Source organism: Rhagoletis zephyria, unplaced genomic scaffold (genome assembly GCF_001687245.7).
Source record: "Rhagoletis zephyria isolate East Lansing unplaced genomic scaffold, Rhagoletis_zephyria_1.1 Rzeph_scaffold_00063, whole genome shotgun sequence".
Classification (NCBI taxonomy): Eukaryota; Metazoa; Arthropoda; class Insecta; order Diptera; family Tephritidae; genus Rhagoletis; species Rhagoletis zephyria.
Genome location: NW_016157147.1, coordinates 518,987 through 590,221, shown reverse-complemented (window position 1 = coordinate 590,221; position 71,235 = coordinate 518,987). Strand labels below are relative to the sequence as shown.

Genomic DNA, 71,235 nt, shown 5'->3' with positions numbered 1-71,235 from the left:
CATTTATGCAGCTACGATATAAAAATTTTGCAGTACTTGCACCCATTATCAACAGAATACTTACAGTGAAAATTACAAAGATCGGGTCACTATAACCTATAGCTCCCATACAACTGATTGTTCAGATATAAAATTTTGCGTTATAACTCCTCCATTACATATATAGCTAGAAACATGAAACTCCGCGTTTTCAATAATTATCAATAGAAAACTTACAGTGAAAATTAAAAAGATCGGGTAACTATAACCTATAGCTCCCATACAACTGATTGTTCAGATATGAGATTTTTCGTTATAACTTCTGCATTTATGCAGCTACGAACATGAAATTTTGCAGTACTTGCACCCATTATCAACAGAATACTTACAGTGAAAATTACAAAGATCGGGTCACTATAACCTATAGCTCCCATACAACTGATTGTTCAGATATAAAATTTTGCGTTATAACTCCTCCATTTATATAGCTAGGAACATGAAATTCCGCACTGTTTTCAATAATTATCAACAGAAAACTTACAGTGAAAATTAAAAAGATCGGGTAACTATAACCTATAGCTCCCATACAACTGATTGTTCAGATATGAGATTTTTCGTTATAATTCATCCATTTATGTAGCTAGGACCATGAAATTTCGCGCTGTTTTCACTCATTATCAGCAGAAGACTTACAGTGAAAATAACGAAGATCGGGTCACTATAACCTGCAGCCCCCATACAACTGATTGTTCAGATATGAGGTCTTTTATCATAACTCCTCCATTTATGCAGCTAGGAACATGAAATTTCGCACCATTTTCACTCATTATTAACAGAATACTTACAGTGAAAATAACAAGGATCGGATGACTACAACATATATCTTCCATACATCTGATTGTTCAGATATGGGATTTTACTGTAAAACTCCTTTATTTGAACAGCTAAAACCGATAAATTTCGTAAGATATTTTATAAATAATAATACAAAGTCTACTGAGAAAATCGTCAAAATCTATGCTGTATAAGCTTTATCTCCTATTGTTCAGATACCAGTTTTTGCCATATATGTCCTTTATGTAGGAAACCCAACAAATTGTGTTACCGGTTTACATACCGATCACATAGCGGTGAAAATCACTTAGATTGGTGCCATATAAAGTATATCTTCCATACCTCTGATTGTTTAGATGCGATTTTTTATATAAGTATGCAACTCCTCTATCGATGTATGCAGATGTATTCAAAAGCAGTAATCTGTCAAAGTAAAATTTGCCGATGTTCATGAAAGGTATGAAGCCTTCGACATAGCCGAAGACAGCGCTGCTCTTACTTGTTTTTAATGTAAAATCGTTATTTTTTATTATTTTTTTTTTGTCGGTCAAGTTTAATCGATATTTTGTGATTTTTTATTTTTAAATCAAAACTTGTCGTTATCTTTGATTTGTATTTTTTGTATCGTTTTTAACCAGTGGTGATTGCGTTTTTTTGAGCGTTTTAAATCCTTTATGAACTGAAAAATTAAATCTGAAGATAACGGCCATATTTTCGAAAAAAATAAAAATATACATATCTATTATTTTTGATCGAAACAATAAAATAACTACATACTATTATTGGTCGAAAAAATAAAAATAATAAATAAGCGGGATATATGTACATATAGGGTGATCTATCTAGACCTTTTTTGTTTTGAATAAAACACTTAAAACAGAACTTTATGTCGAAATCTTTATTATTACCCGAAATAATGTTCTCTGGCATTTACTTTTTAAAAATAATTTCATTCAAATGTTGGCCGCAGACAGAATGACGAGCGCTGTCGCACGTTTATCACGGCCTTTGAGGTGCCTGAAATTGAAGTCCGTGATGTTGGCTATGGCAACAAAGTCCAACAATCTCATCAAAGTCTTAGCCCTATCATAAACTGTGGCGTACCGAGCGCCTGAGAAAAACATAGTTGCCCATTTCTCATTTCCAACATTTGCCGAAGTACTGCCTGCATCTTTTATCAAATCGCTTTATATGTTTTATGTTTATTTTCGAGATAACTAGCAGCACTCGAAAAAAAGGTAGCCTTCTTTTTAAATAACTTAAGCTCCATCATATTATCGCAACTGGTATGTAACGACCCGGCGATATGCCCATAACACGATTGATCTTTACGTTGTATTTATATCTATATGGCATATCAAACATTATCTGAAACATGTCAACTATAACACTGGTCGACGGCCAAAATTTACCAGAGACGCCGTTATGAAATTCGTATGTAAAATCACCCCCTGATTCCGAAAATCAAGGTTATTTTTAATTTTATGGTACCGTTTTTGAGATATTTGCAATTTACCGTTTTTGCAAAAAAAAAAAAAATTGGGTCCACTTAATCATATATATCTCAAGAACGAATTAAGCAATTCCAAAACGGTTTGAAGCTTTTAAAAGGTAATAAAATTTTCTATAAGCTGTGCATACAACACTTTTTGCTAGGCCCTGTAGATTCAAAGATAACGAACAATCATTACCGATTTTTTCAATTTTTTTTGTAAAAATATAAAAAAAATTGTACTTTGCGGGGAAGGATCTCGAAAACCTTTTATTTTTTTGCAGTTTTTTTTTTCTCCCTAAGCTCTGTTGTATTACAAAAAAAATAAGCTATCATCGAAGAAAATCGATGCAAAACTACGTAAGTTATAAGCGATCAAATAAAAATACCCAGGTTGCGCAATTTCAACGTATACCTCAAAACGTATGTATGGTATAAAGAAGAGTGAAATATCTAGCTATGCTCTGTTTCTATTGAGTTAAAAGTTCAATTTATGAATGAAATTACCCATATTTTTAACTTTTTTTTTAAATTTATTTATGTTTATACTATATTCTAACAATCTTTATCTTAATTTGATTTTACTATGTTGTCGAAATAATTATGTGTTCTACTTTGACGCTTATTCAGTTTAGGATCGGTTTCTCTTATGAGAAACCAGCAGTAATCACCCATCATTGCGACGTCCCAGAATCCTTGATATCGATTCTCAATTAATTTCATTTGCTGATGAAACCTTTCGCCATGTTCATCACTTTCGTCGCCAAGATTTGCCGGAAAAAAGCTCAAATGTGAGTGGAGAAAGTGAATTTTTAAAGACATATTTACGCCCATTTTCGCATAATTATTGATTAGGTCGTTCACTATCTGCTCGTAGTTAGGGCTTTTGTGTCTACCGAGAAAAGAAGCAACGACCTTTTCAAAGGATTCCCACGCTGCTGCCTCAACTGATGAGAGTAGTCCTTTGAATTGATTATTGTTGATCAACTTTCTTATTTGTGGTCCAACAAAAATACCTTCCTTTATCTTGGCTTGAGAAATATCTGGAAAAACTGTTTTCAAATAGTCGAATGCTTCGCCTTCTTTGTCCAAAGCCTTAACAAAGTTTTTAATGAGACCGAGCTTGATGTGTAAGGGTGGAAGTATGATTTTCTCTTTCTTGACAAGAGGGGTGTATTTGATGTTATCCACACCAACGGTAAACTCGACTCTTTCCGGCCAATCCTTTCTGACGTAGTGGTCCTTACGAGCTCGGCTATCCCACTTGCAGAGGAAGCAGCAGTGCTTGGTGTAGCCACTTTGTAGACCGCATAGCATTGCAACGACTTTGAGATCAGAACATATTTTCCAATCATGCTCTTCATATTTGATAAATTTGAGTATTTTTTGCATTTCCTCGTAGGTTTCCTTTGTATTTACTGCATGTGCAATCGGGATAGAAGGCTTTTTGTTACCAATATGCAATAATACAGCCTTCAAACTCAGTTTATTGCCGTCTATGAACAATCGCCACTCTTTTGAATCATATGTTTGACCAAACTCTTTGAATAAACCAGGGATGTCGTTGCAGTAGCATATACTGTCTTTCTTGGTATAGTGTTTGGAAAATGGTTCGTGACGAGTTCTACTATATGTCACCTTAACATCGGATGACACAAATTTAAATTGTTGCATACGAGAAGTGTGGATCTCGGCCTTTTCCTTGGATAGTTCCAAATCTCTTATCCAATCATTAAGTTGTGCTTGTGACAGAACGTTTCTTTCGTTTTCCATGCGAAATTCAGTACAACTTGATCCCCCGCACTCAGATGTTACTGTTGACAATGGAACTGGATCCGCAACTGCCGTTGAATGTAGTACTGGTAATGTCACTGTAGGTACGCTAGCATAGGTTACTCCTCTTGATCTTCCAACGCCAAGTACTTTTGTTTGACAAATATAACACTCTATTGAATGGCAAGTAGGTTCTCTCCATATCATTGGTGTATCAAATTTTGTTTGTTGTCCTGATTCCCACTGAATCAATTCTACTCGACACGATGTACACAAAGTGTTCGGTGTCCATGGTTTTTCAGCATTTTTAGGCTCAATTCCAAAATACTTGGAGTATAAAGTTTTGATATGATCTGAGAACACTCGTCGTCGCCTTATGATAGTATATTGGCCACACATGAAACAGAACATATCTGGATCCTTATTACACTCAAATTCTCGCGTCCTTTTACTCATTTTATTTTTTTTAATAAATCACGGTTTTGAAATTAGACTTATGAACTGAACTATCTCCGGCGAGCCTTGAAGATGTTATGAAGTTTCAAAGCGCATTAACTCATATTTATACTCGGAACAAGAATAAAATTGAAAAAATCAAATCTTACCTAGACAGAAAGGTTCCTTTTTATAACAAGCCGGGAAAAGAAAATACTACCTGTTTTAGATGTAGGCTTTAGAAATTTTCTGTGTCTTATAATTTTGAAAATCTACCTGCATACTTACCCATAACTGACGGAAATACATGTTTATAACTACATGCCTACAGCAGGTTTCGAACCCAACCACTCTTCCTTTCGATGCAACCACTCTACCTACTATAATACAATTCGAGTATTAAAAGTACTATTTGATTTATTTAAAGGAAAAGTGTTATCATTGTTATGGTGTTATTCGTTTATCCGGATAATATCTCACTTGCACTTTATACCTTTAATATATGTATGTATGTATAGGTACATACATTGAAGTTGCGCAACCTGGGTATTTTTATTTGATCGCTTATAACTTACGTAGTTTTGCATCGATTTTCTTCGATGATAGCTTATTTTTTTTGTAATACAACAGAGCTTAGGGAGAAAAAAAAAATCTGCAAAAAAATAAAAGGTTTTCGAGATCCTTCCCCGCAAAGTACAATTTTTTTTATATTTTTACAAAAAAAATTGAAAAAATCGGTAATGATTGTTCGTTATCTTTGAATCTACAGGGCCTAGCAAAAAGTGTTGTATGCACAGTTTATAGAAAATTTTATTACCTTTTAAAAGCTTCAAACCGTTTTGGAATTGCTTAATTCGTTCTTGAGATATATATGATAAAGTGGACCCAATTTTTTTTTTTTTGCAAAAACGGTAAATTGCAAATATCTCAAAAACGGTACCATAGAATTAAAAATAACCTTGATTTTCGGAATCAGGGGGTGATTTTACATAAGAATTTCATAACGGCGTTTCTGGTAAAGAGAAAAAGTTGAAATTTGTGGTCCAGTGTAATTAAATTATTTTCCCCTTACATTTTACAGTACAGTTTAAGGAAGTTCCAACGTTATGTAAAAACCTTAGGTAAATCCTAAAGTATTTTGTTTGAGTTGAAAATTCAGTACAAATCAGTACAAATTTTGAAAAATCAGGACATTAGCGTACTGATTCAAGAAATGAATAAAATCAGTACAAGAGTTGAAAAATCATTAATGTACTGTTAAAATCAGTACGTCTGGCAACCGTAGCTTCACTAGAGTTGGCACTTTGCTACGATTGTAGTAAATTTGCTAAGATTATTCAAAAATTTTAAAATTTGCTACCCCACTACCCGTTATTCAATTTTTACTACGCTTTTTATATTTCCTTCAACTTATGGGCAGTAACTATTTGTAAATGACTATAACTTCAAATATGTGGTAAACAGGCCAGGGCTTTAAGATCTAATTTAATACTCTTACTGCAATTTGTTCAAGAGGCGTCTGACCAAACACATCTGCAACCAGTTTATTTCCAAAAGTGTAGTCTACTTTATTGCATTAATTTTCGAACACCTTAATGTAGACTTTTTATATATCGATAAGAGGCGAACACATCGTGACCCATTCAAAACTCTTTTTACTGGAATCCTGAGAGGCTTTTGATTGCATAAATATTTTAAATGATTATTTAAATAAAAAGAAAAAAATGGGCAGGTATTGAATTACACACTATGATTGTTCGCGATAAAAAATAAATAAAAAAGTCAAAGCCAGGTTTTATAAAGCTGATGCCAGATAAAACGCTTGCCTCGCTTCGCGTGAGGGATTCGCTTTGACAGATAGGATGCAGTGTATGAAAATGCACAAAGCATGCCACATAAATCGTTGCAGCACGAATCGAAAAGATGGCCAACTCCCATCTTTTTGCGTGCGTTGACAATCAGCTGATTTAATATTTATTTAGTTTTGTCCGAATTGGAGTTTGGATGCAGAAACATATTTAATTACATTGCTGATATTTTTAAATCTAAATATATAAAATCCACAGCAATTTTGACGAGTGGAAAAGCAGTACAAAATTGTTTTCTTAGCGTTCATTGTGGCATACATTTTGCGTCTGGCGCTTTGCTGGTAAGGTTATTATAAATGTCACGCAAAGCCACAAAGTTTTATCTGGCAGTACCTTAAATGGCAATTGTTTAATTACAAAAAAAAAAAACACAAAAGAGCAGCGGCAGATTTTTTTTAAATCAAATGGGAATTTTTGGCTGCATATTGTTGGTTATACGAAAATTCCATGGGCTATAAAACTGCATACCCAAAATTGTTCTAAAAATTCGTAGTAAAAGGTTCAATACTTAGACGATTTTTTTTTTGAATTTTTCTAAATATTGTAAATAGCATCAAACAATATTCTTAAAAAAAAGCAAAATGATTTTTACTTGAAAAACATTGTGAGTATTAAAAAAAACAACAAGCGGGTTTTTTAGTCACTGTATTTGTCTATAATAACTCCAGTTGAAGTTTTTTCAAATCATAAAGTTTGTTATTGCCTTTTGTTTCATCACTTTCGCTTTTGGTTGAAGAAAACCGAGAAGATGCCATTAAATGATCTCAAATACCATATTATTAGTTAATGAAAAGTTCCTTAAATAATTTTAATATTTATTGAAATAACTAAAATAAATAGAACATAACTATAGTTATAAAATTAATTAAAAAAGTTATTGGTAGATATTTTCCAGATTTGGTAGATTTTTTTCAAGTGGGTGGTAGGTTTTTTTTTCGTCAGTGGCAACCCTGTCTCAACATAAATTAGCACCACCAGTGAAGTTTTCGCATAACAGACAGAAAGATTCAATGTGCGAGAGGGATATGAAGTTGCCCAAAGCTGCGTGTCGAACAACTTTCACGATGGATTCGTTGCCACAGATAAAAGGCGGCTCAACAGAGGCAAAAGGTTAAGTTCGCCTTATTGTAATATTACGGAAAAATCAAACTACCGATATTCCCAAATAAAGTAAATTTTCACTTAAGTATATATAACAAAAGTGCTGGGGTAAGTGGCAAAATGTGTTAAGTTATATAAGTTCGATATTTGGAAAACGCCACTGTAAAAGAAACAATACTTAAAAGAGTACACATGTTATTAAAATTTAAATATTACGTTTTTGTTTTAAATCATTTAATATGCATAGGAATTTAAAATAACAACCAATTTTTATCTTTTGCTACGATTTGTTATTTTTTACTACGATTTTTCTGGTCTTTTGCTACGTAATTGGTTTCGTGACGTGCCAACCCTGAGCTTCACTTTTCTGTTGGGGAATATGCTTCAGTCTTTCAGGCTGGGGTAATTGCAATCCTCAAAGCTATGGACTACGAGGTGGAACATAGGTGGAGGGGAAGGAGTTTACGTGTCTGCAGTGACAACCAAGCTGCACTTAAGGCATTGGCTAGCCATCTAATTACTTCCAAACTAGTTCGGAAATGCAAGCATTGACTAAATTATGGTGGTAAACAAAACGAGCTTGCTTTAGTCTGGGTGCCAGGTCACTCAGGATTACCTGGTAATGAGACATCTGACCATTTGGACAGAATTGGCTCAGACCAGGCATTCCTCGGTCCGCAAACAGTTTTAGCACACCCACTTTCGGCCATCGAAGCAACCATCAGAAACTGGGTGAATACTTCGCTCAGCAATGACTGGGAGGCATCGAAGGGATGCAGGTGGGCAAAACTCATGTTGCCTTCAATCTCAGAAGGTCTATCTAGTTTTTTGCTCTCACTGAGCAGACGACACTGCAGACAAATTGTTGGACTGCTAACTGGTCACTTCACGTGGCACAAACACTTGACTGTGATAGGCGCAAATGACAAGTTCATTTGCCCATCCTGCCTTGAAGAGGATAAGACGGCGGAACACTTTATGTGCCTCTTTCTTGCTTGGTTGTTTGTCATCGAATTTTCTAGACTCGTTCTTTTCTCTATTGTCAGTTTTAGCCCAGTTATGCGTACTTGCACTGCTATACCATTTTTACGTAAAAATCAAAACCCAACAGAACTCTACATGCGAAGTGCTATGAGTTGGGTAACCGCTTACACGCAAAGCCCATTTAACAGATGCTTGTGTGACAACTCTCAAGCAAGTTGTTTTAAGTTTTGTGTTTTAAAAATCTGGCAAAATTTTTTTTAGTTTCACTTTTATTTCAACATATTTTGATTTATAAGAAAAATACTGATAAAAATAAAATTTTTCATAAAAACAGGGTTGAAATCTTGAAATTCCTGCCCGTAGTTTGTTTGTAAGTCAAATATGAGTGGCATTGTGCTACTATGATAGCACGGCCGAGTAATCATAGCCAACTTATGTACAGTAGTCGAAAAAATTATAGCCGCACCAAATTTTTACAAGTTTTAAAATATTATTTTTGTTGTTATTTAATTTCGGTTAGTTTTTTATAGTTCGTTCTTTACCAACATTCGTATAAATACAAGTTTAAAGGCAGTGTCACACGATTGGGTTCTTGTTAAAATTTGGTTTAAATCGTATCCCAATTGTTTGAACACCCCATATATGAAATACTTCTATATTGACAGTAAGCTAATTTCTCAATGTGTAAGCATTCCGAAATCAAAGCGAGACAGTCTAGTACCGTTTTTGTCAATGTATTGTGTACTTGAGCGCCGTTTTTGTATATGTGTTGTGTACATGTTTATTTATAACCGTATGTGTTCCTTTTCTTTCGTACGTGTTTATTGATATATCTGTACTGTAGTGTTTTCGGACGGTACTAGCTCTTACTGCCAATATAGGAGTATTACATATATGGAACACCCAAAATATTTTTCACTTTCCCAATCACGAAAATTGATTTATTGAAATTTTTCAATAGAACATCGCTGTATTGTACCAATCTTTTGAATGCAAAAAAAAATTTGCCTCTTTTTTTACCAATGCCCAATATAAAAATTTACAAATCTGTACAAATGTACCAAATTTACGCAATTTAAAAAATAATTCTACAAATTTTCGTTAAAATTTCGAGTTTTTTAATTAAATTCTGAGTATGCAGTTTTGTAGCCCATTGAATTCTAGTAGAATAAAGTACACGTTTCAAATGGCTAAAAATGTCTATTGATTTTTTAGAATTTTTAAAAGTTCGAAATTTGTACGAAAGTTTGTTGATTTTTTTTAATATTGCACAAATGAGTAGTCCACTTGCAAACAGCGTTATCTGATTTTATAATAGTGAGCCATAATTCAAAAAGACGTCTACAACAACAAGTAACATCCAAGTTGTTTATTTCTCTTTATTATCTGAAAATTTGGATGAACAAGAGCATAATAACATTAAAAAACAATATGGAAATGTGGTAGTTTTTGCAAATTTTATATATAAAAATTGAATATAGCGAGTTTTGAAACAGTAACTTTTGCATAGCTATCTTTTTTTTTTGCTTTTCGCGTTCGCCCTTCCATGAAGATTGGTCTGCTTCTTTTTTACGACGCCTTCCACTAGGCACCGAAACTACCACGTTTTCTTGCAGTTTTCTAAGTTCATCAGAAGATGGAGACTTTTGAAAGTGTATAAATAAGTATTATAGCGACTTTTGCAATAGCAGTTAACATTTGATGATATTTTTTCAGAAAATAGAAAGATTTTGCACTGTATTGTTAGCGGACATGAAACTACTTTAAATACTGGTACGTTACTCACCAAAAACTAAAAAACTAAAAAAATTTCCATAGCGGCTTTGCAAGTGGACTGCTCAAATTTGGAAACATGGATTTCCACGGGTTTTGTTAAATAACGAACTATATTTTTATTTAAAAATATAACAAAAGTTCAATAACAACAAATATAATACGTTAAAACTGGCAAAAAGTGGTTCGGTTATAATTTTTTGACCACTGTATGTATTTTTTTATATCTTTAATTGGACCTTCACATTGTACATAAAGGAAGAACATAACAAAATTTAAAAAAAATATGCCTTTTTTTGAAGTTCGTTGTTGTGGGTTGTTAGAACCCCCACATTAAGGTACATTTACATATTATACAATTTTAACATAAATGTGTATTCACGTATTTTAAGGTACATTTCTTAACAAACAGATTTTTTAAGTTATTATGAATGGATAAAAGAGACATCTTCTTTGAATTCAGTACCAAAACTTGACATTTTAATAGTATTCCAAGTGCTTATCAAAACCTTACGACACGCACATATTGACAAGAATGGCCATTTATCTTAAAATTATTTAATTTTAATTAATTGTTTATAAACATGCAGTTTATACTTTAACAAAACCCGTATAAATGCAAGGTTCAATCTTTGCACAACTTTAAAAAAATCAACAAACTTCCGTAAAAATTTCGAGCTTTTTAATTAGATTTCCCAGAAATACATATTTTGAGTATGCAGTTTTGTAGCCCGATCAATTTAAATAAAGTGCAAGTTTACAATAGTTGCGGCTTATCGTTGGTGTTTAATAAATATATATATTTTTTTTAAGAAGGTGTTGCTCATTTTCTTCATTAAAAAAATCGTCCAACATACTTAGATAATAGGACAGGTTCTGCAATTCACTTCCGAGTGAATTTCAACCCCTGCGAATATGAATTCAAAGCGAACTTGACTCAAATTCACTCGGAAGCGAATTGCAGGACCTGCCTTAATATGGAAGAAATTTACCGACATCGTCAAAAAAATGCCACACATCAACGATAAATCCCAGCTACTCTAAACTTGCACTTTATTATACTACAATTGAATGAGCTAAGAAACGGCAAAATATTAAACACAAAATTAAATAGAAAGTTTTTGTTATGGAATAAACGATATTTTTATAAACAAATAGCTAAAATTAAAAAATAATAAAATAAATAGTCGAATCTAGTCAATATGTGAGTGTCGTAAAGTTATGATATTTAAGAACATCTCTTTCTTAATTAACGATGACACTGTTTCTATATGAAGCTGATTTCGACATTTTGTTTTAATAAGATTTAATATAGAAAATATTCTTTCAAAACTTGCCTAGGAATGTGAAGTTGATAGCATACCTTTACAAAACCTTTTTTTCAAAACTTACAAAAGCAAAAACGAGAAGGCGAAGAAAAAAAGAGAATAAAAAAGTTTCCCGCAGTGAATTTTCAGAGCTATATATTTTTGGTATTCATCACAAAATCGTACTAAAAAGTATTGTGTAGTAGGAAAGTATATTGTAAACGAAATTGTATCAAAAAAGTACAATTGTACCCAACCTTTTTTCTCGCATTTGGTAACTGGCGCATTCCTTTAATTCCTCAGAACCTACAAATAAATGTCTGAAAACCCCGAGCTTTAGGTCTGACAGCTCAAAAAGTTATACCTTAATAAAAAGTAAATTTTGTGCGAGTTGCACTACAAATTTCCTGATAATCTCGATTTTAGCAAGTAAACTGGTAATTTAGACCGTTAATTTTGTTTTGAATAACTATTTATTGATGTTTACACATATAAGTAGTATTAATGAAGGTATAGAAACCGCACTTGGAAGTGCTGCTGCTTTGTGGCGGCAACAATAGTATGCAAAATGTCCTCATCTCAAAAGATTTCCCCATATACATCATCACTAATGTAAAAGCAAGGCGCTTCAATTACAGGTGATAGCGATAGAAGCTATGCTTCTTCTTATGAGCACGCTTGTGTCAAATTATCGTCTGTTTTGCTTTATTTACATATCCGCGTATACATACACATATACTTATATGTATACCCTGCAAACAAATGCTCCCGAAATCTTTAAGAGTGTCGGAAATTTGTTACGATTCTTTTAGAAATCTATAAAGAAAAACATATGAAGCGGTCGACAAGAACTAGTAAAGAAATTTCTGTACGATTTCTTAAAGAAAATTCTTAAAAAAATTGTTAAACCTTTCAGAATTCTATGAAATCCTGGTATGCAGGGTATACATATACATACGAATATGGATAGATAAAGAAGATGTGGATGACACAAGGAGTTCATACCAACGGTAAATTTTGTTTTTGTACGATTGCTACAACCTGTAGTTGTTGAATCATGATGTAAAAGTAAAATCCCTAGACATGAGATAGCAAGGGTAACAAAAAAGGTATGAAAAAGAGGGTCATATACGCTTGACATCTACGCATACTCGTATAAAGCAGAGAAATTACTTCTGCATGTATGAATGATTGTAGATACATACATATGTACTAAGCCAAATTAACTTAAAAATCGTCGGTTCCTCTATTTAAAACTTAAATTCACGATGAACTTCATAAATTTCTTACCATGAAGAAATGTTTCTATTTCAAGTGAGGGAATAAGTTAGGGTTGCCAGACGTACTGATTTGATCAGAACAATAATGATTTTTCAACTCCAGTACTGATTTTTCCCGTTAGGAAGATCAGTACGCTAATGTCCTAAATTTACAAAAAAATGTACTTCTTTTACTGATTTATATATGTTTCAATTTGAAAACTAAAATTCCCACATTACTTCATAGAAGTAAAGTCACCGTTTCCCACATGTTCTTTGTATCTTTTCATGTGCTCTTAGTCTCTTGTTGTATGTATGCATACATATATATATATATATATATTATCTCACGGCACGTTTACATTGGACAATGCTGTCAAGACAATAAAGAAATTGGTATTAGTTGCCAAAAACGCTGATAATTATCTCCGTGGCGTGGGCGTCCTGACAATAGTTAGGACAATTAATTTTGAGCAAAATGTCGAACGTGAACGTTGAATTATAAGTAGCAGAAATGCGCTTTTCACGCTAGCTATTTGAGCTAAAAAATAAAAAATCAGAGACAAAGTGACATACATATCAGCGTCTCTTTAGTTATAATAGCTATTTTGTTTTGAATTTCTCTTCTTTCTTGCACAAGACGCCAAAATTATTGTCTGCATACGTCATTGTCCGATTTACTGTCTTCAAAATAATCAAGACCGTGATTGAGACAATTGAAGAAGTATGCATGTGTTAGTGAAAAACTGTGCATATATTCCCTGTAGGGAAACCCCGAACTGGTGAACCAAATTTGTAGTTCCGTACTATATCTATATCGGCAAAAACGAACCAGTCCGATAGTAACTAGATTTTAGAAATCTATATCTAAAATGACGAATTTAGAACTGGTTCAAAACTATAGAAAAGGGGACGCAGAACGAACTAGATCTCATCTGGCGAATTTCGAACTAGTTCGAAACTACTGAAAAAGGGATGCAGCGGGGGGCTTGTTTACTTTAAATAGATTTTTGCTTGGCGGGTTTTTCGTTCAAATACGCTTTCAGTCTGCAAGTCGCAGGTGCTTTTTCATAGTTTGGTAATACAAAACTAATATTTGTGTTAACATCTTAACATTTTGGGACCTTCTGGAATATAACCAATAACAGTCAGCACCTCTGCAAATTCAGCTACAGCCAAGGGTATGTAAACGTGTTTTAAAATGCACAATTCAATTTACATTCATTCAAACAAATTTGATTTCCGATTGAAAATCCATTTCTTTGCAAATAATTAAAAATTGCTACCATGGTAACCCAAAAAGAAAACATCTTGTTACTTTTTTCGTTTACAACTGGTTCGAAACTATAGAAAATGGGGTGCAAAGCGAACTAGAACCCATATGTCGAATTTAGGACTGGTTCTGAACTATAGAAAAGGATATGCAGCGGGGGACAATTTCCAATTCCTATGACATCGCCGTGTTAAATTCGCCAGTTGCTTGCATACAAAAGAGATTTATCGCGAACTAGTAGTGGTTCTAAATGTACTAGACGCGCACCAGTTCAAAACTAGAGATTTTCCCCACAGGGCCCTGCAGGGAAACCGCGGACTAGTGAATCAAATTTCTAGTTCCGTACTAGGTCTTTATCGCTAGAACTAGATCCCCACCAGTCCAAAACCGGTGAAAAGTGGTACTTTTAAGAAACTAATTTTTTCAGTTTTTTTCACAAGAAATCTATATCTAACGTGACGAATTTAGAAATGGTCGGAACTATAGAAAAAGGGATGCAGAACGAACTAGATCCTATTTGTCGAATTTAGAACTATTTCGGAACTATCGAATAAGGGATGCAGCGGGGGGCTTGCTTACTTTACATAGATATATGTTCGGCGGCTTTTTCGTTCAAATACGCTTCTATTCTCTGCTTCGCAGATGCTATTTCATAGTTTGGTAATATAAAACAAAGCTTTGTGTTAACATATTAACATCTTCGGGCCGTCTGGAATCTAACCAATAACAGCGAGCACCTCTGCAAAGTCAGCTATAGCCAAAGGTATCCCTGTGGGGAAAATTTCTAGTTCTGAACTGGGGCGCTTCTAGTACATTTAGACCCAGTACTGGTTCGCGATAAATCTCTTTTGCATGCAAGCAACTGGCGAATTTAACATGGCGATGTCCTAGGAAGTGTCAATTGCCCCCCGCTACATCCCTTTTTCGATAGTTCCGACCTAGTCCTAAATTCTATAGTTCCGAACCAGTTCTAAAATGGACAGACGAAAGAAAGAGGTATTATGTTTTTTCAATCTTCTCGGTTCTTCCGTGTGCGATTTTACATTATTTTCAAAGAAACATTTTTTTCAAATTTGAAATTAAATTTGTTTGAATGATTGTAAGAAATGTACGTTTACATACCCTGCAGTAAAATTTAGAGACAGTCTGACAAAGCGCTAGTTCCGAACTACATATAACAGAACTATCTCTGAACTAGTGCAAAACGGATGCAGAGCGGGACAGTTGGGAGTAGCGGTGTAAATGTGCAAATGCTCCCCTGCAGCAAAATTTAGGGACAGTCTGTCAAAGCGCTAGTTTCGCCCTACAAATTTCAGAACTGTCTCTGAACTACTGAAAAAGGGATGCTGAGTTGGACGGTTGAAACTCATATGTTGTTAGTTGCGCTGTCATCAATGTTACTCATCCTGGTCATGTAAAAGCTGACAAAAGATGCACAAATGTAATATACTATATTTTTTCGATTTTCTTAGATCCCAAAACTAATAACAAACTGTTTTCGTTTATTTAATATGTAATTCTCTACATAGTTTATGGGGCAACTGCTAAAATATTTCCAAAAAAGTCGTTATTGGTAACATTAATGTCATTTTTATACATATCTACGTACGTATAAAATTTAATGCAAAATATAAAATTTAGTTAAGCTACACTTGACAGGAAAGGTCTGCGTACACCATTTCTTTTTTAAATATTCACAATATATTGAGAGTTAAAAAATTTGTTATTATTTAAATGATCATGCTTAAAATAAAATAATATTAACCGTGTTTTAAAACTTTATACAAAACGAAAGTTAAACTTAACGATTTTTCATCAAAATGTTTGACTTTTTAATCAGATTTAAAAAAATAAACAAAAGTGGTAAACAATCTCACTTTGAAATGGGAGTGCTATTGATATGAACGATACTGTACATACGTAAATGTATCACTAAGCTCCCGAAACAAGGCGAATTCATATAAGGTGGTATCGATTCAACAAATACAACAATTACCTGTATTCGTTTTTTTGTTTTAGCTGGTGACTGTTAAATTTCAGCTATTCTTCTCCGAATTAAAAAGGGCGACGGAAAATGCAAACACTTTCACGTTTTCACTCACTCACTAGCAAAATATAAAATTTTGACAATCAAACGCTACACACAGCTGATTAAACAACACCACCTTATATAAATTCGCCTTGACCCGAAATGTGTAGTGCAGTGATTTTTTTTTAATTTCCAATGTTTTTCATCTTAAATATTTTTCGTTTAATTTTTATTTAAGTACTATGTGTCATACTCCATAAACCATTTAAATTAAAATTCCTAACTGTGCTGCAAACTTGATAGAACTATTTCGAGTATTTTGTTTTGTTGCCCATACATTTTTAGTGTAATCTTGCATCTTAAACGAAAATATTTAAATATGAGAATGCCTTCAAGAGCGTGCGTAAAAAGAGTTATAAAAAATCAGCGCGATTAATTATACTAAAATTTAATGGGCTATAGAACTGCATACTCATAAACTGATTTAAAATATTGAAGTTTTTATAACAGTTTCTAGAATTCTACTAAATTTCCAACACAGTTAGAAACGTGAATTTATTTGTTTATGTTATAATACTTATGAGCCATCCTTAAATAAAAAATTTACGAAAAATATTTAGCATGAAAACTATTGTAAATATTCAAAATTCTATATTTCTTATGAGATGCCGGAAATTCTATGTATTACATTTCAATAAATTTAATCAAGTTTAACGCTGAGTTATCACAAATAATCATTCAATATATCATCGTTTTTCTCATTTTTTGACACGACTTAGTTCAGAATTTTAATTATAGGTATCCCAGAAATACTCATTATACGTAACAAATATAAATTATTTTAAGAATAACGGTTTTAGAAAACAATGGAATAATTGAAACACAGTTTGCTTCAAAAAGTAAATTAGTTCAAAACAAATAGCTCTTTAAACATAAAATGAAGTATTTTTATTTACAAAATTTACTATACTTATTAGAACCAGCTCAAAACTAACCACATTTTTTCTAGCCCGGAGGTGACCCTTTTTGAACTATCTAAGAACTGTTGTTATATGAACTGTACCAGAACCATCTAAGCCAGAGTCAGCTCAGAACAAGTTCAAAAGTTCTGCAGAGGGCGACAATTGTCACATCGTAGGTCATCGCCATGTTAAAAAAGACAGTTGCAAATATTGAGTTGGGATAGATGAAGAACCAGTACCGTCCCTTTTCAGGCTAGCTCAGCGCAAGTTCTGAACCAGTTTGATTTGCTGCAGGGTCACTACTCGTACAATACGAAAGTAACTCAGCGAGAAGACTTCCGACTCAAGCATCGTTGGTCGCGAGTTTAAATCACGGTGGAGGCAGTTGTGAGTTTTCAAATCTAATGAATTTAAATTGTTGCGTGCAGCTTACAATAACTTTTTTTTTATAAAATATGTAACAAAAATGAAATCTGTAAAAGAAAAGAAAAAACGAAAAAATATCCCAAAATCGATCTTAAAAACGTTTTCTTATAAAAGAAAACTGTCCAAAACGGAACCGGTTGAAAACTAGTTGCAAAGTAATGCACTGGGCGACAATTGCCACCGCCGATGACATCGCCGTGTAAAACTAGACTAGTTGAAAGCATTGCTTGGGTATTGAGCTAGGTACTGTCAGCAAAAGGTCTAGTTCTACGCTAGTTCTGAGCTAGTCAGATTTTCTGCAGGAATTTGAAAGCAAATTCATGTCTGGGTGTAGCTGATTGCGGAAAGAAGCATGCTACAACTTGTTGATATCCAGAGACGGTCAGGGTTCGAATTCCACTCCAGGCAACATGCAATTTAAATATTTTTTTTTTAGTTTTTCTCTTGATTATGCACTTCACGGATGCTTTTTTAGAACAAACGCGGTCATTTTAATATGCGCGTAATTGAAATGAATATTTACAAATATACAGTACTTTCCTTGACGTTTATAGTAAGATCAATTACGTTTCTATTTGATTCTAATATTATTTTCCCTCAGTGTACATTTAACGATTTTATTGAGTTTGAGGAGGTTCTTGGAATAAGCAACAAAAGGTCACCTGGGCAGTTTACTGATTCAAGTTGTCAACTGCCATTTTTTGAGAGTATTTAAATTAGCATACAAAGTTTTAAATTTTCAGCAAAAAAGTACCTTTTCCGAAAAAACAAACTTCATTTGTTTATATGTAGTATTCAATTGTACTATGTATGTGTATTCAATTTCAATAAAATTGTTATGAGATCTTATGTTATGTTGTAGGAGAGAGCTGGTCTATGTCTGTGATCAATACGAAATTACCCTAAAATGGGTCCCGGTCAGCGTTGCCGCTTTGGTAATTTTTTACCAAAACTGGTAATTTTTTCTTTTTAGAACGAGTTTGGTAATTTGGTAATTCTTTTTTTAATTTTGTATTTTTTTTTTCCACGTTAGTCTTTCTTTAAAATTTTTATACCCGAGCGCACTTGTGCACAAGGGTATTATAACTTTGTTCACATAACGGTTGTTTGTAACAGGCAAAACGAATCGAGATAGATATAGACAAATGTATACATAAATGATCAGAATGAAAAGAGAAATCGATTAAGCGGTNATGCACAATAAATGTTGTATGCTTCCGCCCTCTTCTCCGGCAACAAAAAAAGGGAATTCTCATTAGTAAGGCTTGTAATCCCTAAGCGTGGCCGAAGGAAGAGGCAAGCGCGACCAGGTAGTGGACCTAACAAAGTGCATATTTTCAATGGCTTTGGAAGAAACTGTCATTGCAGTAACTGGATTGAGGACCAGTTTTTCAGGAATAAGAGGAGTTATAGCTTGTGGCTCATCAATTCAACCAGAAGCTGGCATAGATGTGCCCATGGTTACTATGCCCGACAGCTCCGCATACCTTTGTGAATCCATTGCCATAGAGCACTCTTACTCTGCTGTTATAATTGCAAATGCCTCAGAGTCCATAATTTTCCTCAAAATATGTAAAATCAATCAATTTTACAATAAACAAGCACATGATGAGTGTTTTTTTAATTTCTTTCCACTTTGTTTTCCTTCATTCAGCAGTCTTCGAAAAACAACTGATAGCTGGCAATGAGCATATTTTTCCGCAAGGGTTGCAGCATGACGATTTTTCGTTTTTCGTAACATAGCTACGAATTACGAATTACGAAAATTCGGGTTCTAGAATAAGGCTTTTAGCATTTGTTCGCAATATAGCAATTTAAAGAAACCACCCATTTATCCCAATATGGCGGCCGATCACAGTCCCACAAATCAGGTTTTTGGATAATTTTTACCTGCTGGAACCAATGGTGAAGGAAAATAACTTTACAGGACTAATTACAATTTTGCAATTAAATACGAATGTGACCCAATTATAAAATTGTAAAAGTAAATTTCATCTATCGTTTAACGATACATTTTCTGGTGTCATGTTTTAATTTATGTTTTGGTTTTAAGTTATGTAAAATACTTTTTGTATAAGACTGTATGTTTAACACCTTTTAAAGGTTTGTAAATTTCTGAGCGATTTTTTTGTGTTATGTTTTAAAAATATTTGTGAATTGTTATAGTCTGAATAAATTGAAAACGACGACCGCAGCTGTAATTTGTTCATCTTCATTATCTAAACGCTCTGTCGATGGTGATACGAATTTTTTGAACGCGGAAGAACTCATCTATCGCTCGAAATATATAAATAGAGCTAAGCTGGCCACAATCCCAGTTGTGGTGTTGTGGTGTAGTTCTGCCGTCGCCAAAAGAATTATCTACATAAGAATACGTGGAAGAATAATTTGATAGCTATGGTCCAAGGCTCGTCATTTTCAATTCGTTTAGACTATTATGCTTATAAAAATTTGGTAATTTTTTTCTGAGTTTGGTAATTTTTTTTTAGAGTTTTGGTAAAACATTCAAAATCTTTGTGGCAACACTGGTCCCGGTACATAAGCACATTTACAGAAACGAGTCAGCGGATGAACTAGCATGGTGCGGCTCCGCACTGAATGTGTCCCACGCGTTGGACATAAGCGTATAACAAATACGTTACATGATAATTCTGATCGCACGAATTATACGCTAAATATAACTATTTAAACAAGTCACTTAAAGCCAAATTAAAACAGTATTTTTATTTTTAACCAAATCATCAATTAGAACTAAAGCCGCGAAATTACTTATAGCGATTTCGTTTCTACAAAAAATGTTGCCTTCTCATCGCTCTCTTCTTAGTGTTTGTGCGTAGAGGGCAAGCAAAAATTACCGAATTTTATCACTGGAAAGCCAAGCAGAGGTGGAATCGTACTGGATCGTACAGGATTAACCGGCAGTTCTGGGTGTCCTACGACCCACTCAAAACCAAATCTCTCTTAGGAATGAGCAAAAAAGATACCTACAAACTTACTGCTGTGTGCAAAGGGCACTAGCCCGTTAGGGTAAATCCCAAAAGGATTAGATTGCCCTTCAACTGTAGTAGTTGCGATGACCCTGGCACAAAAATGACAATGAAACACTTCCTGTGCGAGTTTCCAGCCCTCGCAAGGATGAGGCTACGACACTCAGCAAACTACTCCTGCAAAATGTTTCAGAGTACAGCTGCCTCTCTTTCTAAATATGACGTACTGAAATGCATTAAAGCCGGCAAATGGCTGTACATAGGTTGCACGAGTTGTGGAATCAAAATGGCAAACGTGCTAATTGCTTGTCACCAGGGTAACAATCGACTTAAACCAACCAACCATTCATCTGGACTACTATTGAACTGTCAATGTTTTCATTTATACAAGATTGTACTGTCTGCTTGATTATAGCAATTTTATACAAAAATATGTATTGTATTTTGAAGTTAATTGTTTTCGTTACTTTCTTGTTCAAATACATGTGCTATTTTTTTTTGTACCTGCAATAAAATATTAGGAATATATCGGCACTTGAAATGCAAAAAGACGTAACATCACCGTAAATGAAATGGAAAAAGTCGTGACTAAGTTTTTATTTATTTTTTCATAAAATGATGTGGGGAGTTGTAATTCGATGAATTCATCATATAAATCAAAAAGTGAATTTTCGAATTCTTTACTAGTAATGACTTATTGCATTTCAACGATGATGTTTGTTACGTCCATTTGCATTCCAGGTGACGATATATTTAATTGCATATATATTTCTGAATTTTGAGTGCATATTAAATGCGCATATTTTTAACTTTTAAGTGCATGAGGTTCCGAGCCCTAGTTATTACATATAGGTTTGCGTATAACAAATACGTTACATGATAATTCTGATCGCACGAATTATACGCTAAATATAACTATTTAAACAAGTCACTTAAAGCCAAATTAAAACAGTATTTTTATTTTTAACCAAATCATTAATTAGAACTAAAGCCGCGAAATTACTTATAGCGATTTCGTTTCTACAAAAAATGTTGCCTTCTCATCGCTCTCTTCTTAGTGTTTGTGCGTAGAGGGCAAAGAGAAGGTTGCATTTTTCGGTAGAAACGAAATCGGCATTAGTTTATTTCTACGTTTGGTTTTAATTAAGCTTTGATGAGGTCTATTCTGCGCAGGTTCTAGTTTAATATAATTTTTTGTTGAGAAATTATTCGGTAACAATCAGAAATTAAATTTGTACAGATGTTAAATACCCAACGGGGCTAAAAGCGCTCCATTTGTGCTATTGGAGCGCTCCATAATCAGCAGTAAGCGCTCCGTTCCTAATTTCACACTTCATTTTATTTTAACATTGTGTGTCATTAGAAAGAAGCGCTCCCTTGCTGCTTCAAAGAAGCCCTTGGCGAGCGCTCAAGTAAAGCATTTAAAAAGCGATGCATGCAAATTTAAATTTTTATATTATATTTTTGTTTTAATAAGGTAATGGCGTTTTTTAAACCATTTGATGGGTTTTTCTTCTTTTCTATGTGATATACATATGAAAACACACATACATACATGGTTGTACATAAATTAACTTTTTTTCAAAAGAAAATATTTTATGTTACTTATCAAAATGATATTTATTTCTGAGCATTGATAGAAATGAAATATTTTTTTTTTGTATTTTACTTTAGTACTGCTCCCTACTTGCTCCTTAGGGGAGCAGCCCACTTTTAGTCCCGTTGGGTAGGTATATTTGCACACATACATACAAATATATTTAATAGGATCCCTAAACCATTCCACAATTTTTGATATTTTGTACAAGCCTGAGTTATTTCTAATGGATTTGTTTTTACTGCATTAGAAAAATGAAAGTAGCGTTTTGGACAGAATCGAAATAGATTCAATTTTACCCAAAATACATATCGTCACCTGAAATGCAAAAAAGACGTAACAAACATCATCGTTGAAATGCAAAAAGTCATAACTAATACAAATTTCCAAATTGGCTTTTTGATTTATATGATGGATTTATGTAGTCGAATTACAATTCCCCACATCATTTTATGAAAAAAAATTTTAATATTAGTTTCGACTTTTGCCATATCATTAACGATGTTGTTACGTCTTTTTGCATTTCAGCTGACGTTATAAACCATGGTTCAAACCCCAGCTGACTATGAAGAAGTTATGAGGTAAATATATATATATAATAGCAGCTATAGGTTCTAATAAAACTTGCACTTTGCGTTTATACATACTTCTAGGAGTTTGGCGAGCTTCTCTAATTTCTTTACTTTGTGGTGTGCGTATTATTGTTTCACAAAAATCTATCTTTGTAAATTTTTGTTGCTTTCCACGAAAAAGCTTTTCATAGAAAACGGACTAAAATCGATAAATATTTATTTAAACTATAAAAAAATAAATTTGTTTTCAATACCATTTATTATAAGTAGGCGGTACCACGCCCATTTTTCAATTTTGTTTAAAAATTATGTTTTCGTCTAAACTATTACTTCTTATGTTAACTTTGAAACATTTAGTTCTAGTTTTTAAATTTTTCATAAATGCCTGTATACGGGAGGTTCCGTGGCTTCATTCCAATTATTTTGGACCAAGAACAACCCCTAAACAAAATTTCGTTGAGTACCATTTTAGGCTAATTCGCTGAAGTACAACAACAAGTAATGTGTTTTCCGCTACTTTAATGAGCAAGCTTGTAATAGTGTATTGAAAAGTGCTGATTTTGCTGCATCGAGAAACATGATGTACTGATTTCTCCAAAAAAAAAGTCTGGCAACCCTAAAATAGTTGTAAATATACTATTTGACAGATTGAGTTCAAATATTCCAATGATTTAGAACTGTGTTGTTGCCTTACACATAAAAACAAGCAATTCATACAAAAACACGCTCAAGAAATTAAAAAGAAATTTTCTAGTTTTTAAATCGGGTTGCAGCTTTGAAGAAAAAAATGCTCGTATATATTCGTATTTTTAATATATTTCTTAAGGAATCAAGAGCAAAGTATTTTTTCAATCGACAGAAATAATGAAAAATATTTCTTGTGATTTTTCATTAGAACTGGAAACTAATATAAAAAAAGTGAAAAAATTTCGATATTGAATTTCATCCCTTTTTAATATAAAACCATATTTTAATATGTGCATACATAAGGAAAACTTGGAAACAAACTCACGTGGTAAGAAGTGACATAATCCCAAATTTTAAACTTGGGGTTATACCACTAAGCATTTGGTCACGGCTAGGGTTGCCAGACGTACTGCTTTTGGAAGTAAACGTACTCCTTTTTATTGTAATGTACTCTCTTGTACTCCCAAATAAAAATATCTGGAAATGTACTTCTTTATTATTTTTGTACTTCTTTTTTACTCCTTTTTCCAGCTATTAATATTTTATCATATACAGGGTGTAAAATAATAATTGTAAAGGGACCTTTATAGATTTTGCGAGAAGTAGTTTATTGTTAATTATCCACAGGTTTTACATAAACTTAACAATAAAATTAACTAGTTTTTAAATTTTAACTTTTATTTGGGTTTACCGGTGGTAACCACTTTGAGAGAAAAGCGCAAGTAAAAAAAGTAGTTTATTGTTAACTTTCCACAGATTTTACTTAAATTTTATTAATTAGTTTCTAAATTTCAACCTTCATTTGGGTTTACCAGCGGGTTTGGGAGAAAAGCGCAAGCGGCACGCAAGTCTTCCTCGGTTACTTTATTACTTATCTTCTGTAACCATAGGGCCTAGGCATAGGCTAATGTCCCCCATTTGGGTCCTTTATACTCCGTCTTTTGTTCAACATAAGTCCTCATACTCATACAAAAATCGAAAAGACCCGGAACTGGTGACTAGGAGGGTATTCAGTTATACAGTTTTTTTATTTCTTTTTTTTATACAAAGTCTAAAAAAATACACCTGAAAAAACGTGCGCCCCGCATGTACTTATCTCCCAAAGCTGGCAAATGCAAATAAGGATACAAATTTTAAAACTAATTAATAAAATTAAAGTAAAATATTTACAAAGTTAACAAAAAAATACTTTTTTTCGCAAATCTATAAAGGACCCTTTTATTTTTCAAAAAACCTGTGCGACAGTTATTATTTAACGCTCTGTACTTTGTCATTCATATTGTGGCAAACACTACTTAGTAAGCAAAGTTAAGTGTGATAGTGAACAGGTGTAAGCATGGTCGTAGCCAGGTAGGTGCAGGGCGCTCGGGTATAAAAATCAGAAAAATATTTAATTAATTATAAGGCTTAAAAAAATGGCCATACATTCAGGAAGAGTCTCTAATTTTTTTGTAGAATTTAGTTGGGGGAAACTTTCCTATAAGGGCGGTCATTGAAGAGGCGCTGAGCGAACGGGGAGTGGGCGTGGCACCTCCAACCCTCCTTTCGGGGAGGGCATGAATCGCCATTGACAAAAACCCCCGACCACCTAGGCGCCCTATTGGTCCCTAGGTATCCCTTAGAAAAATCGCCAAAAATCACAATTTTCACTTGCGTACACAGTATTTTTGCACTTTAATGCTTTCGGCATAGGCGGCCTACGGCCGCGCTTAGGGATTATAACCCTTACTAAGTAGAAATCTCCTTTCCGTGTTGCCGGAGAAGAGGGCACCTCTTCTGTTATCAAGGATATATAAAATGTCCTGTGCAAATGAATATTCAGCCTTTTTCAAGCCAAAATGCGAAAGTGAAAATTGTAACTTTTGGCCATTTTTCTAAGGGGCCCCTAGGGAACCATAGGGGGCCTAGGTGGTCGGGAGTAATATTTTTGTCAATGGCAAAGTGCATGCCCTCTCAAGTTCGGTTGGTGGTGTCACGCCCACTCCCCCTTCGATCACCATCACTTTTACGACCGCCCTTATTGGAAAGCCAACCCATTTATTTTTTACAAGCTTTTATTTAACTTGGTCATCCCGCGGGAATTTCCAATCGACTTTAAACTAACTTCCCGACAAGCTAGAGACTTGAAATTTTTAGCATATTTCCAATCACAATGACAATGCAATATAAAACACAGTAAAATTAATGGCTAACAGAGCGTAATTTGTCAAAGAACGTTAAAACGCTATAAATTTGTTAAATAATACGTATAGTTTCAGGCGCTAGTAAGAAAAATACCGGAAATTAGCTTCAGCTGTGTTTAGCATGGCCAAACACTTAAATTAAAATTTTTAAGAATTACATGATTTGGTTTCCTCACGCAGGGAGTTAGTGAAATACCGAGATACGATAAAAGGCACGCAAAATGCACATGCATGCATTTAAAAAGTGTACATACTTCTAATAACCCACAGGCGAAACAATTTTAGTTAGTACGAAGTGGTGAAAAGGATTAGCTTAGGTGAAAATGCTTCAGTTTAAGATAGAATTTACATTTGAAGAACTTTTCTATTTAAAGCAACAAGATAAAATCTTTATAAAAGCTGTGTGCTCATAGAGCGCTACTGCTATGCATATAACAGAAAGTAGGTGACGTCGATAACGATGTTTAAATGGAGGTTAGTGTTAACCAGAGATGGCGAAAATAACCCTTAGGGCCGTTTTTTCAATGTCTAGTTATCACTACCTCCCAGTTAAACGTCATTATCGACATTTTACCACCAGTTTGTGTTAACCGGATATTGAACGGCCCTTAATAATTTTTTGTCGTTTGACAGCGTGAAACTCTCTGTAGTGCGTTTGCGATTCGGTTTCAGCGTTCTACGTAAAAAAAAATGTTTATCAAATAATTTAGTGTTAAAGACATAAATCTGAAAAGTGCTCTAGCAACGTTACAAAATTTCAATTTACTTTGCATTCATCTTAAAGGCGCACATATTTTCATATGTACGGATATACATATCGTCGATGTTTTTGCAAAACCGCCCATCGACCAATTGCAAAACCGCCTATCTTACGGCACTGCAATTTTACAGGAGAGCGAAAAAACTGTTTTTTTTTGAAGGCGTTGTCTTGATAGGCGGTATTTTCTCTAGCTATTATTTTACAAATCTGTTGTTTTAATAACGATTTTACGATTCTTATGGAAAAAATACTGGTTACCTGGAGTTCCAGGTTACCAAATCTAATTTTTGCCACAATGACGATTTAGGCAGTTTTGCAACTGGTCGATGGGCGGTTTTGCAAAAACATCGACGATATGTTTGTTCATATGTAGTTAACTTACATACATATGTTTCCACAGAATGCTATATTTCCTTGCAATATAGATATAAATACTACTTCGTTTGAAAACAGGTATGGTTTTCTTATATAAGTGTGCATAAATTTCCAAATAATTTGCAAAAATCTCCACATACAGAACAAACATAAACCAAAATGTATGCTATGCACTTATATTAAACGTTTTCACAGTTTCCTATGTTTGTCTTCATCTTAAGCAGGGATCACTCGATTTGTACATTTTGGCAGGTACAGAGTGGTATTGTTCGGAAATTCTTTTATTGAGCTGAACTTAAATTTCTAAACACCACTCTGTGTCTGCCAAAATGTACAAATCCGTACAAATGTACAAATCGGGTGATCTTCGCTTAACAGCCGCTTTACAGCGTTTTCAGTACTGCTAGTGATAGCAGAGCGTAATTTGCCTAAGTAGTATAGCTTTAGGCACTGGTATGATAGATTCTTTGGTGAATTCTTTGGTAAGGTAATATATAAAAAGTTCAAAATAAAATAATGAAAAAGAAATATTTGTTTTTAAACAAGCTTTTATTTAACATGTACAATCAAAAGAATAAAATAAAGTAGTGTTACAAAAGATTTTTTAGCAAGAAAATTTTGTAAAAACTGCAGTAAAATTAATAAAATAAAATAAGTTAAGCTTTCGTTAAAGTTACTAAAAGCCAAATAGTGAAAGCACTTACTCAAACTCTAGTGAAAATTACTAACAATTTGTACTGATTCACTTCGTTTTTAAGTTTGTCGCGCGAAAAGCGAACCCGCATTTACATATCTGCATACATACATAATGTGTACATATTAAGATATGTAAGTAAATGCCGGTTCGCTATTCGCGCGACAAACTTTTTTAAAACCGAAGTAAATCAATACAAATTGTTAGTAATTTTGATTAGAGTTTGAGTAACTTCTTTCGCTATTTGGCTTTTAGTAACTTTAAAGAAAGCTTAAATTATTTTGTTTTATTAATTTTAGTGCAGTTTTTACAAAATTTTCTAGCTAAAAAATCGTTTGTTACAATACTTTATTTTATTCTTTTGATTGTACATGTTAAATGAAAGGTTGTTTTAAAAATGTATTTTTTTACATTATTTTATTAACATTTATTATTGCTTTGAAAAAGGTTTCTAAGATATCTTTGTTTGTATGTACCTAATTAATGGTAATTTGTAACAATTAATTGCACAAAAAATTAAAAAAAAAATTGTACTCCTTTTTTATGTCTTGTACTGCTTTTTTTCTATCGAAAATATAAATGTACACCTTCTCCGTTTCAAAATCTGGCAACCCTAGTCACGACACCTAAGTTTTCTACTAAATATACTGTACAAGATCCCGATATTGGGAAGTCCTTTCCAAAGTAATGAAGTTTAATGCTAAAACTTACTTAATATTGCTGAAATATTGAGCGGACGTTTAACATTCGAAACAGACATGGGCTAAGTACAAAATATTTGCAAAACAAAGCAGGTGTCTGAGGAAAGTCTGGAAAATGTTTGCTTAAAGAATATCTTTAAGCTGTATTGTGATAGACGAGATTCGAAATTTATTAGGGGGATAACTCAATTGGAAAGTTTTTCATATACATATATGAACTCATTCCCTACCAACTTGTTATTGGTACAAACGTTGACAATATATGCATCTATAGGATATTAAATTCGACATCCACCCATACATTAGGCCCTTTTATTTAAAAACTGGTTTCAAAAAACAATTCTATTGGCAAACCCGGTTGCGCCATAATTACACGGTGCTGCAGTAAAAATGAGCTTTTTATGTTACCAAGTAGAGGTCGTAGATTTGCTCGAAATGTGTTTGAAAATTTCCTAACATCCTCTAAATCTCAACCTATTCATAAAATAAAAAAAACTTATGTCCGGCCTCACTTACAAAACAAAATTAGGCCCTTTAATTTCTCAGCAATTTTATTGGCTTTTGGGAAAATGGGTTGAATATGAGCATTTCCGACGGTCGGGAACTGTACGTTCGTACGCTTTTGAAGTTTAAAAACAAGGAAAACATAAAATGTAATATTTTTTTTTTTTTATGTTTCGATAGCAATTCTGCTAAGTATATCTTTGGTGCAAAAGGGATGATCTCTCGATTTTTCAATATGCTAGCAATAAACATGCGGTCGCGAACGTAGGAATAATGGAAGTCGCTTTTGGCAGCAAATTGAAAAATGCAAGAAACTGCGAATTGGAACAGAATATTCCAAAGCTAACTGTTACGCAGTTTTTTTGTAAATTGAAGGGTCCTTGATAGATTTTGCGCAGAAAGAATTTTATTGTAAATTGTCCAAAGATTTTACTTTAATTTTATTAATCAGTCAAAAAATTTTAATCCTAATTTGCATTCGCCAGCAGTGTAAACTTTGGGAGATACTTTGGGGAGTACTTTTTCTTAAGGTTTGTATAAAATACAAAAAACAGGAAAAACTGTATAGGGTTGGTCAAATGAATGGCCGTCCTAGTCACCAGTTCCAAGTCTATTCAATTTCTGAGTATGAGGTCTTACATATGAAGGACAAAAGGCGGAGTATAAAGGACTCAAAATGGAGGGAATTAGCCTAAGGTTACAGAAAATATGAAATAAATTAACCGACGAAGACATTCGTGCCGCTTGCACATTTCTCTCAAAGTGTTTCCCGCTGGTAAACGCAAATAAAGGCTAAAATTTAAAAACTAATTAATAAAATTTAAGTAAAATCTATGGAAAATTAATAATAAAATACTATTTTCGCAAAATCTATAAAGGATCCTTTTATTTAAAAAAAAACGGGTAACAGTTATTCGACGCTACCCTGTAAATGCTTTCTTGTAAAATTGTAGAAAAAATCTAACAATAAAATTTAAGTAAAATCTATGGAAAATTAATAATAAAATACTATTTTCGCAAAATCTATAAAGGATCCTTTTATATAAAAAAACGGGTAACAGTTATTCGACACTACCCTGTAAATGCTTTCTTGTAAAATTGTAGAAAAAATCTAACAAAGTGGATAATATAAAAAAAGTTTTGCAAATTTCAGCCTGATTGCAAATTCAAACTATTTTCACAAAAGTCGTTATTGATTTAAAAAATTACAACATTATTCTCTCCAAAGATATATTTAAAATTAACTTTGCCGAAAAATTAAAGGAACTAAGGCTTGTTTTGTAGATCGTTACCTCATCTATAAAACAAATTTGTTTTTTATGAATAACTTGAGAATTTGAGGGTGCTAGGAAATTTTGAAACACATTTGTGAACTACTCGACCTCTACTGGGTCATTGGAAAAGTTCGTGCAATTTTTGTGATTTTGTAGCACAGTGCTATGTGAGTACAAGTGTATGTACATAGTAACATAAACTTTATGTACGATACTGTATACTCGTACATTTTTAAGTTTTAGAACGATAGAAATAATAATTGGAAGATTTTATGAAAATTTCACTTCAAATACATTTTAATTTCTATAAATAAAATAAGTTATTAAATCTTCATTTGAATATCTTCAACATTTCATATTTTTTGTATGAAAGAAAACTACAAGTACAATATGTACTCAATTTGTTCAACGATGCTTTGAATTTGAGCATTGTAAATATTTTCTAAGTGTGGAGAATTATATTAGTTATCAAGAGAGAAATAAATGTTTTTTTGGGTATTTTTAGGTCCTCATGTAAATACATATATATGAACATACTTACATACATATGTACGTACATGTCTGTCTGGGAGATAGGGGTGTGATTTGACAAATAAAGTGTAAAGCTATGTACGTAAGGAATGGAAATAGTTCAACTAAGCTCAAGATTAATAATATTGGATTCTGTGTAATCTACAGCCTATAAACATATATAGTATATAATCGGTAGCCTTAGGATAGAAATAAACAAGGTACAAGATAATATTATTTCCTAAGCAAAAATTAGTTTAACAGGTATGGCGACAATGTACTCGAAACATCAAATTAGAATATTAGCCTTCCATAGGAAGCTGTGACGTAGTATGTAAGAGAATATGCTTATGAACACAAAAATGCTACTATACATACTTAAACAAACATGTGTATGAGTGTAAGACATATGAGGGATTCACAACGGTGTCATAAGCGTCGTATTGTTGTATGTCGTAAACTTTAAAAGCTTAAATAAATGTTTAGAGAACCTGAACACAATCAACTATTTTTGAACACTGCGAAAATTCATAATATGACTTTGATGGTACTTTGAGAACTTTCGTAGTATATTTTTTAGGCGTTTAAAGTTTACGACATACGACACTTACGGCACCGTAGTGAATACCCCAATACATATGTTTGTAAGGATTTAGGACATAAGTAAGTAATACCATAACGTTTGCTGGATGAACTTCTTATTCGAAAAATAAATAAAAAAATAGAAAATCGACCCAAGGTGTTTAATCAGTTATTTCTCCTTGAACAAAAACAAATAATGACAAAGTTTGGTAACTGAGTTAAGAAAATGTGTAATTTACATTCTAATATTATTAGTATTTTTATTTTCATTGTATAAAAAACAACATTTTTACAGTCCTTTAAATTCTTTTCATTTATTTTGACTTCACTTTCTTACTCGGCAAGAAAGTAGAAGACTGAATGACGCAACGGTGTTGGGCGTGCAAACCATGTGCGGCCTCACATGCACACTCGCTAACGATTTCCGTTCTGAAAAGTGTATCAGCTAACGTGTTTACAACTTGATTGAGAGTTTTCTTCTGTTCGTTAGGCTTCAGTTGATCAAAGTTCTGTGTTGAAAAAACCCAACCACCATTGTCAAGCACAAAATCGATGCCAACATCGTTTTCAAATTGCAGTTTTTGCCGTTTCTTTGCGTCCTTACCGTCTAATGTGGCAATTAAGCGAGAATTGAATCCTACAGGAAAGAGAAAAATATATTGCATATTTTAAGAGGAAACTAAAATATAGAAAACATACATCCATATACATATGTATGTATATAGCCTTATATTTCCCTTACCGACTAGTTTCTCTTTAGGAATGCCTTCCACGGATAATTCCTTTACAGGACCTATTAAGTGTAATAAAGCACCATTGAAACTGGTTGCTGCATCTGTTAAGTGAGCGCGTACCAATTTGAACTAAACAAAAATTTATTTGGTTGTTAAGAACAACAGAGATTTTTTGAGCAATAAGTTCTTACCAAATTGACGAATTCTACAGAATTGCTGCGAACTCCAACAATACTCTTTGCAGCACCTGCTCGGAATGGGTAGTTGAGGGCCAGACGGAAAGCTTTTTCATCAGACTGTGGAATGATGCTTCGTAGGAATACTTCAATGCTCTTGAAGATTTCAATCACTTTCGGATCGGCCACCTCCTGAGAGGCGCAGTGTATGCAAAAGTTTTTGGGCCCATTAAGCTGAATGTTGGCTATGTTACCTTGGTAGTTGGTTTTTCCACCATCACTAGTTAACAAAGCTGGATACAGCTGAGATTCGTTGTATGCAATAACTCCGATTTGCACATCGGTGAAGCCCCGCGTCTTTAGAGAGTCACGCACCTCCAATATCGCAGGTGCAATGAGGTTGCTTAATATAGTAGGGCTCACATCAATATCGACAACGAAAACAATATCTGCTTTATTATTTGGTATTTTTACAGTGAATTCCTGGCCGAGTTCTTTTTGCCCAACAGCACCGGGGCATTTCAAGCATCGTGATGGTAAACGAGTTGGAATATCCTTCAATTTTAACGCAGAACCATAGGCGGTGGCTATCGTACACGCTGCTGACTCTTTCTCCTTTTCGGGAGCTTCAGAGACTGCCGCATCACATCGTGCGCGGTAGGGTGAGGGATTTTCGAAAATATAGCCAGGAGTAAGGGACGACTCGAAACTGAATATCTCAGTGCAAATTTCTGAACGGGGAGCAGCGTCAACTGGTTGAGCAGTAATTGGTGCACATTTTCCGATTCCATACCCGTTGCCTAGCGTAGCATAATCTGGCGCGATTGTGCCATCAATTTGAACGAAATCATCATACGGCTCGGCATTACCATTGCCAAACAGACCGCGTGTCTTGCTAGTATAGAAACCATCTACTTTAATATTGCAAACCTTCAAGTCCTGAGTACACATGACTTCAGCACCGTAATCGGAATGCAACCAGACCGTGTAGAATAAACGCCAAGCATGAATGCTGTTGACATGTTGAGGGAATTCGGCTTGATTGCCATCGATTTTCAAGACTCCGGAGTCTGTAATCTCAGCAACATTGCCATCACGATCGGTTAATATAATACCTTTCAACTTGCCATTGTTGAGCTGTGCAACGACGGTAAAATTATTATCCAAACTGTCTTGTGCCAATATATACTTGCAAGTTCCTGGGAATGAGTAATGTTGACCATCGAACGTGAAGACTTGATGGCCATCAGCAATGTGAGCGTGTAGATTAAAGTCTTGGAACAATACCCAAGATTTGAGATATTCCTCGGTAAGTATTTTTTCCCAGTTCTCATTTATCAGGAAATTAAAAACGCTAAAGCGGAATGACAGTAAGTTAGGAATTTTGTCAAAGAAATCAAAGGTTTCAGATGTTGCACCCAATATAGAAGCAAGTATATTACCAGACACACTGGGTGAACTAACGTTCAAATTTATCCAAATCGAACGTACTGCACTCACAAGAAGTTTCGCTAGCTCTTGTATAATCTGTTCATCATTTATTTCTTTATTTGTGAGTTTCGCCTCAGTGTACTCATGTAATTTGTCTAAGAACTCACTAGACTCTTGGGTCAGTGGCAAAATGTGCAATTGGTCGAAAAGATTATTTAATAATTCTAGGGTATTCTCCACAAGTCGAAGTTTTTTCAATCTCTCCTTTAATTCGTTTTGAAGTGCATCAAGCGTAGGAAGTTTCGTAAGATATTCCCTTAATTCTTCGAAGAAATCCTGAATGGCGTCCGTTACCACTTTGACAAGTTCTTGCACTGCCTCATTCAGCGGCTTCAAAGCTTCGTTAATTGTCTTACCATAGGTTTTCAACACAGGGCCATATTGTTCCAATACACTCCACACATCCTGGACTAATTCGGTTAAAAGGTTTACTACTTGTATGCGTATGTCTCCAAGAACTTTCAAAGCGGTAACTAGAAGCTCCTCCCATGCAGGCAGTATGGTCTCTTTTAGTGTAGCTTCCAATTTTTCGTAAAGCTCCGCGACGGACTTATGTAAGTTTTCATAGGATTCAGCAGCACTCTGTGATACATCCCCAGCAATTTTTGCAACTCTCGTATAAATCTTTTCACTTAAATAAAAATTAATATTCACATATTAAAATATATACAGATATACAGTTAATGTATTAACTTAATACTCGTGAACTTACTAGCTTCCACTTATCTGCTTAAAAGCCGGGTCACTTTCGAGCTCGTTTACTATTCCGTTAATATTTGCTTCATAGTTTGCTTTCAGTTTCGAAAGATCAGGTGTGCCGTCTTTCAATAATTGTGCTTGCTTATCTACCGTTTCGCGTATATGCTTAAATTTCTCCTTTATTTTTTCTACTGTCGCTTCAGTATCCTTTTTGACTTCGGCTTCAACAACATTCTGAAAAAATTCAAAAGTGTTTTTAAGAAAACTAAAATATTTATAAACAATATTCAGCTAACCCACCAAAAACGATTTGATGTCGTCGCTGTTGCTCGAGTAGGTAGTTTGTAAGAAGTTGACTGCATCTAAAGCAACGCGACCATTGAGCAGTTGCTTACCCACGCCTTGAATGTTAACTTTCAGTTCTTTCCCAAGCTTAACATCAGCATCCAAGTCGAGGAGATTTTTTCGCTTGATTGAGATCTTTGACTCTGTTGGTTGCAATTCGACAACAAGTTGGACCGGAGCTTGGCTGAATAGTTGAGCTTTACTATCTATCTTCAATGCGTATTTTTGGTGGTTAAAGTCGGCTGCCACCTGCAAAACTGGCTCATTCAGAACGTAAATGGACACATCACTATGCTCCTTTGTTGCGTAAACATTGGCTATGGCCTTCAAATCTGATGCACCACTATTAATAAGGACACCAGCAGTAAATATTTCCAAGTCTACATTAAGCGCGGTATGACCACTGAATTCATAGTTGAAACCAAGGCCGGTGGAACGCAGCGATTCAAAAGTAGTAATATTGAAACCATTGCCTTGTTGAGTATTTTGTGTGCGCAGAGACCCGATAATCTGTTGTTCCGGCAAACGGAATATGTCCAAAATTACTTCACTGTTAACAATACTTTGCTGGCGGTTAGCATCAAATTTACCAGAGATTGTTAGTGGGCGAATAGTTGGATGTTCAAACGTGATTTCCGAATTCACATTTATAGCTGCGAGTTGAGTACCAGTTACATCAGCAATTGCCCGCAAACTCGTGACATCATTTGGTTTGTTCGTTTTGTCTAAGTAGAGTGCGAAAGAGTTCTCATAGTGTCCAAAGAATTTACCTTGTTCGGGGAATTGCTGTTTCGCTTCAAGAAGAAGTTCACGGTGAGGTAATTTCACTTGAACATAGGAGTTTGTTGGTTGTATGTTGGCAACTAATTTGTACTTTAAATTATTATTCGAAACAATTTGCGATTCCAAGCTATATTGGAGCTTCAATCCTTGACGAATAGTTTTTGACTGGAATTCAAGTTCGTAAGGGTACCCAAGTTCCCGCAAATCAATTACAACAAGTAATGAATGTTGAGGCGAGTTAATGTCTTGGCCATTTTGAGAGACAATTGACTGAACTTGTACGTTGGTACATTGTTTTTTCTCTTCACATATTGATAACTTAACATCGGCCTCTTTATTTGTAATTTTTAAGGTAGACACACCTTTCTTGGGTCCAAAAGTGCCATCCAACGTGTATGAGAAACCTACTTCTTTGTCGATATTGATGTCATATATTTGATGTATAAGTCGGAAACTTGTTTTCTTTGATTTTCCATTGTACTGTACCTGACCCTGTCCTTCGAGAACGTTCTTGTTCTTATCCTTCTTCTGCGAGTATGTTGCGCTGCCAGCAAAAATTACACCTTGGGCGTTCTTTAAATTGAAAACTATTGTCTTGCCCTGTGATCGCACGTCCAGAATGTAATTTTGAAGATTTAATTTTGCTGAGTTCCAATTTGCTTGTATAGAGAAATCATCAATACTTTTATATGATGACTCGGAGTTATACAAGATGTCTAAATCAATCAGATTTTTAATATCGACCGTAAGTTTCGATTTATGTTCACTCAAAACTTCAAAAAGTCCAACTACCACTACTGGATTGCCATTGGGAGTTGTGACATGCAAGTCTATGCCTTTTTTGTATTCCGATTGATAGATTTTGGAATCAGATGAATATACATTTTCACCACTCTTTGCCTGCCACTTAATCTCATATCCATCGACTTCAAGCTTCTGCAAACGTATATCCACATCAATATCTTTGGTTGATTCAAAACTACTGTCCAATTTGTAATGAAGGGTGGCTGTATTAACACCAGTATAACTGAGATCGGCGGAAGTTTTGACAAAGTTATTATTATAGTCATAGTTGAACGAATACCGCTGTTTTCCACTAGCTGATCCATCTTTGACAGCTCCTTGATGTTCATGCTGGTAAGTACCCTCCAATTTCAGTGGTGCATGCATCTCTTTAGTTTCCAAGTCGAATGTATATGCGCCCTGTTGCTGTGAACCCTTCCACATGGTGTTCAAACGTAAGTACTGATTGTCGCCAGCCTGTTCATCTACGTGCAGTTCAATATCATAGATACCACTTTTTTCGGATGGCTTTATCAATTTACCATTGGAACTAAACTGAATCGTTTTGATGCTACTTTTTGGTAATTGAACATTACCTTGGACTTCATACGTTGCTGGGCTTCCATTAGCACCTAAATTATATCTACCATTAACGTTGTAATTATAGGTACCTCCAAATTTAAGGTCGATTCGGAAAATTGCATGTCTGCTATCATATTCATCAACTACGAAATTGAAATCGGCAGGTATATTTAGGAAATCACCACGCAAGTTGGATTTAATTTCGATGGTTTTGCTTTGATCCTTGGGTAAATGTTTTAAGTTTGCACCTAATTCTAATTTCTTATTATCAAAATTAGTAAATGTGAGCTGAGCGTTTTGAGAAAGTTCCTTTGTTTTAAAATTAAATTTGTCAGCATGAACTGTGTACCCCAAAGTCCGTTTTTTGCCATTAATTGTTTCACTTAGTTGTACTTCGAGATTGCCCTGAGCGTTCCCGGTTTTGGTATTGGTTGTAACTTTGCGTTTGACATTACCTTCTGCAACATGGCCCGACGGAGAAGTTAGAACAAAGTTGCCTTGCAATTCACCATTTGCTTGCCAAACCCCTTTAATTGCGGCATTAGCATCGAGTGAAATTTTTTTATTTGAAATTTCTGCTAAGTTTTTAGTTGAAAATTTAACTTTATCCAAGTGGCTGTCTGTCTTAAGGGATATTTTCTTCTCGCCGTCAATGATTATTGTAGTTTCCACTTCATATTTAGGTGCCTGAATCTGGAACTTTGAGTTCACGTCAAGTTTGTGCTTCTTCTCGGAAATTTGTGTTTCTATAGCCACATTGGCTTCACCTTTACCATTCTTGGCGACTTTAAAATCACCTTTAAGCGTCGCTGAATTTTTGACGAACAAAGTGATTTTACCCGCAGATATTTTATCTTGTGGATGCTGCAATTCGCCGTTATATTTGAGTACCTCAGTGTTATCTCTTGAGACTTCCAATTCGCTAATTGTCTTTTCGGGTGCGCCAATAACCTTAACAATCCACTGAATGGGCTTATCTTTCTTGCTGAGTTGCGCTGCACCACTAACTTCAATATATATATCTTGAGCGGTGAAACGTTGACCTAGCTCACCTTTAACGGTTACAGATGTACCCCAACTGGTTACAAGGGAATTATCGATAATAAATCGATTTCCATTGAAGTCACTCTTAGCGATGATATCAGCAAAATGTTTGTTATATTTTCCATGAATTTCGATAATATAATCGCCTTGGGTGTGCCGATTACCATCGTATTTTACGTTAAGACCAGCGACTCTCTTGCCTCTCAATAATTCGGTATCCAGCTCCAGTTTGTTGCTACCAGAGGAAAGTCCATTCAATTTAAATTGACCAACAACTGATTTTTTATTTTTTACTGTTATATCATGCTTGAAACTGCTGAATGCAAGAGCGTTCGGTTCCTCAGGAATTGTGTACTGCACCTCGTTATTGAAATTCACTTCCCAGGCTGCCGCCGCACCTATCAACTGCGCTATGTATACATGCTCTGCTAGCTGGACATGTACGGATCCCCCATAGACATCATCGGGTGCACGTTCGTCGTTTGTAAACAATCCAATATCGTACACACCTTTATCCACTTTGAAGTTACCTCTTACGAGATATGAATCTTTTCCAACGCCTATACGTAATTCATTGTTCAACCAAGCTGGCCCCACTTCTGTCCATCCGTTTACGACAACACGTTCATTTTCCTTATTTGATATTTGGAAATTATCGAACAAGTATTTTGCTTGCCTGTCGCCTGTTTTTTGCAAAACGACCTTACCATCCATACGATATCCGTTAATTTCATTGGATATACCACTCTGGTCCTGTATTTCAATAACGGGACGATATTCATTACCATTGCGAATAAATCCTATTCTGTTTCGCTTGACGTCGTCATTGTTTTCATATTGAGCATAGAAGACCAACTCTTTGTTGTCATTGTTAAAACCGGACTCTAAAGCAAAGTGATACAGTGGGGTATTAAAAGCCAGTCGTCCATAAGTGCGAGGATTTGACCCAAGTTCAAAAGTGACGCTAGCAGAATGAGATTCTCTTGATCCTGGAGTATTCAGTTCTAATTTCCATTCCTGACTTCCACTATTGGTCTGTGGCACATATGAACCCTGTAGATTATATTTCCTTTCGACTTTAGTGTAGACACTCAGGCTTACTGGATGTAATAAGGTGTAAATATCATCGATAATAGCTGATTCTTCCTTTAGAATAGCAACACCCGCCGCATCTATACATAAATTAAGCCCAATGGTGTCCAATTGATTAAAACACATGTTAAACTTATCGGACCTTTGTTTTTTGACATCTTTTGGCGTGATGACCTTTGCAGGCTTATCAAGTTCAGATATGTAAAATCCAGGTATGAACTCCACATCGACCAATTCTAATTGGTTTTGGGGCAACTCTATATCTAGATTGAATCCATTTCCTTCATTAGTTAACTCGAATTTAATGTCAGAACCGGTAGCTGAATGAAGACTGGACTCTACCTGAAGCCCTGTAGCTAAAACATACGCGTTAAAGCCAAGTTGTAACTTTAAACTGACATCAACACTTGGTACAACTTTCACCTGGAATTTGGTGACCAGCCAATTCTGATCAAGGATAGCATCAACATCAAGGTTTATACCGAAATCTAATTTATTTGCGGCAGAACCTTGCGCATTCAATTCCAGCGGAATACCAACACCAGTAGGATAAATAGCGTTCAGATCAAGGAAAAGATCATGCACAGTGAATTCCCTCTTAAATGACGAAAGTTTTTGCTTTGCGCTATCAAATATCGATGAAAAGTCTTTAATGATATCTCTTAGAGAGCCTGGAATTTGATCCCCCAAGCTAAGGAACAACATTTCGGAACCGAAGAACTTCATCGATAAGTCGAGGTTGACGTCTTGGATGTTTTTAGTCCCATATGTTTTATATTTTTTCGAGACTTTGGATGTGTCATCAGCAATAGAGCGACGTGTGCGTTCGCCGGGGGAAGGATTACCTCCTACATCTATCTGTTTCATTATTTCATCAAAGTCCTTATTAAGCAATCCTTTTGGCCCCACATAATATTCTAAAACGTTCTCTAAATTTTCTTGCCTCGCACTTAATTCGAAAATATTGTAATTAGTGCCGAAAATCTCAGTACTTACATTCAGCCTTGCCGAACGGGGCAAAAATCCATGTTGTGAGTATATCAGTTTATAATCTGAACTTGCACTAACACCCAGAGCATCTAGTTTGTATGATACTTCATCGTTGTAACTATAGCGCCTAGGGTTCTTGGGGAAATGTTTCGTAACCCTAATATTACCCAAATGGTGGCGCTGATTGACACGGTCAATGTCTGTTGAATCCCGAATCGCTCTAAGATTGGATGCAATAAATCCACCAACTTGATTTACAGGCTCTGAATTAATAATGTCTGCAATTTCGATGGCCAAATTGGCAGTGGGGCAGTTAATAGCTGCTAAATATGCTTCAATTCTCAGCTCCGAGTCTTCGTTACGATCACGCAGTAAAGCCAAAGCTTTCTGAGCCAATACTGAATCGCAGCTGGCTGAAGCAAAAGCCTGCAATGCTGCCACACGAATACGTGTCGACCGTCCCAATGAAGCGCATTCAGTTAAAACCACAGCAGCTTGGCTGCTTAGGTGCTCAATATTTGCAATACCTTTCAATATATTTACAACACGATCTTCATCCTTCTTTGTGTTGGCTTTGCAATGCTTTAGATTATCCGTGAATTTTTTGGAGATCGCATCCAAGTCTCCTTGTTCACATCCATTTGCATTGCAGTATTTGGCAACAAGTGCTCCAATGGACAAATATACCTGCTTTGGTGCATTGGGTGTTAATAGAGTTGCTGCTTGATTCAAGGTATCTTTATCAATTGTTTGCACGAAGTTTAGAGAAATAATGGCGATTAGCTTTTCATGTTCGTCCAATTTGTTAAACTGCTTTAAAATGGCTTTGGCAGATTCAGAGGTACCGGTGCGGAACAGTGCATCTAGATAGACTTTACGCGACAAAACATTGTTCGGTTGTGGTACAGCGGCCAACTCGAGCAGGGTATCCGTGTCTGCATTTCGCATCAAACGTATAAGCTCAGTAAAACTTTTGGCACTGTCTTTTTTCACATATCCGTTCAATAAGTCAACTAGTTGAGTTAAAGCAGTTTTTAAAGCTGCTAAATTTTTCGTTGCATATGACTCCGGTTTCTGGAAAACAACTGAGGTCACATGAGCGCCTGTCTGCGGGGAAGTAGCAGGTACACCAGCTGGGTTTTTGACTTTCAGGTTCGTAATTACTCTTCCGCGCACACTTTGAATGCCTTTCTCTGCCACACCAAAATTGTAGTCTTCAACTAAATGAACGTTTTCGATTACACCATTCGAAATTTTTGATTCCTTGGCATAGCTAGCCTTGAAAAGGTGGGTAGATTTAATTCCAGCTGCTTGATTCACAATACCATGAATTAAGCCACTTCGGGTGTCCTCTCTGTAGCTGCATTGATTTAAATTACGCGTTTTGGTCACAACTTCCGCTCCACCAACTTTCGATACCGATGTGTGCGTCGGGCACATGCCAAAGACATCAATCTCTGTACCGTCTTCTGTGCTAGATTGCAACAGAGAAACGATAGCTCGTTTAATATTCAAAGCATACTGATTGTCATTTGGATCAGAGCACAATTGTGGTTCTAGTTTTCCGTTCCCTAATGTAAAATGTACAGGTTTTTGAATGGTCTGTGCAATCTTCTTGTCAATGGCTTCTTTGGTGGCTGAGACTTTCACAGCACTCAGTTGTAGTGTGTAGTCACAATTGCCTTCAGCGAAAACTTTGGCAATTCCAACTAGTTTCAAGCTTGTGTCATCGCTATCTGTCGATACTCCAGTGCCTAGTCCGACTGCCAGAACAGATTCGAAATTGTATTCGTACACATTTCCGGGTTGATATTTTAATATCCCACTGTCAGCTGTATAAAAAATAAAAAAATAATGAATATACATACATTATCTAAAGTTCTTTTATGCTAATAAATATATAGTATACGAAAATACTAAAGTTTTCAAATAAAAATCTGCCATTTTAGCAAACAACCCGCCATATTTACAACGAAAGTACTCAGATAAAAGAGTGACATATATTTAGCTGTTTATTTCCTCAATGTGCCTTAAGTTTTACTTATTCATGAAAATTTCAATAAATACTAAAGGTGTTTTCATGATTCATCTTTGTAACTCTTCTGTTACTATTTTAACAAACTACAGATCTATAAACCCTTCATTTTAAGTTTGGTTGAATGCGAATAGCCATAGCGTCTGCACTGAGAAAATTTGGCAATATTTGGAAGCTATTACTTTGGTTTGGGAACTACCACTTTTTCTTATTTGGCCGCCCTTCCTCCGCTACCAGCATCGGGTCCCGAGTTGAATACTTACGGAGCTGCAGCGTCGGTATCCAATCGAACGAGATGGCCAAGCCAGCGGAGGTGTGGTATTTTAATTAGCTGCACTAAGTCCATGTCATTGTTAAGCTCATACAGCTCATCGTTTCATCATCTGCGGTACTCGCCGTCGTCAATCCGGAAATCTTCCGCAAAATTTTTTCTCGAATACTCCAACAGCCGCCTGATCGGATGTTGTTATTGTCCATGCTCGTGCGCCACGTACCAGCTCGGGCATCATGTGTGACTTCTATAGTGTGGTTTTCGTACCTCGAGAGAGGACTTTACTCCTGAATTTCCCACTCAATCCAAAGTAGCACTTGTTGGCAAAAAGGATTCTGCCTTGGATTTCGATGCTGACAATATTACCGGTGTTAATGCTGGTTTCCAAGCAAACGAAATTCTTTACTTTCTCGAAGTTATAACTGTCAACAGTGATGTGGATGCCAAGGCGCGAATGCGCTGACTGCTGGTCTGATGACAGGAGATACCTTGTTTTGTCCTCGTTTGCTACCAGACCCATTCGCTTTGATCTAAAATCCAAGAAGGCAGAGTAGACGTAGCCCTTGTTTTAACCAATAATGTCGATGTCGTCGGTATACGCCGGCAATTGCATGCTCTTGTAAAGTATTGTGCCTGCACGGTGCAGTTGTGGGGATCTTATGATCTTCTCCAACAGTAGATTAAAGAAATCATACAAAAGGGAGTCACCTTATCTGAAACCTCGTTTGGTATCAAACGGCTTGGAGAGGTCCTTCCCAATTCTGACGGAGCCGGTGATATTGGTCAACGTCATTTTACACAGTCGTATTATTCGCGAGGATACCAAATTCAGACATCCCGGCATGAATACATTCCTTTTAGTGATGTCGAAAGTGGCTTTGAAATCGGCAAATATATGGTGGTGTCGATCCTATTCTCGCGAGGCTTTTCCAAGATTTGGCGTATTGTGAATACCTGCTCAATGGTAGATTTGCCAGGTCTAAATCCACACTAATAAGGCCCAATCAGATCGTTGCCGGTAAGTTTCAGTCTTTCAATAAATATGCTCGATAAGACCTTGTAACCAGTTCTTACAAAGGTAATCCCGCGGTAGTTGGCGCGATTGGCTTGCTCACTTTCCGGTGGATTGGACGAAGCACACCTTAATTCCAGTCGTCGGGCATGCATTCACCTGACCATACTTTGCATAAGAGTTAATGCATTCACCCTATCAGCTTCTCGCCGACGTACTTGAATAGCTCAGCTGGCAGGCTGACAGCTCCAGCGGCTTTGTTGTTTCTCAGCCGCGTAGTTGCTATTTGTGGAACACCGACTCCGTCATCATCGACTGGAGGTTCAGGTTCGTTTTTTCCACAACTTTTCGTGCTGATACCTTCCGTCACTCTCTCAGATAAAATTTTCGGACTTTTTTTCAGTCGGCCAGCATTTCAAGCTCTTCGCACTCACGTATTTCGGAATTTCTCTTTTTATTGCGGCAAATATTCTTTTTTATGTAATTGAGGATGAATTTACAATATCCGAAATACTCTTTTTAAAGAAAAGCGAAGAAGAGTCGGAGTTTTTCGAATGAAATGAAGATAAGGCACTCAAGTCCTTAGAAAGTCGCAGGTCTGTCTTATGTATTTCGTTTACATATAATATTATTAATGGTATTGTTGATTGTCCGTATTTGTTAGAGAGGATAAGATTTAATGTCCCCAGGTGATCCCTTAGAAATTTCCTTCCATTTGATGGTTGTAATGGTAGAACACAATACGCCAGTAATGCCCCGATTTATCGTGCCATTCGTGAATTTAATGCCATGAATAATGTAGTCGAGGTAGACTTTTCAATCCCAAAGACAGCTTTTTTAAATCTTTTGAATTCCTATTTTTAGCTTTATGAATTATTTCTAATAGTTCTAAATTAATTTTGTACTCTTCTAGTCTGTAATGTTATTATAAAACCATAGACTAAATAAATAAATAAATAAATAAATAAATAAATAAATAAATGCAACATAAAGCTTTGCCATTGGTCTTTTGAATTGTCATTAATATCTATCTTAGGTACATTTGAAAAATAATAAAATTAATATTTTTCATTTCTAAAAACAATTTTTTGTATTGTTTTTTTTCGTGGCTCTTTGTAGCATTTAGAATTTGCATGTGACTCTTTTCGGCCTCGGACTTGCCCACCCTGTACTATAACCAATTTTAGATAAGTGCCGTTTAAAAAAATATATATATACAAAAAACGGATATATCGTCACTAGACACGAATAAAGGCGCGTGCTAAAAGGTTGGCCGCGAAAAAAGGCACATAAATAAAACTTCAGCGAAGAAAGACTCTTACAGTCCTAATCTGCTTGTAACCGAACATTTTGTAACAAGCTAGTTTTGTTACCAACAATTGTCACCACTTCTCCACGTCGTTAAATGTTGCCGCATTACGGAGGTGCAAAACAATTTTTTATAAATAACTTCACAACCCTGCAGTGAAAAGCCAAACCAGTTAGAAAAAATACTAGTTCATTAACTAGTATGTGCCTACCAGTTCGACAATTTCGAAGAACTTAGGCGATCAGCGACATCTATCTTTGAATTGCCAAAGCCAAAATTAAAAAAAGGTATTAATTGCTTTTCTTACAAATGTCGGCTGTGGCGTCACGTGAAAACTACTGGTTCTGGTTCTGAAATCGCAGGTTCGAGGCCGCTTGGAGGTGGTTACGATTTTTAAAGTTAATAAATGTAAGTAAAAATAATTTATTCAATTGATAAATAAATAACAAATTTCAAAATTTAATTGCATTGCAAAAAAACATTTAGGAAGAAATGCTTGTGCTATAAAAACAAAGAAATTAAACAAATTTTTTTTTTTATTGAATTTAAAAATCACAATAAATAGCCTAAAAAAAATAAATTTATAAAAAATAAAAATAAAATAAAAAATATAAAATAAAAAAGTTTTCCCTGCGCCAGGATTTGAACCTGGGACCTCAGGCTTACCACGCGAGTGCTTTGCTCTGTCGGCCATTGTGACTGCTGGAGCGTCGCGAGCAAAAAGGCACACTTATGCTTTTCACGGGGCATGAATTGGCAGACTATCTCATCAACTGGTATGATGCTACTAGTATTTATACTAGTAGATGCTGATGCATAGCCTGACAATTGACATCTCGTAGGACATCACAATGTTAAAAATACCAGTCGCTAACATTGAAAGAGGATAGAACGTGAACTAGTTGGGTTGAAACGCAAACTGGTAGAATTCTAGTTCACAACTAGTAGCTTTCCCTGCAGAGAATTTTCTCGTTCGTTTGGCATACTATATAACTACCTTAATTTGCACCATTGTCTATAATATTACTAAAATTCTTCGTCATAAGTAACTTTTACTGAAAGGCGACAAATTATGAAAAAAAAAGAAAATTTATTTTTGTATGTGGGTTAGATTAGTAAGGCTGGATGTTCTTGGATTTTTACATTAAAAAGACACTTTCGGAAAAAGTACGAAATATAACATATATTATTGCAATTATTGCTATTTATATCTGCATATTTGGACCATGTATTTATTTATGTGCGTATATATGTATATGAAGATTCTCACTTCTCGTACAATACGAAAATAGCTCAGCGGGAAGACCTCCGACTCTAACATCCTTGGTCACGAGTTCAAATCGCGGTGGAGGCAGTTGTGATTTTCAGATTTAAGAAATTTAAATTGTTAAGTGCCGCTTAAAAATTGGAGAGAAAGTGACCAAATAATATAATATAATAAAAAAATAAAATAAATAAAAATTTAATAGAATGCAATCTGTAAAAGAACAGAAAAAAAGAAAAAATATCAAAAAATCGAATAATCAGATTTTTTTTTAAATAAAAAACTTATTGTCGCAGATCTGTCTAAAATGGAACCAGTTTAGAATAGAAAAATAATCTAATAGTCGAGTTTTAAAATTTTTTCTCATAGAAAAACTTACTGTCCCAGAACTGTCCAAAATGGAACCAGTTTAGAACTAGTTTGAAAGTTCTGCAGAGGGGACCATTTCCACTTCGTCGGACATCGCCATGTAAAAAGAGACAGTTGAAAGCACTGCGTTGGGATAGATCGAGAACCAGTACCGCCTCTTAAAGAGCTAGTTCTCCGCTAGTCCTGAGCTAGCTAGAAGGACGCGTAAACTTATTTTCGCGGTCAACTTTTTTTGCGGGTGTAACAGTATGTAAATTCCCCAAAGAGATTTGGGGAATGATGCTGAAGTGACAGCCCTTGGTCAAATATAAATCTATGATTACGCGTCTTTCTTAGCCGTCAACTAGGTTACGCATCTTTCTTCGCCGAAATTTTTCTTAAGCGCCTTTTTTCGTAACATTTTTTGTATGCGTCTCTTTTCGCCATCGAAACACTAGCGCGCCTTTATTCTTGTCTAGTGACGATATATACTGTTTTCGTTAAATGTTGCCTTATTACGGAGGTGCAAACCAATTTTTTATAAATAACTTCACAATTTTCTCTTTCGTTTGGCATACTATATAACTACCTTAATTTACACCATTGTCTATAATATTGCTAAAATTCTTCGTCATAAGTAACTTTTACTGAAAGGCGACAAAATATGAAAAAAACGAAAATTTAGGGGATGAAAATTTTTTTGTTTTCATTATAATAGCTAAATGCTCAAAATATTTTTGGGTGTGGGTTAGATTAGTATGGCTGGATGTTCTTGGATTATTACATTTAAAACGATACTTTCGGAAAAAAGCACGAAATATAACGTATATTATTGCAATTATTGCTATTTATATCTATTTGGACCGTGTATTTATTTATGTGCGTATATATGTATCAAATAAAACACCTCTTTGAGGTAAAATTTTCGAGTGACGAAAGCTGAGCTAGAAACACAAAATTTATGATATCAATTTCGTGACGAGAATTATACGCATTTTTTAACTGCCTTTGATACGTAGGGAAAATCTTTGTTGGTGGTGTTTTATTTGATATCAATTATTTTGGGGTAGCAAATTTAAAATCGGCGAAAATACAAACAATAATCTAAATGTTTTATTTTTCTCAAATAAATTGCTAAAAATATTATCTAAATCTAAACTATGTATCCAAATCGATGTGTCCATTGAAACATATAATTTTTCGAATACGGAATAAAGCGAAAAAGAATGATCATATTCTTTGTATTCGAAAAAATTATGAGACATGATAAAAACTTATCAACTTGGTACCAACTTTGGATACAACAAACAACTGTATTCGTCTGATTGTCTTGTAGATTATTTTTGTTAGGATTTCTACCGGGTGTGGGGCGCACACATGTGCTTTTTTTAAGAAGTTTTACTTCTGTCACGTGTACGGTGTTGCACTCGTGCCATTAAACTAATGCTTTTTTCTCAAGTAGTTTTACTCAGTGGCAATCTATACATATGTATGTAAGTTGTAGCGGCATATTGGGTGAACTAAATGTATTCAAACATGCATATTTATGTACAACTGTAGGTAATATTGTACGCGTCTTCCCAGGTAGGTTAAGTGCGGGTGATAAACCCATGTAGCATAGTTAAATACTGTGTACATGCCTGCAATTAAAATGGGGAAAAATGTTACAATTTCGGCATATGACTGAAAAGAAAACTCTAAAATACACACAAATTGTGGTTTCCAAGACATGTACGAAGTGATTAGCACAGCTGCATCCTTCAACTTGTCAACTCGCGGGAAATTCCTCGATTTGCAGGGAATTTCGGTTTAAGTGGCAATCGGGGAATGGGATTTTTTTTTTCGGGGAACTGGGTATATTATTTTTATATCTTAAAGTAACCAAATTAGACGGATATGTTAATTTTTAACCATTTGACCCTTTTTAGAGCGACATTTTTTCAATTTGAATCGCAATATCTCCACAACAAGAGTTCTCCCAGATATAGGCTATATACCAGATGAAAGCTAAGGTTTTGGGCTAGTTTTGTGGAAACCTATAATAAAATCGACTGACCAGTTTTTGAGAAAATGCCCGAAATGTATATTTTCAGCAACCCGATTTTTAGGTTTCAGGCGATAACGTTATGACATATTTATACTTTATAAACACAAAATATAGCGTTAGATAGCTTGTTCGAAGACCCTTCCACTGATATCCACACAAATGACATGGACTGAGTTGTGTGGCCTCAGTGGTAGTTTAAAAATTGCCTTTTTCGAATTTCAGGCAGCAGCCACGCCCACAAAGGCATACGAATCAAAACATCCTGGAACAAAACCTTCTTAGTTTTTTTTGTACTTTAATTCCTGAAAGTTTGAAAAAAATTAAATGATGGTACGTACAGACGCCACATACATACCAAAGCATCTCGTAGTGGAGACACGAACCAAAACACATTTACCTCTATATCTTTCCAACTAGTGGCCGGAACTTAATATATAAGGTATCGTTTGAAAGGTATTAGCCTATAGAATAACACTAAATATGTTGGGTGTGCCCACATGCCCCCTTAAACCGGCAAAAGCAAAAAAACGTTTTTTGTTTCGCAACACTTTAGCCTAATTTTTATGAATCTTTTACGAAGCTTGAATATATTTTCTGGACACACTCTGCAAGACCTTTCAACGATATATCAAACATGTCGATTGGACGTCTGGATAAAAACTTCCAAATCTCGTGTATATATAAGCGAGTCATTTCAGCATGCTACTGTTGCTGCTTTCGTCACTCGCGCGCACTGCCGTGCGCTGTGTTAGGAAGTTCATTTGTTTTATGCATATACATATCTACATAAAAATAAATGTAATAAATGATATCTATAAATTTACATTATAATTGCAGTTTATTCTCGATAAATAAACCAACAATTAAATTAATTGTGGCTAAAGCTTATTAAAACGTTCAGTATTTCCAGTAAAAAAAACTTTTTCATTGGAAATTCATTAGAATTTTTAATACGCATTTCACTGCTAATTGTATACTTTTCATATTATTTCTACTACCATTTTCGCAAAAGCCGATCTCATTCTTCCCCTTTTCCCTACTTCCAAATTACAAATCTTGATAAAGGAGTGTCAAACTTGAGCTGTAACAAATTGCATAGCCTTGTATTATTGAATCATGTGCCGGTAGCATTTTTTCGTGAGGAAAGAATGAGAAAACAGGCTGCAAAATATCAGAAATCGAAATTCCCAACAACGAAATAATAGCAATTTTTTCTTGACCGTTTCCTTAGCAGCTGAATCGAAAAATTTAATATTAAGAAAATTGACTCTTCTAACAGTTTATTTTATACTCCTATTCGGCTTTGTTTACTTTTAATTGAGAAATGTCATCGCCGCTGGGAATGCGCAATTTTGTATTCTACAATTTTTGCAGGTACTCGTAAGTGTCCTCTGTTAGGGCAAACTTATAATGCGCATTTATGTGCTAGTTAATCTGCATCCGTGTGCCAATCGTTTTAGGTTAATGTCCGAGAGGAAGCGAGAAGCGATTTGAAGCTTGAAGCGATAATAGTTCAAGCCAGAAGCAATGCTATAAGGTGTCAGAGTGAAAGCGGCAAAGCGAAGCGATCTGCTGCATTCGTTTTTGTGAGTTCAGTATTAACGATGGATTCCGACGAGGAGTTTTTTTATTTCGATGGGTGCATTTAACACTTTTTTTTCAAAAAGAAAAATTGGAATACAGTAAAACCCGATTAACTACCTCACGAAAAATGTCAGCTTTTTGAGGTACTTAGGCGGGTTGGGTACTTAAAAGAACCCGCTTAAGTACCTCGATGCGGGTACTTAAGCGAACATACTTACTGATGTAGTTACATATTCTTGTTAACTTACACAAATACTTGAATAACAACATTTAATGAAGTATACATAGTTTAAAACCAAAATCGTAGCATTTTGTAAACACATCAACAAGTAAAGGGAAACTTTTTTTAAAAAAATTTAGTGCAATGGTGTGTAATTTTTACAAGGATTAAATTGTTTAAAAAGTCAAAGTTGGACATATCATTTTGTACCAAATTCACAATAATATTGTTTGCCACTTATGTTTATTTATTAATTTTTAAGATTTTTCAATCAATTAAAAGGCAGTTCATTCCCTAACATATACCATATAAACCTAAGCTTAATATTTTGTCGAACACTTAAAAAAAATAAAAATAAAATCATCATAATTTCAAACTTTTTTCTCCGAAGTGGTTTTTGAGTATACAGTTTTATAGCCCATTCAATTTAGGCTAATAATGTGCAAGTTTCAAGTGGCTAAAAGTTACCGTTGATTTTTTAGAATTTATTTTACCGAAGGTGTGTAGCGCTGCTACTGAATTTCAAAATACGTAAATATTTTAACAGCCAGTTTCACCAAACTATTTAAGTGGAAATTAACTTTAATTTAATTTTTTATTTAAATCTCATTTTAATTATTTTCAGTTTCAATAAACTATTTATTTAAGTGAGTAAAAAGTGGTTGTAAAACAGACTAGGACTAGCTTTCGCTTTCATTTGTACTGAGAGCTTTTGAAAGCTTTGGCACGCTGTGTTGTAAAAGCACGGCTGGTATACAAGTAAGCAGCAGATGCACAATGATCAGGTGATTAAACGTGTAACACCTCTGAGTGTGGTTATTCTGATTTAACTTTTATTTAAGTGCAGAGCATAGGTCACTTAAATCAAAATTAAAATTGATTGGTGAAACCGAAATTAAAGTAATTTTCACTTAAATTATTTGGTGAAACTGGCTGTAAGGAATTTTAAAAGACCACTTAAAAAGGGAAAATTATAAGTAAAATTGTAAATGGGGCATGAAAAATTGTGGTACTTAGGCGGGTTGGGTACATAAGCGGGGAGGTACTTTAGAGAGGGACTTTCTTCAGAATACATTAAAAAATTCACGGTGTCCAAAAATGTTGGTTACTTTAGCGGGTTAGGTACTTAAGCAGGTTTCACTGTACATCCAATTAACGAACAAAAGAAAACAAGTGAATTCAATTTATATTTAATTAAATCGATTTACTATTTCACATTATTTAAATAAAACACGTGCTTGCGTTTTGAAACATTCCGCCGCAAATAAAATTGTAACGAAGGTACGCGAAATTACACCTTTCATTGAAAATAGTCACCGAAAACAACAAATACAAATACAGCAAAGAGAGTTCAAGCGGTAAACCATTGCACAATCTGCTTTGCCGCTTTGCCCTCTCGAAGTCGCTGAAAGTCGCTTTGCTACTCGCTCTCACTCTGACACCTTTTAGCGCTTTGCATATGCATACACTTGCGGTTTATAGCTAGAAGTAGCGCCATCTTATATCATCGCGTCTCGCTTCCTCTCTGACATCAACCTTAGGCGGTATTTTTTAATTTTATTTGTTTGTACAGATGTATGCATATAAATCTGACTATAAATGTGATCTGTAATAATTTTCTCATTAGCATCACTTGAGTGGCAATTTTTTATAACCCTAATTCTTCCCACCAACTAGAATAAATGTTTGACGCAGAATACGCTTTGTTTACTTACGTTTACGATAAAATGTGTATTAATTTTGTAATCTAAATATCTACATATATACTTGTTTCATATATGTATTTGTAAATATGCAGGTACTTACATTGGGGACATCCTCTTTTGCATGTATTGGCTGTAAGAAAAAATAACGTTTGCTCAAATTAATCCATAATGTCCAAACTATCTATTATGTGCATGCACATGTATTAGATACTTGAATTCATGTAAATACTTATGTACTGTTGTGTGTGGCAATTTTTTTATTGAAGTTGTTGCTCATTTTCAGTCAAATCGTGAACTTTTTTTGTATGGAAGAAAATGCACAACACCGTCAGCAACAAAAGTTGTCATAAATCAAATATCATATATGTAATACTCCTATATTGGCAGTAAGAGCTAGTACCGTCCGAAAACATTACATTACAGATATATCAATAAACACGTACAAAAGAAAAGGAACACATTCGTTTATAATTAAACATGTACACAACACATACACAAAAACGGCACTCACGTACACAATGCATACACAAAAACCGTACTAGACTGTCTCGCTTTGATTTCGGAATGCTTACACATTGAGAAGTTAGCTTACTGCCAATATAGAAGTATTACATATCAAATAAAACACCTCTTTGAGGTAAAATTTTCGAGTGACGAAAGCTGAACTAGAAACACAAAATTTATGATATCAATTTTGTGACGAAAATTATACGCATTTTTTAACTGCCTTTGAAACGTAGGGAGTCTTTTTTATTCATACGAATCGTTAGAAAAGTTCTGTTTTTTATTTTGTGTTTCTAGCAGTAGACGCAATTTTGCAACGTTCCGAATAAATAAAAAAAAAGATTTTCCGTACGTTTCAAGGGCGGTTAAAAAATGCGTATAATTTTCGTCACAAAATTGATATCATAAATTTTGTGTTTCTAGTTCAGCTTTCGTCACTCGAAAATTTTACCTCAAAGAGGTGTTTTATTTGATATCAATTATTTTGGGGTAGCAAATTTAAAATCGACCAAAATACAAACAATAATCTAAATGTTTTATTTTTCTCAACTAAATTGCTAAAAATATTATCTAAATCCAAATTAAGTATTCAAAGCGATGTGTCCATTGAAACATATAATTTTTCATATCTATACTAATTATATAAAGAGAAGTCCCTTTTTTTGTAACAGGTAATCTCGCGAACGGCTGGTCCGATTTTCATGAAATCTTGTATACAAAATAGCTTTCGGTAACCACCATGTTTTAGGCTAAAACAATTTTACTTTTTTCGGGTAGGTGGACCAGGGACCGGTCTATTCACAAAAATCGTATTATAGTCCGATTTGCTTAAAATTTAGTACGTAAGTAGCTTTTTAGCATATATTAGCATATATGACCCATTTTCCCGGGAAGTGGTCCAGGGACCGATCTATTCGAAAAAGTCGAATTTACGGTCCGATTTGCTTAAAATTCGGTGCGCGGGTAGCTTTTTAGCATGTATTAGCATATGTGATAAATTTTTTCCGTGAAGTGGACCAGGGACCGATCTATTCCAAAAAAATTTTATTTATGGTCCGATTTGCTTAAAATTCGGTACGTAAGTAGTTTTTTAGCATATATTAGGATATATGGTCAATTTTTTCCGAGAAGTGGACCAGGGACTGATCTCTTCGAAAAAATCGTATTTACGGTCCGATTTGCTTAAAATTCGGTACGTAGGTAGCTTTTTGCCTGGATAAGCTTATAGATTCCTGTTTTCCAGGGACCGAACATAACAGGTATTGATGAAAACTGTCATGGAAAAATTCGCTATGAAGGAAATGTTCTACAACTAAGTGAAACATACCAATCGATTTCGTTTTGCACCGAGACTCAAATTTGAAAATAAATTTTTATTTGCAATTTTTATGCAAAATATAAAAAAATAACAATTATATTTGATTTTTATATTAGAAATCCAAAATAACAATTATTTTTGATTTGTATATTATATGGCTTAGATAACAGTTATTGAAGAGTTTTATTTATAAAAGTCATCAATAAAAATCAGTCAGTGACTTTTACTTTTAAAAGTCATTAATATAAATCAGTGACCGACTTTTATTTTTTAAATCAATCGTATAAAAGTCATTAACATTTTTCGCAGTTAAGAAGGTGTTGGAAAACAAAAGTTTAATACGACATATTCAATGACTTTTATAAGTATGATTGAAAAAATAAAGATCAGTGACTGAATTTTATTTATGACTTTTATAAATAAAAGTCTTCGTTAACTGTTATTTAAGACATATAATTTAAAAATCAAAAATAACTGTTATTTGCAGATTATTTAAATAAAAATCAAAATTAATTGTTATTTTCGATTTATAAAATAAAAGTCAGAAATAACGGTATTTAAAGAGTAATTAAATAAAAATCAAAAAATAATTGTTAAAGAGTGATTTTTTTAATAAAAGTTGTAACTGTTACGGTCCCTGCTGTTTTCCAATTTTCATGCAATTTTGAAGATAAATAGCTTTAAGTAACGACCATATCAAGGGGCGAATTCGTCACTAGGCAAGATTTTTTTGCGCCAATCAGAAACAACGGATACTGTCAAAATATAATTAAAATATGTAATATATCTGAACTAATATATATTTAGAAAGCCGTTTGTTAGTTTTCGCAAGGCTCGAGAGCGGCTGAACCGATTTTTTTGAAACTGCCACCTGCCGCACGTGTCCCAAGGATGGTTTTAGGCTGAAAAAAATCCCTATGTAAAGGGGGCGTGGCATCTTCCATACAAACCGAATTTTTCATACTGCCTATCTTTGGAAGTGTTCATGGTAGAGTTCTGGAACTTGGTATGGAGATATACGAAATCAATCGCATACTCATGAAGAAGGAGGGCAGCTGTTGGAAAGGGGGGCGTGGCACCTCCCATATAAATCGAATTTTTATACTGCATATCTCTGAAAGTTATTCATGGTACAGTACCGGAACTTCGTATGGAGATAGTATATAGTTGAAACCAAGCCCATACTCATTTAGAAAATTTGGGCTATTTAAAAAGGGGTGTGAGGCCTACAAACTGACCGACCTTTAGCTATCTTTGAATGAATTTTTTTATTCTTCTGTAGGTGTGTTTGTGAGTGAAATCCTCCTAAACGGTTGTACGGATTTTAACGAAACTTTTTGTGTATTTGAGTGGGTCTCTGGATGGTTTAGTTTCACAATTTAATCCGACAGTTGGCGCNATTGCAAAAACGTGCTACCAAGTGGTGTTGAAGTCGAGCTATTACTAAAAATAGTCAAGTGAGAAAAGGGGCCGTGAAGGTCAGATTAAATCGACCTGTTGCACGATTGAGTATATCGAACGCTCCTGCGTTGCGATTGGCCCAATGGATGTGATTTTCCAATATTATTATGCGTTCAGACTTTTAAGGTATTTCGTCTGAAAAAAGTATATATATATTGCATTTATGTAGAACAATGATTCGCACCCATTTTGAAATTGCCACCTACTATACTGTAAAGCTTCTAGGACATTCACTATAGAACCGGGTCATTGTTGCCGCCAGGGAGTGAAGAGGAAAAAATTTCTGATGAAAAGAAGGCAAAATTAAGTGCGCTCAGCGCATTTATACGAGGCGAAACGAAACACTGGAAGTTCGAAAGCGGTGTTCACGCAGGGCTGAGTGTGGGGTTCCATGCAGCACAGGGTTTCGTTTTAAGCGGAGTAAGTCGCTTAAACAATGAGAAATGATAAAAACTTATCAACTTGGTACCAACTTTGGATACAATAAACAACTGTATTCGTCTGATAGTCTCGTAGTTTATTTTTGTTAAGATTTCTACCGGGTGTGTGGCGCACACATGTGCTTTTTTCAAGAAGTTTTACTTCTATCACGTGTACGATGTTGCACGCGTGCTATTAAACTAATGTTTTTTTCTCAAGTAGTTTTGCTCAGTGCACGGTTAAAAGTTTCGGTTTTAATTTTAAACTTTTTGGACTACATGCATATATGACCAAACTAAATTCAGTTTCAAATACAAACCTTCCAAGATTAAAAAAAGAGAGCACCTATGTTGGGTTTGGAATTTAAACAGTTCGGTTTAAATTTTAAACCCAAACATTTTCATAATTAAGAATAAAAAATAAAAATAAAATTTCATGCTCCGTCTTATGTGGATTGAACCCGGACAGCTTAGTAGCAACCAATTGTATCAAGCATCTTTGCACACTCAGCTACAGCCACGCATGTAAATGTGCTTTCATATGTTGAGTTTGAATCAACACCACATTTCGGTGTGTGCAATACACATACATATTTATGTACAACTGTAGCAAATATTGTACGCGTCCTCCCAGGTAGGTTAAGTGCGGGTGATAAACACATGTAGCATAGTTAAGTACTGTGTACATAACTACAATTAAAACGGGGAAAATGTTACAAATTCGGCATATGACTGAAAAGAAAACTCTAAAATACACACAAATTGTGGTTTCCAAGACATGTACGAAGTGATTAGCACAGCTGCATCCTTCAACTTGTCAACTCGCGGGAAATTCCTCGATTTGCAGGGAATTNGTGGCAATCGGGGAATGGGAACTTTTTTCGGGGCACTGAGTATGTTATTTTTATATCTTAAAGTAACCAAATTAGACGAGTATGTTAATTTTTAACCATTTGACCCTTTTTGGGGCGACATTTTTTCAATTTGAATCGTAATATCTCCACAAAGAGAGTTTTCCCAGATATAAGGTATGTACCAAATGAAAATTAAGGTTTTGGCTAGATTTGTGGAAACCAAGAATAAAATCGACTGACCAGTTTTTGAGAAAATTCTCGAAATCTATATTTTTTGCAGCCCGATTTTTAGTTTTCAGGCGATAACGGTATGACATATTTATATTTCATAAACACAAAAGATAGCGTTAGATAGCTTGTTTGAAGACCTTTCTACTGATATCCACATCAATGACATGGACTGAGTAGTGTGGCCTCAGTGGTAGTTTAAAAAATTGCCTTTTTTCGAATTACAGGCAGCAGCCACGCCCACAAAGGCGTACGAATCAAAACCTCCTGGAACAAAACCTTCTTAGTTTTTTTTGTACTTTAATTCCTGAAAGTTTGAAAAAAATTTAATGATGGTACGTACAGACGCCACATACATACCAAAGCATCTCGTAGTGGAGACATGAGCCAAAACACATTTACCTCTATATCTTTCCAACTAGTGACCGGAACTTAATAAGTAGGGTATCGTTTGAAAGGTATTGGCCTATAGAATAACACTAAATATGTTGGGTGTGCCCACATGCCCCCTTAAACCGGCAAAAGCAAACAACTTTTTTTGTTTCGCAACACTTTAGCCTAATTTTTAAGAATCCGGTTAATCGCTTATGAAGCCTGAATACATTTTCTGGATACACTCTGTAAGACCTTTCCAACGATATCTCAAACATGTCGATTGGACTTCTGGATAACAACTTCCAAATCTCGCTTATATTTAAGCGAGTCATTTCAGTATGTTACTGTTGCTGCTTTCGACACTCGCGCGCACTGCCGTGCGCTGTGATATGACATATATGTATAATTAAAGCTTGGAATTTTTATGAAAGTTTGATGTTTTCTTAATATTGCTTTGCAAATAGAATCTTGGAGTTGCCCGGGTTTTGCTAAAGAATAAAATGTATTTTTTATATAAAAACAAAATTGAATACCAAATTGTTAAATCACGATACATATATACGTAGTGCAAATATTAATATACCCATCAAAGAAAATAATGATTACAGCGATCATCGTACGTTCAAATTGAACACAGTAATGCTAACCAACCCATATATAAAGTCCAGGTTATGCAAGACTTTGACTTGGCTTGACTTACATAGAAACTAAGAAACGATTTTTCTGCGTCATCTATTACTTTCTCTTTTTGTTTTGATTATCAGCATTTGTGTTTGTTCACGTAAACGTTTAATTTATTTGGTGTGAAAATCGAAAACAAACTACAATTGTGCGGGATATTCTTAAATCCAATAAGGCTGTAAAATATCCTGGCAACAAAGAACCAGGCGCCAAAAGCTCCACCCAACTAGTCACCATCGGCTCTCTCTGCACTACCGGGAGTTACTAAAGTAGTCACTTGCGTGATTTATGGGCGCCCTCTGTCGTAGCTTTTCGCTATTCTGCTTACGACTGGCTCGACTCTGCACTACCATGTGCACTACCACGGGTTAATAGAGTAGCTACTTACCTAGGAGTCGGTGCAGTAGCGGTTCAAAAGTAGCGATTGATTCCAGAAGTACTGGAGGGTATTTATGTACATACACGCGCTGCTCGTTTGCCAGATTTGCGATTTTCAAGTTAAGTCAGGTATACAAAGTAAATATCGATGTTTGGGGGTTCATGATATGCAACAGGTGAGATCAAATTTTAAGCATTGTATGTTCTAATGCGCATGCAAATACCCATGGTAGTATTTTTTGGATACTCCGAACGGATTTTGCTGTACATATCTTCATACATATCGTCGCTTGGCGTGCAATACCGCGTATATGATAGTCCGAAAATTTCAAAAAAGTGTAAATAAACTTATTTCCTTCTAAACTTCCGGCAAATATACTTCCCAGATAGGCATCGGCATCGGCTAGTATCGGCCAAAAGAATCGGCATCGGCATCGGCCGTTTTTGGCTATTCTTAGCCGATTCTTTTTCCTCTCTCCGCAGCTTTAACCAGAGCTGCAAACCGGTTTTGAACCGAACCGTTTTTATTTTGAAATGCCAAAACCGAACCGAAAACCACCCCAAAAAAATGGTTCGGTTCAAAATGAAAATCCACTAAAGCATTTTCAAGTTTTGTAATCCACAACTTGGTCTAAAAATGCAACCCGTATAGTAAAACTGCAAAAAAATTTCAGTTTGATGACAACTCCGTGAGTTGTATTTGGGAGGTTCTAAGTAAATTTTTTGATTGAATTTAAAGTAGGTTGTGTTGAATGCACTGTCAAATAATTTTCGATTCATAATTCAAGTGTTTGGTAAGAAAACTATATAGTAGAACTCATCTGCTTTTAATAAAGTTGTGTTATATGTATAATACATTTTTTGAGTGCTTAATCTATATTATGAATTATTATTAAGCAGTCTTGGTCTTGTCCCACCCGTGACAAAAAGGTAAAAGTTGTTATATTTATTTACAGAAGTTGAGGTTGTGTTTCGTATTTGTTACATAATGTTAGAAATTAATTGCAAATATTTACCACAATTGCATTGTCGTTTCCACGTTGTTAGATAAGAATAATTCAACATAGAAGCATGTCCCACCCGTGACCATGGTTGCCACTCGCCAACATTATTTTCTACCAAAATCTCTTAAGAAAAGTTACCAAAAGTTACCAAATCTTCACTACCAAAATCTTCACTTCTTCACTGAGAAAAAAATATACTGATAATTTAACACTGCTATATTTCATAACAAATATGTGTATATTTACAGCCCGATTCTGTGCACTTAATAAATTCAATATTTTTATAATTTGTCAATTTTTGATTATTTATCAAGAACTCCCAGTTCTAGCACAGAAGTTTAAACCTATTTTCTTGATAAATTATCAAGATTGAAAATGCTATTGACAATTATAATAATTTTTTTTTTTTATTGGAAATATTTTACTGTCAATTAATTACTGCATGTGCCGTTATTCTCATTTTCGTTGTTGGTGTTTCCGACAGGGTAGGTAATGTGGAACGATTTTCCATCACCCCTTGTCAAATTTGGTTTGGAGACATACCGGTTTCGGCGTTGTGCCATTTTCAGTGTAATTTTTCGTTCTGAAAGTGCCGATACTTGGACCTGTGACTCACGGAATAATAGTGCCGGCACACAAAAAAAAGTGGCAGGCATTATGCAATAATACAAGGTGGTATCAGTTGTGACAGCTCGATTTGACACTACCTTAGCTCAGTAGAATAAGAAGAAAAACGGGAAGAAATGAATCCCCATTTGGGGGAAAAATATAAGATTTCATATTTTCTTCTAAACCAAATTTGCTTTTATACAGTATATTCGCAATGAAATGAAATAAGATATAAAACCTTTTTGAGAAAACAAAATGTGTATACAGAGAAAACTTAAAAAAAATTCAACTATATTATTAGGCAAAGAATTGTTAAAGAAGTAACACTGTTTCAGCTAAGGCAGTCAATATGGCGGAATTAGAGCGAGAAGTTGCCAACCGATAACACCTTGTATTATTGCATCATGCTAGTTTTGCTTTGCTATTTTGTCGGTTTTTTATAATTTACGGTACGTCGAAATACATGTCGGTAAATGTCGAAATACATGTCGGTACATTTTTTTTGTGCTGGAATAATCAAAATGATTTATGGACCTTACCAAAAATTTCCAGATGGCCAGTATTAAAATGTGAGAGGGTAGAATTCAAAATTTATCGCAAAAATTCGATAGTTGTTTTAGAAGTGCATCTCTTGGTGCTGCCACTGTAATTCAAATATTTCCAGTATTCGAATATGAGATGACTCTAATTTTATCGAAGTAATTTTGTAGAAGTGTCAGTAGTGCTGCCACTGAAACTCGAAGGGTTTTTATAATTACGCACATTCAAAACAATTAATTTCTTTCTAGTAATGCAAATAGATGTTTAGTTGCAAAAGTTACCAAAATGAAATAAAAGTTACCAGGTTACCAAACCGTTTAAAAGTTACCAATTTTGATAGAAAGTTACCAATTGTGCCAACCGTGCCCGTGACAGCTATGTGCGGGACAGTTGTCAGAGGTAGGTTTACAGGGCTGATAAGCTTTATTTGTTTGTTGAGGTGGACGCAGGGGAGGAGGGGGATGCGCGGACTCGTCCATTATCCATATACCCTTGGGGTCAGCTGATTAAGTTAAGTTACATTTTGATCAGTTTTGTTTTTTAATTTTTTTAATCTAATTTTTATAGTTTTTTTTTTAATTAATGTCTAGTATATTACCTAGAACCACATAAATCCACATTTCAAACTTCTTACAAAAATTATAAAAATTCAAAAAACTTTAACAATTACACCCAAAAATTGTAAACTTTTTGTTTGGAATTTTTAGGTATGTAGTTTTGTAGTCCATTAAATTTAAATAGGTAAAAGAGAAAATTTCAAGACGCTAGGAAATCGCGTTAATTTTTAATAATTTTTTTGGCTGACGGTGCTAAGCATTTTCTTGTATATAAAAGGCACCCATCCTAAGATAAAACGTGAGTGAATTTAACCCCTACTTGGCTTCTTATATTTTTTAATAACTAATCTTTATATATGGACCACACTAAGGGCTCCTTTTCATATAAAAATTTGTACGTGTCCTTCCCGTGACAAACGTTGTCCCACCCGTGACAGAGGAATTTCAGATTGTTTGTATAATAAAGCCATGATTTTTTTTGTAGTTTTTGCTTTGTTTGTGTTCCTTCTTCTTTGTTTTATTATGGGGCATCAAGTTCACACAGAAAAGTTAAATAAATTCGCAGAGTTTCCGTAAAATATATCTGCTCCAAAAAGCAGGTTCTTTTTTTGTCCCACCCGTGACAGAAGAAATAAATCAGATTTTTCCCATATAAAAGTAAGCTGGAATTTTTTTCGTATTTTGTTAGAACTCTTATAATAGTCAATTAGGTGTAGCTTTATCTAAATGTAGAATCGTTCAGTACTTTATACTTAAATTTAAACAAGAAAGAAAATTTTTTCTGTACAAATGTCCAACTCGTGACGGTGGAATCGCCCATTCATAATTTTTGCACAAGATTTGAAAATTGGGCTTATATGGTTAAAAAAATAAACATTAAATAAAGAAAGGAAAATAGCCAATACATACTTAATAAAATTACGCGTCCCTATTTTTCCCATCACTATACATGTGGATATTTAAATTTTATCTCAATAACAAAGCCTTTAATTTTTAACCGACTTAAAAAAAAGGAGGAGGGTATCAGTTAGCCGGAATATTTTTATTTTTTATTTTTATGTATGTTACAGCATAACTTTGGACGACGTTAACCGATTTCATCAATTCTTATTTCATCGGAAAGGGTACCGATAATTGAATCGTGAAGAAATTAACGATAATCTTAAATTTTTATATGAGAATAGAAGTCGGTTTTGTTTTTTGCTTAAAAATTACTTGTTGTATTATGGATTTGTCATATATTTGTAATATTTATATACTTTAGCATAAAGAAATTGAACCACTTGAACCGAACCGAACCGCGGTTCAGGGATATCATGAACCGGTTCTTATAACGGTACAAGCTTTTTCTAAGTGGTTCGAACCACTGAATCGAACCGTATCGATTTTGGAGTGGTTTGCAGCCCTGATTTTAACAAATGTTCATCAAAATTTGAAACTGTTTAATCAGATTTTTTAGAACGCAGTTTCTTAAATTTTAGTACATTAAAGTGCAAGTGAAGTGGCTAGGTAAGGGTTGATTTTTGAAAATTTTTTGTTCACGCATTTTCTTCCAAAGTATGTTCGAAATTTTTTTTGTATGGAGAAAATCCGCAACTCCTTTCACAAAAAATTTCCAAAAATCAATAATAAGTCCTAGTTACTTAAAATTTGCACTTCATTAAAATAAAATTGAATGGGCTACAAAACTGCATACTCAGAATATTTAAAGAAAAATTTTGAAAATTTTAATAACAGGGTTTTTGTTAGATAACGAGCTACACTTTCATAAAAAAATAAGAAACATTAAATAAACGAAATGGAAATAGCCAAATAATGCTAAAATGTCGTTACTGTAAGTATTGTTACGATTATCCTCTAATTAATCGCTGAATTCCTAAATTCTTCGGGTTCTTTTCACTGGATTGTTAAATTTTTTACGTTACATAAATAATTTTATCATTAAAAATCTAAAAATCTATAACAAATTGTATTCAATACAACACTTTATAGTCAGCAGAAGCTGCATATTTTTTACTACTACTACTATGAGTACAACTAAAAAAGGCGATTTCGAATGAACTATTTTTACATTGAATAAAAAAATACTATTTATGGAACAAAGTATTGGAATGATATGTATGCATTGGCGATATACTACTTTTAATGCATATTTATGTATGTACATAAATAAGTGAATAGATTTTTTGTTTTGAATGATTATTTGTTTTTTTAATGTTATTTGTTTATGTTTTTCTTTTGTTATTATAAAAGTCTATCAAACACATTTGTTCTTGAATGAATTTATATTCAGGTAGTTTCTTTTCAAGGAATCGGCTTTGGCATCGGCCAAAAATTGGGAATCAGTCGGACTCTAACCCAGACTACAATCAGTTCGTACGCCTGAACATTTTTAATATTTGCTCTTGAAACTTTTATATGCATAAAGTCAAGTAAAATATAATAGGGACACGATATTTTGACCAGTTTCGGCTATTTTTCTTTTGTTTGTTTAATGTTTATTATTTTTTTTATAAAAATACAGCCCGCTATATACCAAAAACCATATAAGTCAAAGTTTCAAACTTTGTAGAAAAATTAGGAAAATTCAACAAAATTTTACAACAACAAATGTTTTACTAAGAATTTTTCGCATTGATTTTTGATAGTTTTTTTACGGATGTGTTACTAATCTGTTCCATACCAAAAAAATGTAGAAGGGCCATTCCATTGTGACTGGTGGTACATTTTACTCCAGAATGTGATCAATTGTGAGTTTTTGCTATGCCGTCGTAACTAAAACAACAGCGAAAGATATTTTTTAACACAGAACGACAACTAATGTATAAAATTGCTTAAACAAAAATTGCCAACGATTTTTTAGTTTTATGTAACTTTTATTTGAATGAATGTGACTGGTGGGACACTGAAGAGAACTCTATTTTACCCTTGTACACTCAAAGATGAATTTTAGCTAAAACACTTAATTTTCGCGAACGATGTTTTTGTCCTGTAAAATACGAATTATACGCTTTCGTTTTCAATAAAAATGAGGTTTATAACGGGTGATTTTTTTGAGGTTAGGATTTTCATGCATTAGTATTTGACAGATCACGTGGGATTTCAGACATGGTGTCAAAGAGAAAGATGCTCAGTATGCTTTGACATTTCATCATGAATAGACTTACTAACGAGCAACGCTTGCAAATCATTGAATTTTATTACCAAAATCAGTGTTCGGTTCGAAATGTGTTTCGCAAACCCAATTGCTGCGAACGGCGACGAATCGACATTTCACGGTCTTCAGCAACACTCTCAGAAACAGACGCAATATTCTCTTCTGTACGCACTGTACGCATTCGTGTGGTTGGTTTAATGTCCAATAAAGTAAACTGAGTGCGAAACTTGGTCACAATCGCATTAATTGTTTGCTCACTTGGTCGATTATGTAGACCATAAATCGGACGTAAAGCGAACCGAACACTGATTTTGGTAATAAAATTCAATGATTTGCAAGCGTTGCTCGTTAGTAAGTCTATTCATGATGAAATGTCAAAGCATACTGAGCATCTTTCTCTTTGACACCATGTCTGAAATCCCACGTGATCTGTCAAATACTAATGCATGAAAATCCTAACCTCAAAAAAATCACCCGTTACAATCTTCATAGAAAGATTAAAAAATTATTTAAAGTTGTGACTGGTGGGACATCTCCTTATGACTGGTGTAAAGTAATTATGCATGAAATAAAAGTTTCCATAGTCAAAAATGATAACTTATTTTGTTTTTTTTTTTAAAATTTTCTAACAGATTAATAAAATGTAGTCATTTAAAACGAGGTTATTACTGAAATAGGGATAATTAGGGAACATTTAAGATTATGTCGTTTTCCTCTTTTCAATGGAATGACTCAGAACATTTGTACTTTGTATGGAAGAAATGCGTGGCACTATCAGGAAAAAAAGATCAAAAAACAACGCGTTTTCTTAGCCATTTGAAACTTGCACTTTCTTAAGCTAGAATGGGCTAAAAAATTGTAAACCTAGATTTTTTCTAAAAATTCTTAGTAAAATGTCTTTTATTGTTGTAAATTTCTTTGAAGTTTGTAATTGGGACTTGTATGGTGTTTGTTAGATAATGAGCTGTATTTGTATGAAGAAATAATAAACATTAAACAGTCAAAAGAAGAATAGCCAAAACGGGGCAAAGTGTCGTGTCCCTATTATTTTTTCACATGACTATATATTTATAAATCAAAAGTTTTGATACAAAGTTTGTTAATTTCCCAATCAACAGCAAAGAAAAAAGTTACAAAAACAACTATATCTTTAAACACTCTTATCAAATACAGTCCTATTCAATTCAATTTTAATGGAAAATTTGTGTAAAAGAATTAAAGATGTTGTTAAGGCAAAAGACGACGTGACAAAGTGTTAAACAATACATTTTTTAAGATTCTACGTACTGAATTGAAATGCATTTTATAAGAGTGTTGATAGAACTTGATTTTTACGTAGTTGTTTTTGTAGTTTCTTTTCTTTCTAAGAAAACACATTTCAAGCTTTGGGAAATTAACAAACTTTGTACCAAAAACTTTCATTGATTAGTATTTGTACTTATGTATGTATATAAAAGTTTCAAGTATAAATATTAAAAAGTGTTCAGGTGTACGAACTAGAGGTTTACGCCGGCGCGTCTGGAAACGCCGGCGCTACTGCCCATAAGGTACATTTCCAAAGAGCCACAAGGCTACTAATCTTATCATGTCATCTCATCAGCGTTAGGCATTCGTCATGCAAATTCAGATTACAGCTCTATTTAATTCATTCTTGAATTAGTTTTGAATTTAAATATTGTTACTTCTCACTTGGATTAAAATGTTGAGTGCCTGGCGCTGATGGATAGGCAAACAGAAAGAGGTCTGAGGTATATATACAAACATGGTTCTCTATGTTCTCTACAGATCCGTATATATGTACTATTTAAATTTAAGGAAATATTAAAAATTTAAAAAGTTAAGTTATTGGAGTAATTTATGCAGCTACTAATAAATGTTTGTAATAATCTTATCTATCTTCCTGGGGTGTGACCACCACTTAAGAATGCTAACGTAATTTTCACACAGCCACCTAGTACTTGTATACGTCTGTGGGACCCCAGAAATAAATAACTTATAAATGTAAAAATTAGCAAAAAAAAGGTTTTAAAAGTCTGTTTAAAAAATATCCAACTCTTTATTCAAAAAAAAAAATTCAAAAGAAAATCAACTGCGACAGAAACTCTGCTTTATCTCCAATAATTGACGAGTTAGATGCAATAAGGGCACTTCTGTTAAAACTGCTTTTTGAGATATTAGGGTTACAGTTTTTGATGCGTGATAACTAGGGCTCGGAATCTCATGCACTAAAAAATCGAAGCTATATGCGCATATAATATGCACACAAAATTCAAAAATATGCGCAATAAACAAGTAAAATATGAAATTAAAAATATTTTCCCAATATTTTATTGCCGGTACAAAAATACTCACTGCACTTGTTTCAAAGTAGTCTTTCAATTAGTTGATTTAGAAAAAAACACTTTCTTCTCTCAGGGTAGATTGTCACCCTAGTGAAAAGCAATTAACAGGTTTGCCATTTTCATTCCACAACTTGTGCAACCTACAGCCGTTTGACGGATTAATGAATTTCAGTATGTCATACAGAGAGGCAGCTGCACTGTGAAACATTCTGCAGGAATGGCTTGCCAAGTGTCTTCTGCCACATCCTTGCGAGGGCTGCATACTCGCACAGCAAGTATTCGACTGTTTCTTTTGTGCCAGGGTTATCGCAACTGCGACAGAAAATGTTGAAGGAAAATCCCTGTGCATACTGCAGTAAGTTTGTAAGTATCTTATTTTCTTATTCCTAAGAGAGGTCTGGTTTTAAGTGGGTCGAATGACACCCAGAACTCCCTGGTAATCCTGTACAATCCTGTACGGTCCCAACTCTGCTTGGCCTTCGAGTGACACATTTCGGTAATTTTTGCTTTTATCTCCCTGAGCGAGACACCTGTGCCCCCCGCGTGGGACACCTGGCTAGGTGGTCCGTTGCCTCGATTCCGTAAATGTCCCTATTTCCCAGGACTCATACTAGGGTAATTTCGTATTGATCATTGATATACGTCAGCTCTCTCCTACAGTCCTCCACAAGTTCAGATCTAATAGAGGTAAAAGAGAGTGCCTTAATGGAAGCTTGGCTATCCGAGAATGAATATTTGGGGAAAAATTATAAGTAATTTATTTTGTCAAGAGATTTTACACTAAGTTTAAATAGTTCTAAATCGAAAAAGCAAAAAATATGCCGAAACCACATGCATTTATATAAAATTGTACTAAAATATTAGCAATATATTTGCAAAAATAGGAATTTTTTGCATAATATGGAAAGCCATGCATTTATTGCAAAATATGCAAAAACATGCACTAACGATTGAATGTCATTTTAAAGAAAATTTAATGATTCGTAAAGATAACTTAACGATTTCCATTAGAAGATGCCCAATAAAAACATGCATTTGCATGAGACTCCGAGCCCTAGTGATAACTTTATTGTTGTTGTAGTATATAAAAAAAGTTTTATTTCTGTAGTATTCAAAAAAATTTACTACTGCAAAAAAAATCGTCCGATTACCAGTTCGACCCTAATTTAACCTGTGTATGTGCATTAGACTGTGTTCGCTTTAATGTTTTTTTTTCGATCCCATATCAGAATTTTGTTGTCGATTACAAAAAAATAATGTCTGCAAATTTTCAGCCTTCTATCTTCATTTTTCAGTTAGAGCTCGCAAAAATAAGAATTTTCAATGAAAAAATGTTGTTCCGCAACTTAATTTTTTATAAACAATTAAATGTAACAAATAAAATAAAGGCCTTAATTCAGTTTTGTAGAGAATTAAATTCTCTACAAAGATAGTTTTACATCAAATTTAAAAAACAAGCTCCGTGTTTTTTTGGAGCTAATAAAAGTGAATTTTATAAAATTTGATGTTGTATTATGATTGATCACACTGTTCCGCGGTCGGCTGGGGAATTGATTAAACCAAGTTTTTCCTAAATCCTGGATTGTATATAGAAAAGTAATTTATCAGTTTTCCCTGCTTTCCGATTTTAAGCGGTTTTTTTTAAATACAAGTTGGTGGTCGCACAGCCGCATTTAAATCACTTAAAAGTTATTAAAATGCAAATATTTATACACTCAAAAGACCTTTTTGTGGGTCTTGGGTCTCGAAGAATCTGAATTCGCAATTTTTTTTAGCAAAAAACGGCCACTATGGTGCGTTTTAATGTAAAAAAAAACATGGAAGGAACATGAAGGCGAAATGGAAACAATGTTTCTCAGCAATATTTTTAAACAATAGGGCTGTTCAGGATGTTGTGGAAATGTTCTGGGATTTGTAGTTGGAATTGCATCTGAAAAGTTTATGCTGGCTTCCATGGCAACCGTGTGCATTTTATTGTTGTGAATTTACAAATGCAACGAATATGCAAATGCAATAGCATATGCACAAGATCCTGAACAGCCATAATGTTTATTTGCACCAAAGTGCGCCCAGCAGCCGCTTTTTCGTAAAAATAAACATCAGATTCGGATTCCCCGTGCCCGACTATTTCCACAAAGGTCTTTTTATGGTTTAAATATCTGCATTCTAACCACTTTTAATTGATTTAAATGCAGCTCTGCGACCACCAATTTGTATTAAAAAAAAACCGGATGTAAATCGTAAGAAAATTAGGAGTACTTACATCTTTCTATGTATGTATATGTACATGTTTTTGCCATTAAAAAAATCGTATAGCCGTAACAAACCAATGGAAACGAAAAAGCCTTCCTTGATAAGTACACATATTCATATTGAGCTTGGTCGTGAAAAAAAATTAATTATAATATCTCAAGTATTACAATTAAGAAACACGTCGTTTCAGAACACGAAAACTTTCCATAAAGGCTTAACTAAGTATGTAAGTACTTATGTGAGTTGCGTGGGGAAGTCTTACTGTCCATAGGAATAACTAGGTGACAACTTCATTATGTTCCCTATGGAAACATTTGAATTAATCGTTTATGCTCACATTATACACTAGTTTACACACATACATACATACGGATATAATTATCGTGATAATAGTTTTAGCCAATTTGACTCACCTGCTTTTACAACACTAACAGCCAGAAAACAAAATAGGACGGCCTTTAGTAGGCAGGGATTTAGTGGCCTCATCGTCCGAGCCCTATCATAAAAAATTTAAACAAGTTTTTTTAGTTTGTTTAAGAATTCAACAAATATTAGCATAAATTTTGGAGTTGGTTTTTACACCCTTTGTAGTTATAACTAAAATCATTAAATTATTTGTTATTTAAGGTATTCATATGTATGTACATTCTTTTAGCTTCTTTACACATTATTAACTAAGTTCACTTCTGCACTTTTTACCAAATTTTCGCATTTGAAACACAATTTAAAACAATTTCATAATTTCCAGGATATACGTGGATGGTTATTATTTTGTTACTTTATTTTTAGATTTGATCTTATTTTCATTTGTTTTAAGTCCACCTATCCTTTTACTTATTGAGTCCATGAAGTCGTAATTGCTTACGAATCGTTCTTGTGTAAATACCTCCGAAATTTCTATGGCACTATTTTAATTGTGAGGCTGGCACAACTTTTGCATTAGAATCGTTCTAGGTTTCTGGGGAATTTCAAAAAGAACAGCCGCATTTACCGAATGCAATGGCAACTTAAATGTAAGTCATAACTTTGTCAATTTGTATCCCTTATATAGACTTGCTGTCTCACAGACTTCTTAATATTATAACAACAACATATTAGTGAATATAAAATTGAAGTTAAAGAATTAGAGCTCGAGATTGCTGTGCTTGTAGTCTGGATCTTTGCCTGTGTGTAAATCTTAATCTGAAAACCATTGTGATTAATGCTCATTTCCATACACATACATGTACATATGTACATTATGGTGTCCCAGAATATGTCACTTTTTTTTTTTGCAAAATTTGATACGCATACCCTCTAGTTTTTTCATTTTGGCATAAATAACGTATGTATATACATATCAATAAGTTTTATTGCTGTACGATGACGATTACCTGTGTCGACTTCAAGTTGAAGTTTTGCTTCAGAACTTCTACTGGGATAACCCGCGCGTTGCAACAATATTTAATAACTAATGCTGCTACATCAACAACAAAATTTAATTTCACATAAACAATCTGCCGATTATTTATCGCGCACACACTTGTGCCGATGCGTATTAATAAGTTTTTCAAGGACATTAAAAGATACAAATTTCTTTTAGAACATTATTCGTTTTTCCCTTAAGGGCGTATTTTACATCAATTACACAGGTTTACAAAAAAAAAGTGTATGCATATTAAATCAAGCCTATATATCCCTATGTTATTCGACATGCTGAATGCGAATCCGAGGTCCGTTAGCCTCAATCACGTCGAAGCTGAAATTATGGAGGTTAACGGCCCTCGGATTCGGGTTCAGCGAATCTAAAACCTTATATATATGAATTTTCAGGTTTATTCAGTGAATTCTTCCCTACTTGACCTTCAAACGACCACGACCCTGACGTGATGGAGTCTAACGGACTTCGGATTCGCATTCCGCGTGTCGAATAACATAGGGATATATAGGCTTGGTTTAATATGCATAAATTTTTTTTTTGTAAACCACGTAACAGGTAACTAGCTGCCGATATTTTAGTTGTGTTGCTGATAGCAATGGGCAATAGCGCAATTTTTGTGGCGCTAACTGAATAACGTCGGCGCCATCTATGGTGTCTGCGCACTAGGACAATCAATCCACAAGCATTTTAATAATACCAGGATTTCGAGATGTAAAAATCGACTCCCGGGATTTCTACTTTATCTAAATGTTTGCATTTGAGAGTAGGCTCACCGCCCTCAGAAATAAAAAATTAAACCACACAGATTCATTGTCGCCACATTTGGTCTTATACGGAACATAATGCATCTTAAAAAAAAAGAACACTTACTCATTTTTGCAGAAATTCAAACCACAAAACCACGCCAGCAAAGTAAAATGAAGAGCAGCTCGGCCATAAAGGTGGGTAATGGCACGATTTTTTGTGTGTTGGCACAGTGGCACACGCACACCATGAAGTGTTAACACATTGTGTTGGCACACACTCCACAACTCTTCGCTCAAATTTGCCATTTCCTTACGTTTTGCGTTTCTTGGCGAGAACACTTCACACAGCACAGTGTGTTATGTGTGCTAAAAACACTTCCCAGTTTGTGCTTTCATATTGTGTGAAGTGTGCTCCTGTGATATCGTTTAATTTACAAGTAACTTTTAGAAAAAAAAACCGACTAAAAAAATATATATATATATCTATATATTTCATGATCCAATGATAGGATCTAAACCAGATTAGTATGTGACCATCTCTGAGACACTACCTTTCCGATGCAAAAAAAATTATCGAAATCGGTTGACGTGTTCCAAAGTTATGCGGTAACATACACAAAAAAAAAATATTCCGACGAACTGATAATCTCCTCCTTTTTTGGAAGTCGGTTAAAAAGTGAGCCTGCGCACGGCACATTGATGATTGTTTGCAGAGTAGCACAACTCTGTGCTGTGTTACTCTGCACCACTGTAAAAGTCTCTTGTGTTTTCAATTGCTAACAGATTTTTCGTTCTTATACAGCCCTTTCTAAAAAAGTTTGAGCAAGTAAAGTTATTCAGACAGGTTCTAAAATTCACATCCGAGTGAATAAAGCCGTAGGAATAAAAACTAAGCAATTGCTGTTTCTCAAAATTTCAGACCATTTGCTCGATTTATTCAAATAAATTGAAGT

General features: G+C 34.5%; 1 protein-coding gene across 2 annotated transcripts; it reads right to left on the bottom strand.

Moving 5' to 3' along the window:
• Nucleotides 1-31,135: 31,135 nt before the first annotated feature.
• On the bottom strand, nucleotides 31,136-69,149 carry apolpp (retinoid- and fatty-acid binding glycoprotein apolipophorin). Of its 2 annotated transcripts, none has more exons than XM_017626152.1 (8): nucleotides 69,003-69,149; nucleotides 68,530-68,612; nucleotides 51,537-51,566; nucleotides 34,322-41,472; nucleotides 34,035-34,255; nucleotides 31,847-33,953; nucleotides 31,664-31,784; nucleotides 31,136-31,558 (listed from the first exon to the last, which is right to left on the bottom strand). In XM_017626152.1, exons 2-8 carry the CDS (start codon nucleotides 68,600-68,602, stop codon nucleotides 31,236-31,238), a joined length of 10,026 nt encoding a protein of 3,341 aa, XP_017481641.1. In that variant the 5' UTR covers nucleotides 68,603-68,612; nucleotides 69,003-69,149; the 3' UTR covers nucleotides 31,136-31,235. The 2 variants fall into 2 exon arrangements, with proteins under 2 accessions (XP_017481641.1, XP_017481634.1); XM_017626145.1 differs by lacking the exon at nucleotides 69,003-69,149 and adding an exon at nucleotides 68,762-68,956.
• Between the last annotated feature and the right edge of the window lie 2,086 nt (nucleotides 69,150-71,235).

What these genes read in the sequence shown, in the direction of transcription:
- apolpp (XM_017626145.1), bottom strand. Translation starts at nt 68,784, where the DNA reads ATGTGTAAAGAAGCTAAAAGAAT. An exon ending in TGTAAAGAAGCTAAAAGAAT is followed by an intron (nt 68,613 to 68,761) that starts GTACATACATAT and finishes TTTTTATGATAG; the next exon opens with GGCTCGGACGATGAGGCCAC. An exon ending in AAGCAGATAAGTGGAAGCTA is followed by an intron (nt 33,954 to 34,034) that starts GTAAGTTCACGA and finishes TTTTTATTTAAG; the next exon opens with TGAAAAGATTTATACGAGAG.